General features: G+C 40.3%; 4 protein-coding genes across 5 annotated transcripts; 3 read left to right on the top strand and 1 right to left on the bottom strand.

The window, feature by feature from the left end:
• Positions 1 to 1,280: 1,280 nt before the first annotated feature.
• On the top strand, positions 1,281 to 5,406 carry LOC135474069 (peptidoglycan recognition protein 1-like). Its single transcript, XM_064754068.1, has 3 exons — positions 1,281 to 1,373; positions 3,431 to 3,631; positions 4,946 to 5,406. The coding sequence occupies exons 1-3, from the start codon at positions 1,319 to 1,321 to the stop codon at positions 5,293 to 5,295; spliced, it is 606 nt and encodes a 201-aa protein (XP_064610138.1). The 5' UTR covers positions 1,281 to 1,318; the 3' UTR covers positions 5,296 to 5,406.
• Positions 5,407 to 8,851: 3,445 nt separating this feature from the next.
• LOC135473652 (uncharacterized) lies at positions 8,852 to 11,097 on the top strand. The gene is made up of 3 exons (XM_064753517.1): positions 8,852 to 9,144; positions 10,349 to 10,602; positions 10,807 to 11,097. The coding sequence occupies exons 1-3, from the start codon at positions 9,000 to 9,002 to the stop codon at positions 11,095 to 11,097; spliced, it is 690 nt and encodes a 229-aa protein (XP_064609587.1). The 5' UTR covers positions 8,852 to 8,999.
• Positions 11,098 to 15,543: 4,446 nt separating this feature from the next.
• Positions 15,544 to 26,221, top strand: LOC135472815 (putative divalent cation/proton antiporter TMEM165). Its single transcript, XM_064752498.1, has 7 exons — positions 15,544 to 15,793; positions 17,793 to 18,030; positions 18,554 to 18,652; positions 19,945 to 20,021; positions 21,087 to 21,272; positions 22,382 to 22,487; positions 23,808 to 26,221. Exons 1-7 carry the CDS (start codon positions 15,620 to 15,622, stop codon positions 23,870 to 23,872), a joined length of 945 nt encoding a protein of 314 aa, XP_064608568.1. The 5' UTR covers positions 15,544 to 15,619; the 3' UTR covers positions 23,873 to 26,221.
• A 5,988-nt stretch (positions 26,222 to 32,209) lies between these two features.
• On the bottom strand, positions 32,210 to 37,480 carry LOC135473064 (glutathione S-transferase omega-1-like). 2 transcript variants are annotated; one of them, XM_064752861.1, is made up of 5 exons: positions 37,401 to 37,480; positions 34,745 to 34,850; positions 33,999 to 34,218; positions 33,381 to 33,504; positions 32,210 to 32,525 (listed from the first exon to the last, which is right to left on the bottom strand). In XM_064752861.1, exons 1-5 carry the CDS (start codon positions 37,426 to 37,428, stop codon positions 32,287 to 32,289), a joined length of 717 nt encoding a protein of 238 aa, XP_064608931.1. In that variant the 5' UTR covers positions 37,429 to 37,480; the 3' UTR covers positions 32,210 to 32,286. The 2 variants fall into 2 exon arrangements, with proteins under 2 accessions (XP_064608931.1, XP_064608930.1); XM_064752860.1 differs by lacking the exon at positions 37,401 to 37,480 and adding an exon at positions 36,304 to 36,441.
• Positions 37,481 to 52,363: the final 14,883 nt, after the last annotated feature.

Genomic DNA, 52,363 nt, shown 5'->3' with positions numbered 1-52,363 from the left:
GTTAGGAGGTTTACAAGGGCGGTGTTTTGTCCGTGATCTTTCACACGAACCTGGCCGTTGTCATAAAAGTTAAATTTTCTTATGCACGGCGTTACATCTCTATCAAATAATGATAATTTAATGCAAAACATGTATACATGTAAAAGTAAACATGTAGGCATGTGTGACAAAATCACGCCAACGATTACAGCTGGCCTAATATTCATATTCTGATCCACAATTAACGGAGTGAAATACGTTAAGATTGGTCAGGTTACTTCCCGGTCTTGTTACTTCCTGGTCACATCTGTGGTAGTAAAACTGCTTGATTGTAAGCACAATTAGCACTAATTCATATAACATAATATGTGCTTTATCTTCACCTTCATAGATACATGTATGTATCGTTTGTTAAATACGGCACATATGCTGAATAACCATATTTTGCTCAGAATCACGGGCCTCATTCACCTGGTAAAACGTTTGCTGATTCGCTCCTCCTTCCAGGCCCTTAACCAATGAGGTCAAAGTGTTCTAATAAAGCCCTTGCTGCTTCGGCTGAATACGGCTTTACGTCCAGGCGAAGGTCGGTGTATGATTTATTGAGGGCACTCATCATTTAAGTGATGACTTCTGGAACACGACAAAAACCTCCAATCAAGTAAGAAAGGATAAGCAAACGCTGACTGATCAGGTTTAGACATATAATGATGTTCTAAGACTGACAGTATATTTAGAAACGTACTAGTGGCAACCTCTACTGATACATCCCCAGGACCAGCCTTGTCAGTGCCTTGTCAGTGTATATCGGGAATCTGAATACGAGGTACCGCGTTATGTTTGAGGTGTGAGGTTTGATTCGTCCATATACATTAAGAAGTACGTACATGTATATATCAAAGTTTGTATAGGGCGCTAAACTTTCGACATTACCCACATGAAATCTTAACTGAATCTTGCCTTGTCAACATGTTTTTCTAACTACACAAGAAGGATTGATTACCTTTCTTGGTTTTGTCTTCTAAAAGTACACGTGATCCATTGTCGGCTCCACGTTTGTTATCTCTGTCAGTTAATAAAAACGTTTTTTACACATGATTTAATATTTTGGCCAGTCAATGACGAGTATTGTAACACGCTTGTTTGAGTGAGACAATAGATATGTGAGTGAACATACGAAAGCTGCTCGCCGTGTGTAATCCCTTCTTGTGTACAAAAGCGAATAATGCTTGGGTCATACAGGAACCTGACTCGTCCCTTTACTCACGGTGTTCACGGGCAAGTTAAACACAACTGTGCCTTTCCCACGACTTATACGGGTTAACATAAACCTAACAAGATGCGTAGTATTCTATTGGCGGTGTACCTGGTTCAAACATCCGTGGCTTTTTTGAGTAAGTAAATCACCATTAACTACATTATACATTTTAAGATGTTTCGAAGATTAGCTGTAATCTCTGCAATTTTAGCCTATATATTGTATGGTACATCAGCTTTGTCCACGTTACAGGCTCCATATTTTCAGTTACCGGCAATATCCGGATATTAGTGCATGTGTATAATATACAACAAGCATTAATGTTATCTGCTATATATACATGCAGAGCCCTAGCTAGCGTTTTATCGCCATGCCTCTCGGAACGTCCACCATCCCTCTGTGAAACCGCATTACCTAGCGCCATGCCTAAAAATATCTTTTGTAAAGTATTTTTTCCGTATTTTTAATTTTCTGTCGAATAAAACAACGCTGTGCACTATAATTCCATAGGCATACGATCTAGTACCTACGTGCAGTTATTTTTCGCCTCCAATTTCCGAGAGGTACTTCCAAATTGGAAACCCGTTAGTTAAGACACCTTGAGTGCCTGAGGCATGGTTTCCGAAGTTCCGGAGTCGGCTGGCTGCGCAAATGTCTGCACAAAGGCTCAAATTTTGTGACCTTGCCAAGCCATTGCTTACTAATTCGTAAATTACGCGTGTAGCGCCTAGAATGGCGATGCATTGAGTTGTCACAGTAGCATGCCGAGTTTAGCTCGGCTATCTAGGAAGCGTCAGTCCATCCTAGAACAGTGTTTTGAAGGCAGGATGATTTTCCCCATATAAAATTTCAGTTAACCTCCAAAGGCAATATTTTAGCCTTTTAACTGACTCCGATAACAGGTGTTTTCTGGTTAAAGTTTGTCAGATATGCCAGTGCGCTGACTTTTAGTGCAGCTTACTAGTGAGTCTCAGATTACCGTTAAACCTTACACGATTTTGATGTAGGAAATTCTTTTCAGTACAGCCACAGTGCATGACCCCTAATAAGATGTTTGCTTTCTGTTAGGAAAATTGTCCCTACTTTGGAGGGATGGCGAACCCGATTTAATTTTAAAAAAATTGATCCTGTTTCCTTTCAACTGAAGAAAGTTGAACACAGAAGTTTGTGAAAATAAATCTTGGAAGGCTGGAGTGATAATATATGAAAGATTTTGTTGTCACACCAACTACTGAAATGGTGGGCTTCAAAAATGAGTTTCAATTAACATTTTATTTATCCTGTAAGATATTTGACTGACTGACTGACTGATTGTTGTTTTACGCCACACTCATGATTATTTTCTCATGTGACGGTGGGTCAGTATTGTTAGGTGGGTGGAGGTAACCCAGGGAAGAAGCCGGGGTAAACCACCGATCACTGGCAAGTCACTGACAACTTCCCCACTTGTCTTACAGCAGCCCCATTCGCACAGTTCTACAAGCGATGTCGTCCACCTCGCCACCAAACCCCATGAGATAAAGCACTAAAATGCCTGCGGTGGAATGAGAAAATTCCCTGCCGTGGTGACCCCGGAATTATGGTCAGATGTCATATCTATCGAATCGGGTACAGCAGCAAACCTTGCGATTAAGGATCCCGTTTGACTATGAGAATTACAAAGCTTAATAAAACACAATATTTTAGGCCACTTAATTTATCCTGATGTTAGATGTAAAACTACCCTTTGACGCGACGTAAGCATTTCCGGCACTGCGAGTTTTCCGGCGGACAGGGGCCTGCGCGCCCTTCCCCATGCCTTCACCAAATCCTAGCTAGGGGTCTGACATGTAGCACTTAGATATAAGTGATATGGTGAAAACTTGCTAAAGTGGTGTAACTGTGTTTTCACACGTTTAGCCCATGGAATATTTCTGATGCTTGGTCTAGAGTGGCGGAGTTGCCAACGAATACTATTTTAACATCTGAAATGTGTTTCTATAGTTCTTAATTTGCACCTGTAAGGTCTACTGCCACTAGGTCGAGTACATGGTATAAAATCCATTATCCTCATTTTCAGAATCTTTTTAGTATTCGTTTTCATCGCGGTTGGTTTTTGCGGATCTAACTTTCTTAATGTCGCTATGTTGTTGAACTTTCCCTCCAGTGGAAAAAGTTAAGACCACGGTCTGAAAACTTTCCCCGTGTTTACAGTTGATGACAACGGATGTGCGCAGCTACAAATGGTGTCGCGCGACCAATGGAATGCCCGGGCACCTGTCGCCCCGGCTAATCTGACCAGCACCACCCTGGGGATGGTATTTGTCCACCATACTGACATGAGTCATTGCAACACCATGGACCAGTGCGCCCAGGAAGTTAAGACCATCCAGAACTTCCATATGGACGAGCGAGGTTAGATCGATACACAAGTCCTCATTAATCTAGGCAGAGTCTTCATCCTGCTCTCTCACGTCCCCTACATTATATTTGGTACTTTGGTGGACAGTGGTCATGCATGAAGGTCGCTGAAGATCACCTCCTACTCACCAAAATGGCCTAAACATTCAGCCTCAAATGTAGGGGTAAGTGAGAAGATCTGTCAGCAGCCTGCGGGTGGTCGTGGGTTTTCCCCGATTTGTCTATTTTCCTTCCACCATAATGCTGACCGCCGTCGTATAAGTGAAATGTTCTTTTCACTTCCCCAAAAAATTGGTAAAATACCAATCAAATAAATAAATCAAATGTAGGAGAGCTCATCAGTTTACTCCAGGCACTCCGGTCTCCTCCGCCGTCGCCTGAGTGAAATATTGGTTTTAAACACCAATTAACCAATTTATTTATCCTTACGTCATGTACACGGCTTTTGTGGTAACTTTTTTCCGAGTATCTCCTAAAACATAAGCTCTATACATATCATATAAATTTATTTATTTATTTGATTGGTGTTATGCGTCGTATTGTTTCACTTATACCACGGAGGCCAGCATTGTGGTGGGAGGAAACCGGGCAGAGACAGGGTAACCCACAACCATCTGCAGGCTGCCGGAAGACCTTCCCACGTACGACCGCAGAGGATGTCAACATTAGATGGACTTGAACTCACAGCGACCGCACTGGTGAGAGGCTTCTGGGTTATTGCGCCGCGCTGGCGCGCTAACCACCGAGGCCACCGAAGCCCCCTTAGAATATAAACACACGACTTCAAAACGATATTAAAACGATGGCGATTACAGAAACTTACCAATGAAGTATTCAGCTTGAGTTATTCTTGAGTTATTTGAGACAGAAAAGTTTGGATATGAATTTTGACCAAAATGAATATCTTTTCAAGCTTTCCCATAGTCAACATTCGCGAATATTCGTATATCTTAATTAATCATAACCGACTTTCTTAGGAAATGCGTTATTGCGCTTAAGTTTTAACGTCGTCATGAGAAAACTTGGTTTAATATAATGATTTGCGAAAGTTGATCCTGAATCCAAAGTTATCCATAGCGTGCAATGAACTATCACTTCACTTTTTGACATAATTTAATCATAACTCTCTCAGATGCAAAGCGTTGATGTTATAGTTATCTTTCTTGAATCATGCGTATTGTATTATCATCATATATCGGCAATTCTGTAACAAATTCTTGCTGTGTTTAGTGAATATGTCTTTGCCATATTAGACCGTTTGCTGGTACTACCAGAGTGGTGACAGCTTCTCCAATATTACCTTCTCAGGCTGGGGAGACGTCGGGTACAGCTTCCTGATTGGGGAAGACGGGTCTGTGTTCGAGGGGAGAGGTTGGGCACGGGTGGGCGCTCACACCCATTCCTACAACACGGTGGCCTTCGGCGTGGCTCTTCTGGGGAACTTTATGTATCGTCGTCCCAAACCGGCAGCCCTGACAGCACTCCAAAACCTGCTGAAGTGCGGCGTCCATATGGGGCATATCAGCGCCACCTTCCGGCTGTTTGGTCATCGAGACACAAGGCAGGGAACTCTTTGTCCAGGGGATATACTGTACAGTATTATAAGACAATGGCCGCACTTTGATTCGATGGGACCACAGACCAACTTGTTAATTTGACGTGTGTTTATTTACGGACAAGGGAAAGGAAAATACGATCTGTGACAGAAATCGAGTCGACCACAAGTATTGAGTCCTAAGACATGTATTTGGCGATGTTCATTATCATAATTTTGTAAGCCTCAATTCGAATATAGTGTGAAGTGTGAAAAGCCGTTATTCCTTAGTTTAATAGAGCAAGGCTACAACCAGTACTACCATTATGAATGCCAGCATAGCCCCTACTGCAGCAAAACGCGATGTTGGTGAGTTGCAGTACCCTTGTCTTGCAGGCCGAGTTGCTTGAGACTGCGACAGTGCCACAGTTCGGTATTCCGGAACTATGTCCTCATATTTGGGCGGTGATGTAAATATTGCGTTTATAGCATCCGTGTATGACGGTGGCCGGTTTAATGACGCCGTTGACCCTAAATTATCACATCCAATCCTTATCGATGGTACACTGTCTTCAACATGCACAAGCAAATCATTCGCGTGATGTTCACCGCAAGTATCAGTTAAATCCGCTAATTCCAAATCTCTGTTAACGTCTGAAATGTTCATACCTGTCGTGGCTGCCATGTGAGCCGTGCTCATACTATTCACGCCACCAATCACTGCATTCGCATTCAATCCTGATTCGGTTATATCCACACTTACATCTGGCTGAATACGGCCGTCTGCGTTTCCATTGAAATCATTACAGATTCTAGTGTTTGGTCTTTGTGACCCTCCATTTGCGGCTTCTGAACACTCCAGACCTGTACTCTGAAAGGCTGAGTTCAAATCAACATTCACAACTGCAGTTAATTTGGAATCTCTCTTGTACTCAGCCGTGATCTGCTCATTTGTATCTGCATTCCCACTGGGAGTTTCCATATCTACAACAAATGCGATATTTCAACAAATAACTTATCTAAATTTGCCCTTACCACACAATTTCCCTAATTCTAGACTCATGTATATTGCGTGAAAACTATTTTGCGATTGTTATTATTATTATCTGATTGGAGTTTAGCGATCAAGAATAATTTCACTTGTACAACTGCCATCAGGTTTATTGATGGAGAAAACCTGACAGAGCCGATCACCCTATGTACATGGCAAACAAATTGTCTTACAGCTGCTTTTAAATCACCAGCTAGAGAAGGATCGAGCATGCGACGTAGTCATGTACCTGTCATAGGCTAGCCTAATGAATTAGACCTTTTATGCTAACGATATCATTAGGCTAGGCATAGGCCAAAAACCGATGGGGTGCGCTGAGAGGGACAGAGTTCGAGCGTATAGCAGTTATTTAAAAGTCGTCAATTGGTTAAACAATCAACAGTTCAGAGATGTATATTACCTTTGAGATGAACAAATCCACTACCGGTGTCCTTTCAATGCTCATGTGAAAATAGACTTATTATCATATAAAGTTTACCGTAATGTGCATTTCGCGTTAACAGGCACTTGTCACTTGTCTTGCTCCATTTGAACCTGGTATCCTGAAAATACTAGTAGACAGCCACGGTTCAGTCTCAGCACGTGAAAAACATGGCCTAACTAACACCACGAGTCACACCTAATTTCCATTCTTCCTGCCCAGATACCTTGGCGACCTCCTGTATTCGAACAACAGTAACAATAGTCGTGTCATTTGTCAGTGGTCTATAAAAGTTTGACTCTGGTGGTTTGTTAACAATAGGAACATGCTCCATTACGCCAGGCCTATAGTCGTGAATCCGAATGTAATGTTTGAAAACAAGGGCTGTATTCCTAGTGCAGTGAACAACTCAGTAGGAATCGGGAATAAAAGAAAGCTCATGCTCAACAAATGGGCGATCTGATTTTCGTGAGGGGAAAATCATGCCCAGCTGAGGTAACTCACTTAAATTTGAATCAAAGTTAAAGGATAGTGGACCTACATGAAACGTTTTCACGTTTATTTCTTAACATTCAGATTAGGATGGATATAAGAGTACAAAAAAAGTATCAAATTTCTTTCTCGGGAGTATAAATGAATTTAAAGTAGGCCTATAGTCTTTTTCCCAGTCTGGAAAACAAGTAGCCCGCAGAGATGACGTCAAGATTGATAGCTGTCGAATGGGGGAGCTAAATTATAGTTAAGTATACTGGGTAACATGACATGAGCAGCTGGGATCGAGCAGCTGGGGACGTAGTCGTATAGGCCTACATGTTACTGTATAGTTATGTAACCACGTACCAAAAAGTTATAGGCCTAGGTCCAAGACACTGACAATGAACTCTGAAGTTAGAGTTAAAAGTAGGCCATTGGAATTTTAAAAAGTTATTAGACTAACCGAAGAAGAATTGAAATTAGCCCTTGACACAGCCATATTTATCTCAGAGTTATTCAATTTGAAATGTGAAAAGTAAATCCACAAAGCAAGTGCGTAAGCGTACATGTGTTGTTGATACTGGATAGGGCAACAGATGAAAATAATCTTGGAACTTACACATTATGAAGTAAATTCAAATTTATTCTGTTTTTGATTGATTTGCTTGGTGTTTTACGCCGTACTCAAAAATATTTTATTTACACGATGGTGGCGAGCAATAAGGTGGGAAGAAACCGGGCAGAGCCGGATTCGGGGGGTGGGGGGGAGGGGAATCCACGAGCATGCACAGGTAGATGGCAGACCTTCCCACGTACGTAGTCTATTAAGATGAGGTTGAATGGTGAATGACTGTTTCCACTGTTTTCTAAATTTATTTCGGTCTAATAACTTCCATTGCATACACTTTACTGTCGTTGCTGGAATGCTGGTTTTTGGGCCAATTCCCTAATATAGATATATTCAAATTTTCATTCCGTCCACTTGAGCACATACGGAAAAAACTACAATTGGACACTATATGCTATGTTGTACTTGCATATTAAACTCTAAGATGTCGTCTAATGTGATACAGACACCACGAAACCACATCACCGGAACACAGGAAAAGCTACAACCAGACACTACATGCAATGTTATACTTACATATTATACTCAGTTGTTTAAAACTGAATCTAAGATATCGACTAATGTTGTCCAGATAAAAGGAAACTACATCACCGGAACACAGGAAAAGCTACAAAATCTTCAGAACAACACGTAATTCCCGGTACTGAAATGTGGCTATAAACAGGCCTAAATCATGCCGACTGAAATACCATATATAGGCAACAAGCAGAGAACAGAGTAAGTAGAGCTGAACACTATGTGGACTTTTTGTCTCACATTTATGTAGATCATTTCTAACGTAATACCCGTAAAAAGTACAAGTTTCAAACTTTATTTCCTTCCCATATGCACATGTGGTCATATCTTATAACCTCATCTCTAGGAATGCAGTCTGCATATATTGGGAGGGATGCAGTTATGGCTAGATTTGTCCCCGGCCGTCTTATTTTCTGAATATACATTCCCATCTTACAATCGAATGTCTTTCTTAGGAATGTAGTCTAAGGCTGCGTTTCCACCAAGTTTCACATGACACGTGACATGTCACGTGTCACGTGACAAGAAATAGGAACATATGATTTTGGTCGGAACCGTTTCCACCAATGTCACGTGTCGCGTGTCTCATGTCTCGCGTGACATGACACGTTTTCGAAGAATGAACATGTTCATTCTTTTTCTTGTCTCGTGTCACGTTTTGCTTTCTGATAGGGGGTTCCCCTGGGTTTTCCCCAGCTTTTACTTTCGTTTTCACGCCATGTGTTGCAACTTCTAAACATGAATGACTACAAACATAACCTGATATCCCTCGTCCAGAAAACCCCACTTTTGTGGGATCCCAGACATAGGGATTATAAGAATAAAGATCAGCGGAAACAAGTATGGGAAAAAATAGAAGAAATGCTCCAACCACCAGAAACAGGTATTTGAAATTTCTAAACTTTATTCATCAAAAAGTACAAATAAACACTAATTTATGAACAGTGTTTTGCTTGCAAATATTTTCAAATTGTTTTGACTTTCTAGTCCTCGAGAAGAAGGACATTTCGGAACACATTCTGATCTTGCCACATGACACTGCCGCGAGGATCGTTGAAAAATGCAGCAATCAGATCACGTATTTCTGTGGCCTCATCTGAGTTTCTGCCACCCTGCTGAGGGCGCAGATTCATCAATCCTTGTTCATTGTTAGGCCTGATTTCATAGTTAATTTCTGATGTCCGATCTATCATATGTCCATCTCTTCTACGGATGAAATTGTGCAGAACAGTACATGCATTAGTAACTGTAATTGCTCTGTCTGGTTGTAGGCGCATTGGGCGTTGAAAAATCTCAAACTTCTTTGCCAATATGCCAAAAGTGCACTCAACTGGACGTCTAGCTCTACAGTGCCGATAATTGTAAATCCGCTTAATTCTGTCAAGCGTTCTGGCTGCATATGGCTTCATGAGGTTTTTTTTCAATGGAAAGGCTTCATCTCCAACAACCTGAAACGGTATCCGTTTCTCTGTGGTACTGACCATGAAAGACTCATCCGGTATGTTCAACCTCTCCTGGTCAAGAAGCTGGCTTATTCTTGAGGCCTGGAATACACCTGCATCACTCACTCGTCCGTACTGTCCACAGTCTACTAATGTAAAACACGAATCAGCATCACTGAGTGCCAAAAGCACAATACTGGGATACCCTTTGTAATTGTAGAAAAGTGATTCGCTGTTCATCGGGTTAACCAATGCCACGTGTTTACCATAAAGACTGCCTATAGCAAATGGATAATCCCACAAATCTCCAAATCTTTTTGCCAAACTTTTCCACTTGTCTTCATTTGGAATGGGCATTTCGATAGGCTGAAGTACTTTCCATAGGACCTCACAGGTTGCTAGTACATGCCGAGCTATCGAAGTCTTGGACATATGGAAGGGTACAGTCATCGAGGCAAATGATGAACCAGTTGCGAGACATCTGGAAAAAAAGAAAAGCATAGTATTATTATACTTAATATACAGCTGTCATTATGATTGTAATAAGAATGATATAAATCAGGGTTCACACCAAAATCCTTGACTAAGCTCACACCATATTTGATTTATGAAAACTATCGGCTAATGCAATATTATTTGTTACAGGTGTTACTGCAAAGGATACATGGACATCACTTACAAGAAGTTATAACAACGCACTACATCGCATGAAAAATAAATCTGGTGATGGAGCTGGAAGTTCGAAGCCGTGGGTGTTCATGGAAAGTATGAGATTCCTTAAAATCGTCAAGGACAAAAGGTCCACCACAGGAAATCTCAGTACCAACAATGATGATGTCGAAGAGCTGAACGAGTCTGGTTGCAGTGTTGACGACAACGTCAGTATACTGGAGCAGGCGGTAAAAGGTTCGGGGATTCTTGATGAGAGCAGTATTACCTCTCATGCAGATGATGAAGATAATTTGACTGACCCACCATCACAAGCTCGAGCATCAACACCATCAGTCCTCAAGCCGACTTTAACTGAAAGCGTCGTCAAACAGAAATGCAGTTCCAAACGTCGTGCCGAAGAATAAGAAACTGTCTTATTCTAATCATTAAAAAGAAGGTTGGATGAGAAATCTGTTGCTCGGGAATGTCCAAGAATGGGATTCTTCAAATCCTTAATGCCAAAAGTACAGTCCCTAACTGATGACCAGTTTATTGAGTTCCAGCTGAAGGTTTTGAGAGATCTGAAAGAAGTTTCAAAGCCCGTGCCCCAACCAATCTACTTCACACAAGAAGTAATGCCACCAAACATGAATAACCCCGGAACTTCCAGTGACGTCTCCACCAGCTCTGGGACAGTTTACAGCCAAGAATCATTTTTGGAGTTGTTAAATAATCCAAATTGAAACTGATTAATGATCGAACTTGATGTTGATTGTTCTGCTGTAAATTGGTCAAATATTACCAAATATCATATCGTTACCTTGATGTGCCAAAGAATCACAATTTATGTTCTGCATGAGATATGCAATGTTTTGTTTTTGTTTATAATTTTTAAAAAATATAACTGCAGTGTTTCCATTTGATGTTGATATTTTACTTTCATGGTTTTGATTGAATAAAACATTATCAAATGTTAACTTTTCGCTGCTTACCTGAGTGTAAGGATGAGCTTCTGCTCTCCAGATATAGCTTCTCTGTAGTTGGTTCCAATTGGTTGCAGGTGAGGTAAGACTAGTTGTTTCAATTCTGCATAGGTTTCATACGACATTTGTGTGTAATTGAAGAATAATTCTCTGTCTGGATTGTCCATGAGATGGCGAAACGTTCTTGTAAATTCGCCCCTTTCTGGACGCAATAAATAATGGTCCCTGCACCATATTGAGCGCCTGCTCCGGTTTCTCTTCCTTGCTCGACGGTACAACAGACATAGAGCAAGAATTTCCTCATCAGATGAACCTGAACTGTCACCCATGGCGAACAAAGGTAGAATGACATGCATATGTGACATGTACGATGTGAAATCCGGTGGAAACCGCTAATGTCATGTGTCATGTGTCATGCATGACACATGACACGAGACACAAGACACGTGAAACTTGGTGGAAACGCAGCCTAATAAAGGCTTTAGGGATCTAGTCATGACTGAATTAATCCGGTCGCATCTTTTCCCCTATCATAAGGCCTATATAGCCACTTGCATGGTTAGTTTACACCAGTTTGCCCTACGTTTTGTAATGTATATTCATTAAGCCAGGGCAGGGTGTAATATGTGCAATATTTACTATTACTAATGTGCTGAGTGGTGTTAAAGTTCGTGAATGTATAATTTTCCATTCCAGGAATGCATCTGTTGCTTATTATGTTGGAAATTAAGGCACAAGAACTGTGTCCTTTTCCTTACAACTGCATGGTCTGAAGAAATGGCGTGGATATATTGACCAATTATTACAATTCAGGTCTATAGATTGTTTCGAACTCGTAATATACATTCACTGACGCCGTACGTGGGAAGGTGTGACAGCAACATGCGAATGGCCGTGGGTTTTCCCCGGGCTCTGCCCGGTTCCTTCCCATCATAATGCTGGCCGCCGTCATATAAGTTAAATATTCTTGAGTACGCCGTAAAACACCAATCAAATAAATAAATAAATACATTTACTGACTGCTGTCGCGGGTGGATCGGGTCATACCAAAGACTTCAAAGAATGGTACTTGTTACTGACTCGCTTGGCGCGTAGCGCTGAGAAGTTAGAGCAAGGAAACAGGACTGGTTGGCCCGGTGTCAGTATAATGTGACCGGGTCAGGTGTTATGTACACTTTGGCGGCATGGACTCGCCCTGCCACTTTACACCTACACATATCGTCGTCATTTGAGTCAAAAATTGTACGACGTTAAGCATATATACATGGATTATTGATAGGCGACGTTTCTGATGTCATATAATTCGGTCTTTTTATTATACTGATATTTAGTGTGGTAAACTACAAAAAACAGCTTTATAAAACTTGATACGAACGCTGGACTGACAGTGAACAAATTGTCCTGGATACTGGATATGCTAAGTTGGTCAGCAGTTATCCGCTATTACGTCAAGTGAAGAATTTTGAGTTTAGATTTAGTCAAACTGTGTAGTTATCTATAAATAAATGTTCATGATCAGCAAACGATTTTTTTTTTTGCTAAATTAGTTGAAAGGTAAATTATGAACTGACTTTTCTAGTTGCAGACAAGTTATATTAAGCCGTTTAGCTTGCAAACATGAATTTCATATGCCCTATAAGTCAACAGACAATGTACCTGTAGTAATGTATGGAGGTTGTAAGACTGAATATAGAAACATATGTGTATATCGATCTATGTTAGAGTCACATCACACTTTATCTCCCCCCATACTCGCTCTAAAAGAAAACAAAACGACCAGAATCTAACTCTACAAGGTGTTACAAAATGTGTGATTGTTGACACATAAGCTACTTGTACACATGAATACTGAGGAATGTTCGGGGTATCCTGTACGCTATATGTGGTATATCAGTGTGCATTTTCCAAAATTTGCAAGGAATATGTGCTAATACCTGCCCCTTGATTCATCAGCTGTATATACATATATACACGCAAGCCACACATTACTTGCGCATTACAACCGTATGGGAGAGAGGGAATAGAATTTTAAGTTCTAATCGAACAATAATGAGCATGTGTAAGGTTTTCTCAAGAAGCCATCATCAGATATATACTTGAACACCATACGCAAATATGCGCGCGTGCACTATGTGCTTATGGTGCAGAAACTCACCTGCGGGATTTAAATGGAAAGAAACTGCTATGTTGTACAAAAATCACACAAATATAATATCTTGTAATATTGTCTTTTAGAGACAATTCACACGGCTTCAATTTTAAACAACAAAGCACGCTTTTCAACTCTATGAACACTGCTTTTATCGAGCAGGTCGACATGTGGCAATATGGCACTTTATATATGCATATATTAGTGACTTTACCACAAAAAATCACTCACTAGTTAAATGATTTAGTCTCGGTTCATCTGGTACACGCATGTGCGAATCTGAACTCTTTTTTTGTGCAGACAGATTTATATTTTTCAAAAGCCACGCCTGTACATAGGCCTATGTCCATCCGACTGTCTCCATGCAGCTTGACACAGCACCTGTTACTAGAGCTGTCAGCAATAAATGACGCAACTACATGTACATCTATATAGTACATAAGCGGATATATGCGTATATAATATCTTTCCTATGTTCATGTATCTAATTCAGATCAATCAATTGATTGCCAATATATATCTTGTGACACACCTACTGAGGATTCTCTTTAAATCAATATTCTCTATAATTATAAATATTAATTGGAACTCTTTATTATCAACACTCTACATATGCCATGTACAGTATAACTGTATAGATAATCGTATAGGATGGGACTATATACGTACATTGTGCGTGTGTATTTACTGGCTATGCTAATTAAATTATCTTCTTATTATATTTCAGTTGCATGATCGACAAGGGTCACATTTATGATAAGAAGTCATAGTCCCCAGGAAAACCGCTTCCCCTCGCCAGACACCTGACAGCTAGGCTAAACCTCGTGACTTTAATACGCTGACCTTCATTGGACCAGGGCCCAGTTGTTCGAAAGTGTATTAGCTAATAGTTGTATTAAGTAATATTTTATATTAAAAATTTTAGCAACACTCAGTAGCCAATGCAGATGTCCAATGTCAAAGTATAACAGCAGCAGTCTTAGTTCATATTTAATGTACTGGTGCAGAATTTGTTTTTTAGGATAAGTACAAAATTGAAGACTTGGCTTAAAGTTAAATCTGGTATTACCAGTAAGTCTTATAGGAGTTTTGAACAACCGGACTCAGGGACGGTTATCTTGTGCAGCGCTGACTCTGTGGAAGTCTAGCCCTTGACCACCAATAAGGTCGTGTGTTCGAAACAACCTGTGTCGGTCGCTTATTCAGCAGCGGCTGTAATTAACTCGAAAGGTGTGTTTGGATTTCTCCATCCATAAAACAGCCGCAGTCGTATAAGTGAAACATTGTTGACTAAAGTGTTAAACACCAATCAAAGCCCAAGAAAATAAAGGGACCTCCAGCATCGAGAACCGTGTGATAATTGGCATGATAGACGTGATGCTATATCGTCTACATAGCCTGTTAATGAACACCTGTACGGAGTTCGACTGAATAAACAGATCCATACAGGCTGTTAATCGACTCCGATATGGGTATCGGTTACAATGCGATAAGCCAATGAGATGATTTCCTTGCAGCCCCAGGGTATATCAGCAAATTATGAAAGCTCTGCAGTTTGTATTAAAGTGTATTTCTGTCCGCAAAATATTTGTCAAATCCAAATCCTATGGAAGCCGGATGAGGACATTTCACCCCGCGGCCCGTAATCCGGCACGAGGACGGTGCAAATCGCGAGCGAAAGGAGACCGTCCTCGCCCCCTCGTCCCGCGCTCCTCTGGTACCATTCGCGCACGATTTGCTCCGTCCTCGTCCCGCGGGCCGCGGGGCGAGATTTCCTCATGATAACATCCAGATCCAAACTCAAAAATGTTACTTTTGAAATAATGCAGAGCATGGATAATAGTTCCAAACAGAACAGTTGGAATGTTTTTTGGGCTATTTTTTTCTGTCCAGAATTAACGCCCGGACGTGGCCAATTTAGCCTCTAATTAAAGATTTCGATCAACAAGGAAGTGGAGGGCACCCTTTTGCGCCTCCTAAATGAACTCTCTATCGTATGGAGGGAAAAAAGGATAGAGACAGTAGCCGACGTGTGCATCGTCAACAACCACATTTTCTTGTCAAAAGTACATACTGCATGGTTCAGATATAGGATCAAGTGAAGGGCAATATCAGCTCTTTGTAACGCCGATTATGGCGTGCTGTATGAAGCGTGTTTCGGTGGTGATATGCCTTTGTATGTTAATAATATTGTTGAAATCAGGTTCTTGTGCTGAAACTCACAGTAGCAAGGAGTCGAAAGAAGACTCGAAAGAACGCAAGCCCGACATCAGTGGACACATTCATGGGGAAGAGAGGAAGTCCAAGGTATGTGTAGCTGCTGATTTTGTATCTCAGAATGTAGTTTTGCTTTCTTCACTCAGCTACTATGGAGTGATTCAAGAAACAACTGTTACAAGTAACAACAACAACAACATGTGACGAAAATCGGCGACAGCCGGAGAGCACAACATGCGTTGTAGATTTCTCACTAAATTATATACTTTTGAGCATGCAGTAATGTAGAGTATGGTAGTCAGTACACAGTTTACATGCAGTCCTGTAGCTCTCCAGCTTATATAATGATAGACTGTACATGGGAAGGTCTGTCAGCAACATACGGAAGCTCGTGGACTTCCCACCATACTGCTGGCGGCCATCGTAGAAGGGAAATACTCTTGAGAGTGGCGTAAAACAATCAAATAAATAAATAAATATGTGATGATAGATGGAGAGCCAGTTGCAATCGGGTAACTCTCAATTCGTGCAATGAGGTTTGTGAGAGTTATGATGGAAACAGCCCAAATGAGTCGAGTTAACAGTTGGGAACATTTAACACATATTCGCACACGCATTGAAACTTCCCTAACATAAATCAGTGTCTATTGAGTGGTCCCAATAATCAACTAACCTGTTCTGAGCCAAACCAAAAACCATCCAACACAACCACTTGACTTTGACAATTTTGATATTTGGACCTGTTGTCAAAGCAAAGAACACTTCCATAGTTAAAGGATTATCATTCAGATGTGATATGCTTGTTGTCATTTTAATACTGAGCTAAATGGCGAAGCTCTGACAGCTCCTTAAGGTTGGACTTGTATGACATAATTTGGCTGAGACTACCAAATGTTGGCGCAAAGAATGCATAAAACCAGTGCCATATTATTGCACCCTTTTTCAGCAGTTTTTGGCACTCAATTTAACAATATATACAGGAGCAGCTAATTATGAAATTATGAATAAATGATAAATCTGGACGCTAATCCTTTAAGTATAGATAATTGACAAGAAAATCAGCGGAACACACTCAACTACGAGATTCAAAACTTGGGATATATAATTTATGTACCAAGAATCACTAAACAATAAGGAACATTTTGGTCCTGGTTAAGTTGCCCTAACAGTATGCTAGTGCAACACAACACTTTATTACTCCATCTCAAGCTGCCACTTCCTTGCACATGTGCACCTGAGATCAAATATTTATGTGGGCAAAGCAGTCATTATTCATGTGGTAGTGAAGTGACTGCTTTGGTTGTTTTTATGGGAATAAGGTGACTCAACTCATCATAAAACAGCCGAGGTCGTATAAGTGAAAACATTGTTGACTAAAGTGTTAAACACCAATCAAAGCCCAAGAAAATAAAGGGAACTCCAGTATCAAGAACCGTGTGATAATTGGCATGATAGACGTGATGCTATATCGTCTACATAGCCTGTTAATGAACACCTGTACGGAGTTCGACTGAATAAACAGATCCATACAGGCTGTTAATCGACTCCGATATGGGTATCGGTTACAATGCGATAAGCCAATGAGATGATTTCCTTGCAGCCCTGATATTTCCAATCTACCACACATTATTGTGTTGTATCGGTAATCTTAAAATCAATTGTAATTCTGCAAGTGCATGTACTGAAGACAGCACACACAGCCAAAAGTGAAGAAAAAAAACAAAACAAAGTGTAATCCTTCAGACAGGTGGATGACTTTTACATTTGGTCCTGTCTGTTTTCATTTTATCAATTTTGTGTGTAATTGCTCTTACATTTGCAGATTTTTTTGTGTGAAAAAAGCAGTGAAGTAGCAATAAAAACCCTCTGAACCTGAAAGAATGAATGACAAGAAACACAAACTCGTTTCAACTTTACTGAACACAGACTTACTGTATAAAATTTATATTTTAAGCAGATCAGTCATAATTTATAATCCATCACCTTGCTCTCTGTGGTCATAATGTTGGTCATTGAGTTAAATGTTCTTGAGGACGGCGTAAAACACAGATGAAATAAATAAATAAATAAATGTTTTGGTCTGTTTCAGCCCGATGATGTTGGAGGTGGAGGTACTGTTGACAGGTTCAAGAAACAGGCTAAGAAATGGGGCATTGACCTGGATGTTGGCTTCATGCATGCCTTTATTGCCTCCCTGGCAGTCATCATTGTGTCTGAACTGGGAGACAAAACTTTCTTTATTGCGGCAATCATGGCCATGCGACACTCCAGAGTGACGGTGTTTACAGGAGCCTTGGGGGCGTTGGCCCTCATGACAGTCTTGTCAGGTTAGAGCATTTCGTTTAATGTTGAAATTCTGTGAATTTTATATATCTACATGTATGGGTAGTATGGGATCTGTTGTCCAACACCTGTTGGATCAGGATTTTGCTTTTCATAAGGTTTAAACAAACCCTTTGTCTTAATCACACTTTCTGTTTTTTTGTGATATTTAAGAAAGAGTTATGAAAGAGAGTGATGCATTATTGGAGAAGAAATTCATACACCGTAATAGTGGCGAGCAGCTACATTTGGAGGGATCGTATACTGGTTGCATCTTGATATTGGCTGGTGCCCTGGTATTTAAATTCACAGGGGGTTTTTTGTGTAAAGTTGTGGCATAATGTGAAAAATAGATCAAAGCGACCCTAAATTTGAGCATGCCGCACCCTAGTTTTGAAAGCATAATATACTAGTGGTTTTCAGTGTCAAGTATTATACCTAAACATCTTAGTGGTTTATAGACATGTGCTGAGTTTTTTTGAAAGGCTAGTATATGTAGTGACATATCTGACATTCCTCTTGTTACAGCTCTGATGGGTTACGCCACATCAATCATCCCCAGAAAGCTCACCTTTTATATATCATCGTTATTATTTGCTGTCTTTGGAATCAAAATGCTCAGAGAAGGTGAGATAAACCAGGCACAACCTAATTGTTGTGTTGGACAGTAACACACTTGACATATTTTTCTCAGTTTTTTTACGGAGAACTGCCAGTGATTGCCCATGTTTTAAGATAATGTGAATGTGAATTCATTCAGCTTTTAAAAGTGCATTATACATTTAACTTCATAAACACTAGCCTTGGCTGAATTAGACATTCCTCTTAACTCCTTATCTGTTGTCAAGTTTTTTTCACACCTATTATTAAAGTACTCCTTAATGTTTTGAGAAAAAAAAATCAAAGTCATCAACAGAAAATCCTATTCAAAGAATTCTCCTTTTGACACATCTTTTTGATTAAATGAAAATTAAAAGCTGAAAATAAATACATAATTACTTTTGATAATTTTCATCGACTTTAATTTACTACAGTCTTATCAAGTATCTCGAGTCTTTTTTTTTGTGTGCTTTTTTCGATCTGAGGCCAAACCTCAACAGATAGGCCTGTTGTGAAGTGAAAAGACTACTGGATAGTTCGTTATTAAGCATTGTTAAGAATGGTTATAAGTTGGTATATCATCGGCTTTTTGTCAAGAAAGGTTATGGGTCAATATATACACTTTCACAAGAAATGTTACAGGCTCAGAGATTGGCTATTGTTGAAAAAGGTTATTGGTCAATAGATAGGCTGTTGTAAAAATAACCAGTTTATAATCGATTGGTTGTATTAAGGTACATGTTGTACATGTTAAAGTACTCGTTGTGGATGGACTGTTGTCAATTTACATGTAGCCCATATCGTTACTGATGGGCTGTTGTCAAAGTACATGTAGCCCATATCGTTGTGGATGGGCTGTTGTCGAAGTACATGTAACCCATATCATTATTGATGGGCTGTTGTCAAAGTACATGTAGCCCATATCGTTGTGGATGGGCTGTTGTCAAAGTACATGTAGCCCACATCGTTATTGATGGGCTGTTGTCAAAGTACATGTAGCCCATATCGTTGTGGATGGGCTGTTGTCAAAGTACATGTAGCCCATATTGTTGTGGATGGGCTGTTGTCAAAGTACATGTAACCCATATCGTTGTGGATGGGCTGATGTCAAAGTACATGTAGCCCATATCATTATTGATGGGCTGTTGTCAAAATAGTTCATAGAGGCTTTTGTCAAAATTTATTATTGTGTGTTATCAAGAAAAGGTTTATATGGGCCAGTGGATAGGCTGCTGTCAAGATGCATGTAGCTCATAGGTTAGTTTATTAGGCTGTTGAGTTATTAGCTCATGAGCATATGTGTGTCTGTGTCACCTCAGGCTACAACATGTCCCCGGATGAGGGTCAAGAGGAGTATGAGGAAGTACAGGCTGATCTGAAGAAAAGAGAGGACGAGGTTTGTTGAGAAACATCAGATGAACATTTCCTGCTTTGTAGTGAGACAACTAACTTTGGCCTCCTCACTCTACTGTTCTCTGAAGAATGTTAAAAGTTTCAGCCGTTCAGTACAAGCTACGTGTACTACGTGTATAACAAACAACGCCAGACCTCTGGTACACCCCTGGCCTGACGTCGTTAAAACTGAGTCGTAGTCCTTTGGTAGGTCTTTAAAGTAAAAGAAAGGTAAAATATGAAGTATGGTTCAACATACAGACAACTGACAACTATTGCGTAAAAATACTTTCAATTGTTTTTTTAGATTTTCTTCAGAGTGTTGAAGGCATTCAAATATTTGAATACTATGGTGCTCTTTTATGAACCATAATGATGATATCGGGGAACTCTGACGTCACATCACCTATTTTCCTGGTGTTCATCAAAAGGAAGGAATTTTGGGGAACATTATTTCAGTAACCTTTTACTCATAGGTAAAAAGAGTTATTCCAACATTCAGTGTCGTGATTAGGGTAGGATTAACTTCCTGTGACGTCAGAGTTCTTAACCTCTGATAGCATGGTCCGTGAAGCTCACCTTAGTATTCAAATGTTTGAGTGACTTTAACTCTTCCACAAAAATCTAAAAAAATAAATGAAAGTATATTTGTGGATAGTTTTAAGAGGTCTATGTAGTGGTGCCTACTTTGATTTTTAGAGGTCTTTCCCTTTAAGATCACTTGAGCATCTATCTCTAAAAGGCTCATGCACCTGAGTTTTTATGTTACTTATTGAGAACTACGTGGAGATGAGGAGTTATCAACTATCTCTCTTGTGTCCAGTCCAGTTTCCAACTTTATACGGTGGATAACTTTGAAAGAAATTTATGTTGTACATCTATGTTTCGGGGAAGGGCACATTTTTCTTTGAAGTTCACTTTTTTATCAAACAGCAATAGGGCGCTGCTGGCCTGCTGTGGTTATCAGTACTAAGTTTGGTTTAAACTTGTAGGCCTATAGCCCAATTTGATGGTACATTTATTATGGAATGTCTTTTCATTATTACTTGTTGTCCTCAAATTCCCACAGATTGTGAAAGCCAATATGGGCACACAGGATGTTGAGACAGGGATTATCCGCACGCCGAGTCGGCGATGGTTCCGAGGCTTTATCTCCACGATCTTCCTACAGGCCTTCACCTTGACATTCCTGGCTGAGTGGGGAGATCGCTCTCAGATTGCCACCATCATCCTGGCGGCCAGAGCAGAGACTGAGGTGGGTGACAAGTCAAAACAGTCATGGTAGAGAATATCCACTTTTGGAAGATGTGAGTTCAAACCCAGCTCTAAGTTTTCATGGGGTTTTGGTCAAAATAAGTGATAAAAGACCTGGTGTGGCCGTTTGTTCAGTCTTATGTTCTCTGGAGAGCACTTGTTTTTCACCAGTATACAATGTAGTGTACTTGTGGATGTATTTATGTACATAACACATGGGAAAGTTTGATAGTAACTTGACAATGGTCAGTTATTTACCTCAGGTACCACAGTTCCACTCATAAAATTAACTAATGTTGGAAAGAGTGGAGAATACATGTTCAGAGCCTTTCTTATGGGCCAGTTAATAAATTTGAGGTAATTATTTCAGGTACATGTAATTTGGCATATGGATATACTGTAGTTGTCAATGGTCTTTCTGCAAACACCTTTTGGCTTATGCTACACCCAAAACAACAGCGTCTAGATGCCCAATGACACGGAAAGCGATGTTAAACACAATGCTAATGGGGTTTCCTATAAAGTACTGCATGTATTGAGTTGATGTTTTGCACACATGTAGAGCACCATAACACAAAAGGGATGTTTCATTGTTGATTCGCTGAGTGCATATTAAGTAGCGTAAGTTACAAAATTTCAGGTAACCACTATGATGGCCTAAGGGTAAGATCATCTGCCTCAAAGTTGGAAGACATGGGATCAAACCCAGGTCAGATCATACTAAAGACTCAGTCATAAAAAGGGTGCTTGACATTCGGCACTGAGAGGTTTATAGAGTAAGGAAACAGGACTAGTTGGCCCGTTGTCAGTATAATGTGACAGGGTGAGATGTCATGTCTGGTGTCTTCAGCATGATACTTCAGTGGCGGCAGCACTTTGGCGGCATGGACTCGCCCTCCCACAAGAAGGCACAGTATATATGACCACACATCTTCGAACTCTTTGCGTCACAGTATGTATGTACACTGTGTATATGTATGCTTGGGGTTTATGTCCTATTTCACAGCTGAGTGTATTATCCATTACAATCAATGTTGTAAATACATGTTAATAGTGGTAGCCTTTGGTAGCCTTTTTGCATTGTACTATATGTTCGTTTTCTCTTCCCAGGACATTATAGGTGTAATCATAGGTGGAACACTAGGCCACGCCCTCTGTACAGGGCTGGCTGTGCTGGGGGGCAGGTTTATAGCACAAAGGATATCTGTAAAAACAGGTAAGTCATTCACCGTGAAGGTCGTTACACCACACCCTCTGTACAGGGCTGGCTGTACTGGGGGACAGGTTTATAGCACAAAGGATACCTGTGAAAACAGGTAAGTCATTCACCGTGAAGGTCGTTACACCACACCCATTGTACAGGGCTGGCTGTACTGGGGGACAGGTTTATAGCACAAAGGATACCTGTGAAAACAGGTAGGTCATTCACCGTGAAGGTCGTTACACCACACCCATTGTACAGGGCTGGCTGTACTGGGGGACAGGTTTATAGCACAAAGGATACCTGTGAAAACAGGTAGGTCATTCATTATGAAGGTCGTTACACCACACCCATTGTACAGGGCTGGCTGTACTGGGGGACAGGTTTATAGCACAAAGGATACCTGTGAAAACAGGTAGGTCATTCATTATGAAGGTCGTTACACCACACCCATTGTACAGGGCTGGCTGTACTGGGGGACAGGTTTATAGCACAAAGGATACCTGTGAAAACAGGTAGGTCATTCATTATGAAGGTCGTTACACCACACCCATTGTACAGGGCTGGCTGTACTGGGGGACAGGTTTATAGCACAAAGGATACCTGTGAAAACAGGTAGGTCATTCATTATGAAGGTCGTTACACCACACCCATTGTACAGGGCTGGCCATTCTAGGGGACAGGTTTATAGTACAAAGGATATCTGTGAAAATTGTCGAGTCGATTTTTGCGATAAATTTATAGCACACACGGTCCGGTCCAATCCCTATCCAAAATCAGGAAACGTTTCCTACTTAGGAGATAAATAAATTTTTTATATATTTGTTAGTAGAAAGTGAAGTCTGGCTCCCAGAGTGAGCTTAGTATACAAATTTATCATATAACATAGGATATGTGTGAAAATTAGTAAGATATTCATCATTAAGGTCCTAAGGCCATGCCCTTTGTAAACACAGGTGAGTGGTTTATCTTATAGCACATATTCCTTAATATTAGGTGAACAGTTCAGAGGTTCAAACCCTGATTGGGCCAAAGACCAACATTTGCAATGTTCTCTGTATGGGTACAGTGACACTCATGATGTACATGTTAGCTTGGACTGTTATTCACACTGTGCTTCAGCATTGCATTTGTTTAAAGGTGGCATGCCATAAAATATGGCAGTAGGTTCTACAAAGACATACTGTAGTGATTGAAGCAAAGTGGTTTTTGATTGCCGTGTTACATGTAATGATGTTCTTTAAATGTAACAAACAAGTGAAGCATGTGAAAATGTTAAGAAATTAGGTAAGAATGACTGTCATAATAGATGGTGATCCTTTCCTTTCTTTTCAGTTACATTGATAGGTGGATCCGTATTTATTCTGTTCGCATTATCAGCGTTTGTGATTGGTCCTTGATGACTGCTTGCTGATTGGAGGAAAGCAGCCTGGCTTGTCTCACCTTCAACATTCCCACAATTCCATTGTTCACCTTGTCTTGTCCTTGCCATTATCCGTCTCTTTACCTTACACCAGCACACAGTTTTATCCCTTGAGCTGCCTAGAACGAAATAATACTGATTTTCCGTGGTGCTCTGATAGGTTTTTATGTGTGATTCACACATTGTCAGTTAATATGTGTACAGAGAGGAGTTATTGAGCAGCCTTTCTTTGGTTTCCATGGCTTGTTTTAACACATTTTAAGGTCCTTTTTTTAAATTATTAAACTGATGATTTTTTTTATAAAAACTTTGAGCCAACCCAGTAAATTTCATCTCATTTCATTATATTTAATTAGGTTACCTTAAGTTTATGATTCACATTTAGTGCCAGCATATTAAAGAAACAGTTAGTCTGTGATTTGACAAGGTGTCCAGTTTGGTGTACAGTGTGACTGGGTAAGATATCCACTGTGGTGTCGTTAATGTGATACTTCAGTCAGACAGGACATTACAGTATTACATTATTATCATGATGTTACCAGGAGACACTGCTGGCTACTATACAGAAAATATACCTGTATGTTGAAGGTGATCTTGAGTCTACAACAAATATAGAGTCAAAGTACTACAGGCTATGAAAGATTCCCCTTTTACCCTGTAATTTACCGGTTCATGGGGTCTATTCCCCTATGTGCGTGTTGAGTCGGTCATCTGGTTGAATGTGTGAAGTTTATCACAAAATGTTTATTTATTAAAAAATACCAATGCTTGTTATTTTCTTGAATGGAAGCACATTGCTACATTTATTGACTCCCATGTCATAACCTTTCATTACACATGCTTGCCTGAATCTCTGTGTATGTATTAAACTGTGTTTTCTTTAATTGGTGTTGATAAAAATTTGCTTTTTAAGAGAAAAACACAGACAATTGAATTCCAGTTGTTGGCTGATGGATAACTGTAAACAATAAAAAAATAATTCTTTTTCTTTTGAAATATGGTATTGTATCTGAAAATTAAGCCAAATCAAATCATTTAAAACTTTTGTTTATTTTTATGCATTCAGTATTATTAAATAAGTTTTCTGGTGATTTGTTGTAAGGCTTATTGAAGTGATATGAGCTGCTGTTAGGCTTTCCAGTTTGACTTACACTTGAGTCTTGTCTACCTTTACCAGACCTAAATACTAATGTGCTAATTTTGTTTACCTAAGTATCAGACGTTTGAACCTACAATCAGTTTGATACAGTATAGAAACTTGCTGGTACATTTTGCATTATATTAGAAGTTAGTGCTTAAATTTTATATCATGTTAGTGCTTTTTTATGTTGAATAATGTTCTGAGAATTTGGTCATTTCATCCAGTGCGCTAGGCTTTTCCAGTTCAGGTGTTTATTTTCCTGGTGTTATGAGCGGTGTCCACTTTCACAAAACTTCCATGTGCATCATGTGGCTCTATGATGCTATTAACTGCACTGTAAACATTATTTACAAAAGAAAGCAAGAAAAAGTTCTGTTGACAAAGTTTTGTAAAAGTTGTTCCAGTTCTTGATGTTACAGAACTAAATTTAGACCTGGGTTCAAAATGATGGTTCAAGGATGTCTAAATATGTATGCATAAAACCGAATTTATACCTTTGAACTGGTAGTGATATCTCGCTGGGATGAGATCAGAAAATGAAAATAAAATGAATATGATGTGTTGAACATTTTATGAAGTCACAACTCATTGTAAATCCAGGCTTTCTTTAAAGCATTAAAATCCTTGCAATCTTTGACAATACTCAAAACTGTACTGAAAGCATAGAGTCTATTGATGAAGGCAGACATGGTCGCCTGGGTATCTTTTTAAATAGCTTGATGTGGGTTACATAACACCATGCAACTGTAACAAACATCATGAACTTAAAGAAAATGTATTATTGTTTTTAATATGTCGTGCTAATATCATTAATTCATATATCCAGATTGTTGACATTTTCTACTGCATTGAATGTCTAGGCTGCCTAGATAAACTCTAAGTCATGTGCACGTGAATGAAATGTGAAACCTGAGTAATATTATGTACACACGTTACGATATTACCGAGTTAGTCTAGGATAACGCCTAAATATGCAACATTTTCCGACTGTCAGAACTCCTGTTAGCATGTGGGTTATGTGGATATGGGTGAAATTTTATGTGGATATTTGTGAAATTTTGCTCATTAAATGGGCTCATTAGACATGTGCTTGTACAGGTTTGAGAAGCGCGGATCATATAGTAGTCGTTGCTTGGTAATGTTATCTGTAATGTTATCACTAGATGTGTGTGGACATGATGGGCGTGTGAAACACGAATCATATAGTGGCGGTGGTCTGGTTATGTCATCTATAGCTGTGTGTTGTTGGACATGATGGGCATGTGAAGCGTGGATCATATAGTGGCGGTGGTATGGTTATGTGATCTATAGCTGTGTGTTGTTGGACATGATGGGCATGTGAAGAGTGGAGCATATAATGGCGGTGGTATGGTTACGTGATCTATGGCTGTGTGTGTGTGTGTGTGTGGACATGATGGGCGTGTGAAGCACGGATCATATAGTGGCGGTGGTATGGTTATGTCATCTATGGCTGTGGGGGGTGGGGGGGGGGCATCTTGGGCATGTGAAGCGTGGATCATATAGTGGTGGTGGTATGGTTATGTGATCTATAGCTGTGTGTGTGTGTGTGTGTGGACATGATGGGCGTGTGAAGCACGGATCATATAGTGGCGGTGGTATGGTTATGTCATCTATGGCTGTGGGGGGGGGGGGGGGCATCTTGGGCATGTGAAGCGTGGATCATATAGTGGCGGTGGTATGGTTATGTGATCTATAGCTGTGTGTGTGTATGGACATGATGGGCTTGTGCAGCGCGGATCATATATTAGTGGTTGTATGGTTACGTGATCTATGGCTGTGTGTGTGTGTGTGTGTGTGTGTGTGTGGACATGATGGGCGTGTGAAGCACGGATCATATAGTGGCGGTTGTATGGTTATGTGATCTATAGCTGTGTGTTGTTGGACATGATGGGCATGTGAAGCACGGATCATATATTAGTGGTTGTATGGTTACGTGATCTATGGCTGTGTGTGTGTGTGTGTGTGGACATGATGGGCTTGTGAAGCGTGGATCATATAGTGGCGGTGGTATGGTTATGTCATCTATAGCTGGGGGGGGGGTGGCATGATGGTCATGTGAAGGTTGGATAATATAGTGGCGGTGGTATGGTTGTATCTGTAGCTGTGTGTGTGTGTATGGACATGATGGTCATGTGAAGGTTGGATAATATAGTGGTGGTGGTATGGTTATGTCATCTATAGCTGGGGGGGTGGCATGATGGGTCATATAAAGGTTGGATAATATAGTGGCGGTGGTATGGTTATGTGATCTTCAGCTGTGTGTGGACATGATGGGCTTGTGAAGCGTGGATCATATAGTGGTGGTGGTATGGTTATGTCATCTATAGCTGGGGGGGGGGGGGCATGATGGTCATGTGAAGGTTGGATAATATAGTGGCGGTGGTATGGTTATGTGATCTTCAGCTGTGTGTGGACATGATGGGCTTGTGAAGCGTGGATCATATAGTGGTGGTGGTATGGTTATGTCATCTATAGCTGGGGGGGGAGGGTGGCATGATGGTCACGTGAAGGTTGGATAATATAGTGGCGGTGGTATGGTTGTATCTGTAGCTGTGTGTGTGTGTGTGTATGGACATGATGGGCTTGTGAAGCGTGGATCATATGTGATATATAGCTGTGGGGGGGGGGGGTATCTTGGGCATGTGAAGCGTGGATCATATAGTGGCGGTGGTATGGTTATGTGATCTATGGCTGTGGGGGGTGGGGGGGGGCATCTTGGGCATGTGAAGCGTGGATCATATAGTGGCGGGAGGTATTGCTATGGTATCTTTCGTTGTGTGCGTGGTTGGGCTTGTGAAGCGTTGATCATGATGGTGATTGTACGGTGATGGATCTTCAAGAGCGTGAAATGTGGATTATGATGAAGCCTTTTCATTATTGATCGTACCGAAACCTGGTAAATATAGGTAATACATTCTGAAGTATATAATATGGGTATATGAAAGTGTTTTTGGTTAGGTGTAAGTGAGTTGAAGTTAGTACAAAAAATCTGTCACTTTGAAGAGTGTTGTATAAATTCTGTAAAAGTTTGTAACATGACAGTTGTAGAATCACATGAAGTAGGGTTGAAGATTTTTTGGGGGGTTCGAGTAAATAGGTCATTTGAAAGATCGCTGTTGTTTTTTTTTTGTGTGTACCGTAGACCTAATTGTATTAAATGCTTGTATTCCAAATACTACGTGTAGGTCACATATGGTACATATGAGCTGTTAATACCAGCCACTTGCTGGATGATCAAAACTGTTGGACAAATATATACTCTTGTGTGGACAGATCGGCTTTTTGCATATGGGACTTGTAATTTGTCGTGATATTTTGCTATGTCCAGCTCGTACAGACACCCAAACTTTACTAAAGTGTCTATTAGGTGAGAAATCTGTGAATTGAATATTTGGACCGTTGTCCACATACAAAGAATAATCTACAGGCAAGTTGCTCTGGCTATGTTTATGTGTTACGGTAAAAGTTTGTGTTAATTTTTCCTCTCCGATCCCTGGAGTATTAATTCGACCGATACCACTACAAACGGTCAATCGATCAGTCAGTGATTTATTGTCTGATATCATCGTCTTCAGTATGACTTTCGCTATGATTTTGACAAGGCATTAATTTCACGAGCTAATTGGTTAACTCTTTAGCGTTGTCCTAGTGAAGACTTTCATGAGGATAGATGACGTGTGATACTTGACCACGTCGAATATTAGCCCCACCCACCACTAAACAGCTTTGTGAATAGTTGTGTTATTTTTTATATTTTTCAAAGAAGAAACTGTAGGCTTTTTTCCCAAAGGTTCCGTGATTTACGAGAGAAGTTACAAAATAAATTACGGAGTATTTTAAGTGAGCCCTGCGTCTCCCAACGTGGTTTTCATAGGTCACGAACTTACACTTTTCAAAAGACTGCTTTGAGATACAATTCTCTGTTAATCCACAATCAACTATCTGCAACTGCATTGTATGATAAAGCTATTAATGGCTAAGGGTATAGTCCAATTGGACATTGTTTCGACATTCATGTCGTGGTATTCAGCATGGTGCTGCGACGATTCCCATAATTTCCTCTCGTCATGCCATTGACATTTAAACCGCAAGCTGACTAAGGAATAATGATGAGCACCATTTATATATTACACCAGGTATTGATGCGGAAAACGTCTGTGTTGTGACCAAGAAGGTTCTCACGACTCCCGGAAACTGTACCAGGATTCTTGGTGTTACAACCACACAAATGTGTCTGTTTTAAACCTCTCCGTTAATTCTGGCATTCAAGCTTGTGTGAAAGCCTGTGAACGAAAGATATTCGTTCTGAAAAAAAAATTAAATGTTTTCATGCTGTGAAATAATACAGTTGTTTATTTTGTTAGACATACTTATTTTTCCATGTGTACATAATCGTTAATTTAATGTTTTCTAGCTATCAGATATGTGGTACATTCGTGTACCCAAATTATACTCTAATACTAATACAATAATATTGTCCCTCTCCTATATCTTTTTTATACATCCAGATTTTCTGTACATTGTGACATTTGCCTGAATGGTGTAACCATGGCACGAAAGCTCTCTAATAAAGGTTATATACATGTAGTAGACGTCACAAAGTTCAGACACTACAAATATAGACGCTGAAGGCATACAGCACTCAGAGGCACATTAAAGGTGTACATCGACATTAAATACGATACCATATATGTTCAGTTTTGTGACATTTTTGTGTATTTTTTGTCTTCTTTTTCTTTCATTTGTTACAAAGCAGGGATTGAATATGATTGTGTGAAAAGATAAGCAAGGTGCGCTAACCAGAGTGTAAATAATTGGTGGAATGAATGCTGACCAGATGTTAGTTCCCTGTATGACTCAGTGTATTATTGTATGATATCTCCTTGCATGAGGTCTGAGTTTTCAAGGGCAGTGCCTTTGTCATGTAAATCTGTATGTGTACTGCAGCATGTAGATGGCACAGGTTTGTGCATCAGTGGTTGTACATTGGAAATTTGGTGCATATATGTATATATATCAGAGGTTATAGGGACAGGGATTGATAGGGATTGTGTACAGTACCTACACTCCTATTCTGTCATATACACGAAGTTTTGTGCTAATAAAATTTAAAACTTTAAGCTCTTTTTAAGGAATTGTGTGTTGTGCTTGTTTTCCTCTTTGCCAATTAAGGGAAATGACGTCGGATTGTGAGCACTGCTGTGAAGTCTTTTAGCTCGCCTGTTATTACAGGCGTAGCTTATATGATACCGTGGGCCTCGGGGTCGGCGTAAAATAATAGAGAAAGCAATGTTAAATAAAATGTTTCAGGAGAAGAAAACATAAAAATGATGCCAAAATCAGATGAAAGAGCGTCAGAACTTATTTGCTTTTGGTTTTTAATATATTTTTTTTTCCAGGAGAAAAGGGTATTGGAAAATATATGTGTATGGTGGGTATTTGGGACCACCTTTCCGTTTTTATCGTCTTTGCATTATAATGTTCTAAATATGGATGTGTTGCATGTCTAATAAATATATTCGAATGTGAAGTTGTTGTTTATATCCAACATATGCATTTAATCTGAATTATGATAATACTTATGAATATATTAAAACTATAAATATGATCCAAATCGAGGTTTAACACGTTTTTTAGCTGAAAAGAACAAATTCTAGTGCAAATATATTTCTTAAACATGTGTTAAGTCACCATTTATAACATTAGTACACAAAGACTATGTTTACCAAAATGTGATCCCAAATACCCACCATACAAACAATATTTTCAAGTACTTTTTTCTTTAAAAAAAATATCGAAACAAATACTGAAGACAACATTTACAACTAACTTTTCGGACTCTTTCATCGGAACTTTATGTAGTTTGTTTCTCCACCTTTAAGGGTGCTATCTTAAAAAGTACTGCAGGAATTGAACTCAGAGTTTGCACACATATAGAGCACAGTATCACGCAGGGGATATTTCATCGATGATCGTTGATTTTCCGAAGCATACTAGTTTATACCCTATCGTCTCTTGAGATCAAGTAAATCTCCAAGGGCGAGTGTGAAGAGCCAGCTACCGACCTTTGACCTCGATTAGTATACTGCGCAGTTACGATTCGTATGCAAATTTAGTCGCTTAGCCCATTTTGTAAGCAGATTATCTTCGCTTACAGAATACATATCGGGAAATTCTTGAAGAACTTCTCAAACCATATATCCTGGTAAGGAACCACTAAGAGGAGTTTTACATTGTTTGTAAATTTTTACAAGTTATGTCAGGTTCGCCCATTCGGGTTGGATGTAACATGCTCACGAAGTTAGTTTAACTTTACTTTTTGGAAATGACCAAATGACCAACTAAAGTCTTGAGGAAATCAAGCTTTCTACAGCGAGAAACCTCGGCTGAAGCTGAATCCAAAAAACCATAGCAACACGCTTAAACACGTCATAAAGTATTTAATCCTATGTCTACCTCAGCCAAAGTGAGAAACTCACGGTTTGTATAAGAATAGATGACAATGGATAAACATGAACGATACTGATCCTCCCGGAATCGTTTCCGCGGGAAAAGAAAAACTATCCTACATCGTTTAGAATGTAGGCCTACATGAATGATGGTGGCAGTGTTTGTGGAGCGAACGCTTTAAACTCAGCTTTATTACCTCCCAAATCGGAAAATGTCCAAGAATTTAGTATTGGTAATATTGGTAACTTGGTGGCTAAGTTTGACTGGGTGAAGGGAAGGGCTTAATGTCTGGCGTCTTTAGCATCAGGATCTCACAGGCCACACTCTATAATAGCGTGAGATTGGGCCGTTCTGCTACAAGAAGATATGGTCTTGGCATAACTTAAATTATGTTGAAAGCGAAATAAACACAAAGCAAACAAACAAGCCAATTATTTTTTCTCAGACAAACAACATGTTATATATGGCCATCGCATCACTATTATCTAGATTTCTTTTAATTCTCATTTCTCAAGCATGAACGTCAGTGATTCAAAAGCAGTCTAACGTATTATGCAAATTTGACGGCGAATGAACAGCTGTGTAAAAATAGATAAAGGATAATAATAATTTAGGGCACTCTGACCCTGAAAGCGAAACGCTTTTAACAGCTTTAAATCTGGTGTAAATGAAGTGATATTGACATTTCATATCGTTTGTATCGTTTGCATTTCACAGAGCAAAAGAGCAGACTTTAGCAAGCTTTGCATCAAAAGAGTATTTCTTCCCTTTTTCAGTCTCTAGAGTCCGTAGTCGTAGTCCGGGACCTCACCGGAAATATATGACTTTATGTAAATTTCATGTACGTTCGGTGGGAACATGGTTGCTTTTACTGCCGGTTGTTCGAACATCCTGGCAATCCAGGCATGTAGCTTGGGAAAACGGTCAGGACTGGGTTTGTAATTACAGAAAATTTCCAGAAGGCACCACCGCTCAAAAAACGGCCACATGAGAAAGTCTAAAATCGAAACGGAGTCTCCTGAAATGTAAAAGATATATTAAACATGAAGACTGTTTAGATCCAAAGTATTAGGGAAAATGGTTGCATATTTTACATTTACATTTTACACATTAGAAAATAAAAACATCATGGCTTAATAATGTCATATCTGAAAATCTAAACTAAGGTCAGCCTATGAGTAGATCTTTGTTCCTTTTGACTGTTTATTGTCATTGGTTTGCCCTTCATTAGGACAACAGGTTCTTTCTTAAATGAATAAAAGGTTTTCCTTGTGGCCATTCCTTTGTTTGGTTAACCTTTCAACTGGACACAATCTCCTGCATGGTCAAGCATTTAAGGGAAAGGATGTCCCTCTGGACAATCCTTTTTGAGGAATGGATCTCCTGGCAATCCCTTCATTTAGAGGAAGGAATCTCCGTCTGGCGAACATTTGATTTAGATAAGTTTCCTTCTGACAAGTTCTTCATTTAATGTAAAGGATCTCCCTCTCGCAAACCATTCATTCAGAGAAAATGGTGTCCTTCTGGCAAAACATTCATTTGGAAGAAAGGATCTCTTTTTGGTACATTCTTTATTTAGTGGAAATGATCTCCTGGCAAACCAGACATTTAGAGGAAAGGATCTCCTTCTGAATAATCTTTCATTCAGAGGAACAGTTCTTCTTCTGGCCAATCCTTTAATTAGAGTAAATTATCTCTTTCTGGCACAACCTTCAATTAGAGAGAAGGATCTCAGTTTTGGCCAACCGTTTATTTAGAGCAAAGGATCTCTTTCTGACACACCCTTCATTTAAGGCAAGGATCTCCTTCTGGCCAACCCTTTATTTAGAGGAATGAAAAAATTAAATTATTAAATCACTTTTTTGGGCATTACCTCCGAAGAAAGCACCCCTTTTGCCAAGTTCTTTTTCAAATAAGTCCAGGTTGCTTTCAAAGGTTTGTTTGACTGCATCGTCCTTGCCCTGGCTTCTCAACGTTTGGTAAAAACCACCCACAACCTGTAAATACAGCATTCATTCAAAACTTAATTTGGACCAAACATTGCTATAAATAATAAAGTGCAAATGAGTCACTTCGGTCATGTTGTAGGCATAATCTGTTTATTATGCCAATTCTGTCTTCCGCCTATCTCTTCCCAAAATAAATCTGAACTAAACCCAACTCTGACGAACAAGATTTGTTGCCGAAAACAGGATTTTCAGGCCCCGGTGATAAATGGTCCGGGTTATCAGCTACTCTAACACAGGCAACATTTGCTGTCAGTTGTCGAAGACATCGGAGGAGAAACACAGTCGATCAAGAATGCTTGTTTTGGTTACACGTTCACGAGGTAAAAGTTCAAAGATTTTTGTTGCCTACATCACGTAATCCCCTTTTCATGAACAAATGTTGTCCGCGTGCACTGGGATTAACCTTTCCATATTATCAACCATCACAGAATATGTATTATCGACAAAATGCTGACAGTGTAAAACCATTAAGTTTCATCTACCTTGCCGAATTGTTCCAGTAAGATTCTGTCTCTTGCTTTCCGGTAAGGGTCAGATGGAATTAGGGCGTTACCGGTGTAAGTCTCGTCCAGGAAGTCGTTACAAATGGCTGACTCGTATACTATCTGGCCGTTCTTTTCTATGGTCGGAACAGTGCCAGAAGGGTTCTTTTCCAGAAACCAGTTCGGTTTACTTTTAAGATTAATGTTTACCGTTTCGAATCTACAATACAATCAAAAAGCAAAACATTTCCAATTGTGTATGAAGTGAATGACAAAACCGTTTTTAATCCGCATTTTAATTTCTTCAATTTAATTTTGTTCAAGACAGTTTGCGTTTATATATACCTCACTCAATGTAAAAGTGCTAATTTTTGCTAAATGTCTCCATGAGGGGATTTCTCGGAGCGATTAAAAAGCTACAACTGTCCTTGATGCAGCAACAGCGCATGTCTGTTTAGGATGACATAGGATACAGGGTAAGTTTATGTTTATGTTAAGAAATACCTCATTGCAACATACAGTGTATTCGGCTTGTTATCATCATACATAATATTCATACCATATATGTTCGTATAATTTTGACAATAACAAATGACATCTCACTGCAATGTAATATATAACACGTTGTATTTCTATAAAAACATGTAGCTCTTGCAACGTATTTGTTGGGATTTGCGATCATGAAAATATGTGTGTTCTTCATCAAAATATCATGGAGTTTGAACAATGCAGGCTTAATAACATACGGGATATTCTTGTGAGCCAGGACGAGCCGTGTGCGCTGGGCGAACGGACAAAACCTCATACTGTATAGCCGCAACTTGCCATCTTCCAAAGGCGGGAACGGAGAATCTGCAGAAAAAAATGGACCATGGTTTGATTTGAATTGGAATCATTTGTGCATAGATAAAGAACAATAGAAATCAATGGTGTGTACAGAATAAAAATGTGTTATAGGCACACAGATAAAAAATATTTATTATATTTATTTATTTGATTGTTGTTTTACGCTGCACTCAAGAATATTTCACTTATATGACGGCGGCCAGCATTATGGTGGGAGGAAACAGGACAGAAGCCGGGGGAGACCCACGACCATCCGCAGATTGCTGGCAAACCTTAAGTATGAAGACCCAACTCCACTCAACCGGACTTTTGCGTCGTGTCCCAAACATGATCGTAGTTTGTGGAAGCCCAGAAACATCCGCGTGTTGCTGGTGGACCTTCCAACATATGACCGGAGAGGAAGCCAGTATGAGTTGGATTTGAACTTACAGCAAACACACTGGTGAGGAGCTTACACGCTACCCACTGGGCCACACACTGGTGAGGAGCTTATACGCTACCTACGCTAGGCCTAGCACTGGTGATTAGCGTACACGCTAACCACTAGGTCACGCATTGGTGAGGAGCTTACAAACTACATACTATGGCAGGCATTGGTGATAAGCTAACACGCTAACCACAAGGGCACACATTGGTAAGGAGCTAACTCATTGCTCCGCGCTGGCATGCTATGTCATGAGATCTCGGATGTCCGAGATAAAGAATAATGATTAGCGGTATACAGATACATTAAAGTGATCATTACTCCTCTATAGATAATGATTGAAAATCAATGATGTTATCCCAATCTGTGCAAAATTTTTGAGCTCCTTATTTTTTAAAGTCATAGGTTAGGATGTAAGGAGTTGTGTGACTACTATCTTGTTCCCTTTCTCCATTTGCCTCCATCGATTTGTTTATAGCTTTACTGGTTTAACGTGAAAAAATGACGACATATGTTTGTATATACCACTCTATGTATACGGCAGGTGACATATATTAACATCGCTGTTTACAAAGCCCTTTTCTCCATATCGCATGTAACCGGCCCCGATAGCACAGTTGATAGAGCGTTCGCGTCGGGAGCGTTAGATCCTGGGTCGGGTCACACCTACGGCCTTAAAAAAGAGGAAGTTGAACTTGGCGTTCAGCATTAAGGGGATGGTGCAACGACTGGTTGATCGGTATCAGTATAATGGCTCGGGCGGGTGAAGCAGCACCGAAAAAAGGGCGGTGGAAATCCATCGTCATACGACTGAAAAATTGTTAAACACCACGTTAAACCCCAGGCACTCACTCACCATATCACATGCTGCTTGAATGTACGTTTGTGTACGTATATCGCTATATCCTCGTTAAACGCTCTACTTAGAATTTACAAATAGAGCAGAAACACTGCATGCGCGTAGGTATTGAATATGTGGGTGATAAATGGTCTAGTTAAACATTAAAGGTCTTACGGGCTTCTTACATATCATACCCGAAATCCTTGGCTTCAGTTCATATGATACATACGATGCGCTAGATCGTCCGGCTATTCCTACAGCTAACATGGGCAGTAATGGCCGTGGTCACACATATAAAATGACACCTACATGTGACTAATGTTAACGGATTTTGGGAGGTCTGATCCTACGGCACCATTTCCCTCTTGAGTACTGGGAGGCACTGAACATTTCAACCCTCAGTATGTGTATCTGGGCGTCGAGTTCGGTCGAACTACTCTACGGTCTTGAAATAGGCGATATCAGCCTAATAATTGGGTCATGGGCCTGTCTGCCTTTCACTGCATGCTTGCAGTCAACAGCATGCTTGCTATAGATGTTCTACATTTCACCTGACCAGACTTCATGCATTTGTGTGCACCATAGTGAGATACAGCACACTAGACTTAGATCCAATGATATGCCTGTCTACTTCAAATCAGTCATGTGGATACGTTTACACACAGGTTTACTCGACCTCTAATATAGACTGGCCATCAAAGATCAAGCTGCAACATGTGTTACAGCCCCTTCCACTAACACCTACCGGTACGTATATACATGTCTTCATTATGGGTTTGGAACGCTCTCTTGATCTGCGTATTCATAACCAGTTCTTAGAGATCGAAGTAATATATTTGAGAATTATAATGGAATTACACCGTCGGAGGTTACATGCATCATGCAAAATCCGCGTCAATTGTGCCATAGTGACATATATATTTCGTGACAACATACGTGTGTTCATTACACGTCAACTGCTTCCACACGTTTACGCCTGAATAGTGTAAATGATAAGGTGGTTGTTTTAGGTACACTGTTACAATATGGCCAGTGAGTGTTTTTTGATGTTTTTTTTTTTTTTAAAATTTAAACCAACTCCGCGTGTTGCTGAAGTATATATAAGCCCCTTAGCGTTAATCACACTGGCTATATATAGGTATCGGCATACGCACACGCTTAACTTACATGTAAATGCTCAGCTGTATCAAGGATAGAATGAATTAGACATGTACACTACAAAACAGCTTGAATTGCAACCAATACAAACATATTAGCTTAAAGAGTTAGCTCCAAACACGACTGAAATTACCTTTGGTGAATGATTTCTCTGTAGGCATGATGTTAGCGTTGGTCTCTTCTATACAACTGGGACAGTGGACTCGTGCAGGTTCTCCTCACACAAGCGTATTTGTAAGCAATGAGCATGACATGGCAGATTTCAAGTGGAGGGACCGTCGTAAATTTCCCAAACGCTTGGCGGGGTTTTTGTGTATAAGATGAGCGGCATGCAGTTGATCGTTCGTTGCCACAAATGAAAACAGATCAAACCAATTAATGTGTTTTGGTGAAATTGTAAGCAGGTCACATCCAACTGTAAAACAACCTGTGTGCTATAGGGTACAAATTCGCCCCCTTCGTCATCGCACAGGAGTCTGGATGATGCGCCCCTCGGTATTCCATTACAGATACTCAGGAATGAGATGACAAAAGGTACACCTGTGATAGATCTACGGGACACACATACAGATTCCAGAACAACCCGCCGTGTTTTCGCACTTAAACGTTTACATTTGTCTGGATATAAGCCCTGTATAACAACAAATGTTGACATTTCGTCGTTCATGAACCTTGCGTCAGGTGGAACTGACTTTATAGAACTATTTTCGAATTGTATCAAATAAGGTTTATTGTGTACAATGGTGTCCAGATATAGGGTAATAGCTACAGAATGACAATTGTTTATTTGTTTGTTTAATTGATTGATGTTTTATACATTACTCAAGAGCATTGTGTTTATACGACAGTGGCGATGGTAAAAACGAGAGGAAACCTGCTGGATTCGACCGGGAATGTGAAAATAAGCAGCGAGTCAACTAACATGTTAAAATGTCGCTTTACTCAGGCAGTTCAAACATCGACAAATCCAGATTAGAAGCCATCTAGTTCCTTGTCACTGGACGAGTATAATCCGATTATCCGAACGGCTATCCGAATGTTATAATACACTTCAGACTGTAAAGTCTCGTAGGCCTATGTTCTGTTGTTGGTGGCATTATGTGATCGCCCCAATTCCATTTTTCATCTCTTAACTCACCTGTGACATAGTACGTAATCTAACAACTCAAGTTTTACTTTACTCAATTCCCCTTACATTGGAAGAGATGCAACAACCCAGCTTTTCTTGTCTTTTCTCTGTCATGTCTGTTGCCTTACATTGTAAAGGATGCAACTATTCAAGTTCTACTTTGCTCAATTCACCTAATATTTGTAAATTACTGCACAGTTGATGTCGTAATAGCTGAGAATTAGGTCTATGTAGCCTTCACAGCTTGAGGCCGACATATTTAGACGGAAACGTTCCCCATTTACTGATGCAGGTGAAGATTATACAAGCGTAGGCCTATTCCATCCTTTACCTACACACATCATTTAGTGTGGAATTTTTATAAAAGCTGTAGATATTTGCTGACGGTCCCTCAACTGAACACTATTGCAGAGTCATTGAAATCGAAGGACGAAAATGTTTGCAGCAAACCGTAAACCCATATATTGAATTGCGTATGATTTGCTCACAGATATCAGGATATGTGCACTTGAAAATGAAATTGATCCATACATGATTTCAATATTTTATAAATTTACATGACAGAGTAACCACGTTAACTTAACGTCTTTTTGTAGGCCTCCATGATATATTTATTTATTTCATTGGTGTTTTACCCCGTAGTCAAGAATACTTCCCTTATACAACGGCGGTCAGCATTATGGTGGGAGGAAACCGGGAAGAGCCCGGGGGAAACCCTCCACCATCCTCAGGTTGCTGACAGACCTTCCCACGTAGGGTCAGAGAGAAAGCCAGCATGAGCTGAACCTGAACTCACAGCTACCGCATTGGTGAGATTCTCCTGGGTCATAACGCTAACCAACTAATATAAGATATCCATGAACGTAAAAACTAGAAGTCTATTGCTTATTTATATATTATTGCACGTCCAGCAAGTTTAAACACATATAGTTCGTTGCTTAAACATTGGTCAATCCATTGAAGGCTAGCCTACATCAACCTAAGCGTAATGGGTTCAAACATTAATGAATAGTTCAATCACAGTACAGTCCTTTGAAGGCGTAAGCAAGTTGGACATACACATTTAGTTCAGTCTTCAGCAGCATGGGCCTGTACATTACTTTAGGTACTTGTTCAATGTAACCTACATATAACAACTCGTGTCGCACAGGTCACTTCCCATTACACTATAGCATTGTGTAAGACGATGTATTTCTTTACACTGTTTATAATTTGGTGCTGTGTTAACAACGCAAACACTCTGCAGATAAGGCGATCGGCGACTGACACCCATATGAGTGTGAGTTTCACTCAGTCTGACACACACATATATACAGCCAGGCTATTATGTCTTCCGCATCATGGCATGTTGTCAGCAGACACTAGCAGATGGAATGTACACATATTCCAGCTATATTCCATGTCCGACTTCAGACAATAGTATCCAGACAAGAAACAATGTCGGTCCATCCAGAGAAAGCGATAGTTCAAGATAATTGTATCAGACGGAACAATGCAACAAATTCGGACACCTCTTTCTGTGTATTTCTATGCTGCAAGGAGACAAATTTGATGGATATGACGAATCAGTGAATCAACACCCCAAACTTGAGAGTTGAAATCGAAATAACTAATTAATAAATGCTGTAGTTCCGAAGTGTGCATCTTTTGCATTTAATTTCCAAGAAGGGCCTCCGTGGCTCACTTGGTTAGCGCCTCTCACCAATGCGGTCGCTGTGAGTTCAAGTCCAGCTCAAGAATACTTCACTTATACGGCCAGCATTGTGGAGGAGGTTACACGTTATCTACTGGGTCAGGCATTTGTGAGGAGCTAACTCGCTAACAACTAGGTCACGCATTGGTGAGGCGGTAACACGCTATCTACTAGGTCATGCATTTGTGAGGAGCTAACACGCTACCTACTTGGTCACACATTGGTGATGAGCGAACACGCTAACCACTAGGCCACGCGCCGGTGAGGAACTTACACGCTACCCACTAGGCCATGCACTGGTGAGAAGCTTTCACGGTACTTACTATAGTCTATTTCTTTTAGCGAGTCGCCTATATTCATCTTTCTGTAAAATCAGTCATACTCGCTACCAAAATTGCCTTTAGTCAGTGACACTCTACACATCCATATGGTGGAGGTTCATATCCTTGCAAAGACATTGAAGTTAGAAAGGTTTTTTGCTAATTTATAATGTTAAACTCCATAAACCATATATCGACACCAAAAACTCATTCCATCGGGTGACGTCCTAGTTATTCACAAATGAGTGGCATGTCGGACAATGGGCGTGGAGAGTGATTTGTTTTACAATAGCTGCACCAACATGAGGTTAGGACAAACTGCATCCAGTAACAGTCCTAACTATTGTCTCCGCGATTGTTTTTGTTTTGTTTTGTTTTTTTGTTACAGAGTTTCCTGACATGCAACTCTAAATTCATTCTGCCGTTAAATCATATACTACAAGATATAACATGTTTATTTATTTATTTGATTGATGTTTTACGCCGTACTCAAAAATATTTCACTTATTTCACTAAAACACACGACCATCTGAAGGTTGCTGACAGATCTTCCCACGTACGGCCGGAGAGGAAGCCAGTTTGGACTTGAACTCACAGCGACCGCATTGGTCAGAGGCTTCGGGGTCATCAGGATATAACACAGAATTGATAGGTTATATTACACAACAACCTGTAAATAATTTCCTCAGTGTAAGAAACAGTGTTTACAGTGAGGTTTCCTCAAGATGTACCACACCGTATCACGCCCATTCCCCAGTGTGCCACTTGTTTTTGAATAATTATGACGTCACCCGAGGCATTGGGTTCTTAGTGTCAAAACTTTGTTTATGCCGTGTAACATTTTGAATTAGAAAAAGTGTTTTAACTTCATTTTCTTTGCAAGGATATGCATTTTCAACATATCGATGTGTAGGGTTTGTGTTGTTAGGTGTCACTGACTAAAATCAATTTTTGTAGTGGGTATCACTGATTCTACACACAGCTGAATATGGGTGACTCGCTAAAAGAAATAGACTATGGGCCACGCATTGGTGTGGAGCTAACACACTACCCACGCCACGGAACCAACCCATTTTCAGAGTAGAGGTGCGCCTGTATATGGAGAACCATTACTTGCTTTCTCTCAATAGATAATGGACCGGCAACATGTTTGAACCAAGGCAACTAGGATATATTTAAACGTCAACTTCATCATTTATGACATTTTAATTGACTAAGCACAAAATACGAAAAAAAACACTTTTAAGTTAAGCAAGATTATATCTACAGAAAAGACAAAGTCTTCGTACGAGTAGCACAAGCCCAGGTCCAAGAAGACTGATATTTCAGTTCTGGGAAAACATTTGTGGGATAGAGTACTGAGGCTGGTACAGCGGTGTGCCATACACAGACGTCTTTCCCACGTGATCGTTGAGTGATGAAGGGAGGTAATCGATAACAGACGAGGCGGTCATCTTTGTCCCAGGATAGCCAGGTGTGGCCGGCACGGCATCAGAGGAAATGTTCGCACGACGGAACGTTGGGATCGAGGCGTGGCTGGGGTACATGGCCGGTGTGTAGGAGGAACACAAACCAGGCAGAGGTCCCAGACTCTGGTACGGGGAAGGTACTGAGTAATTCGAAGGCGCGGAGTACTTGCCGTGTCTTGGATATAGCTTAGGAGGAATTGAACACCCAGATGGCGTGTTGACAGATAGCCTTGCAGGTGTAGGTGCGGGGAGTTGGGAAGACACAGAAGTAGGTGCAGAATACATCCCCGGACCGCAGACAGGTTCAGCAGCCTGTTTCTTCCTCCAGCGAGCTCTCTTATTCTGAAACCAAACCTGTCAACACAAAGTAGAATTAAAGTAGCTTATTCATCAGTACAAGTACATATATCTTGAGCAAGCATTAATCTAGTTGGTCAGTGTAAACTAAATTTACGTTTACAATTATTTTGGGTATATAATCTAGTGTGAAAAGATTGGAACTGGTTGCATTGCAACAAAATCCAAAAATAGCCATTAAAAGTTATGAAAATTGGGGGAAATGACATACCTTAACTTTGCGTTCCGTCACACCCAGCGTTTTAGCAAGCTCCTCCAGTTTGTCATAATCAGGGTATGCGTTTTCCCCAAAGGCATTCTCCAGGGTGCGGATCTGCTCTGCCGAGTAACTTGTCCTGGCTTTTTTCGGTTTGACTGAGGAGTCGTCCTCGGTAGGTTTCACCGAAAGTGTAGTCGTGGAATCGGCCTCCAACTGCTTGAGGGGTGTTGGATCTGGAAGACTGGGGGAGGGATAAGGGGAACTACTCGTGCTTCCCGACGACGATCCATACCCACTGCTGCTGTGAGACGATATAGGAGGTTCCGTACTGGACATGTAGGGGGAGCCATTGGTACTTGAAGAATGGCTTCCAGTGTCGCTATGAGATTGATCTAGAGGGGAAACCAGTGGCTCTAGGCATGCTGACTTGATGGACTTCTCATGGACATAGGTGTTAACAAAGTCGTCACGTCCATCTGTTTAAAATATACAATACATATCGCTAAAATTTACGGACATATATTCACATAACATTTAAAATTAAATTACTTGTATTGACTTTATATAAAGCGATGGATTTTTTTCTTAATTTTAAAATTCGTTGCATTGATAGAATTATGTTATGCGTCGACTTACAATTAATCACGTTTTCTCCATCACTTGGAGATTGGTCATGACGTCTGGAGAACAGGGATGTTTGCCAGGGTTGATACAGAGGGTATAAGGAGTGGCTGGGTGCTGGGTGCTGATACAAACACTGAGGTGAATGCTGGGAGCTATCATTTGCTCCGTCTGCTGGATGTTGGTGTCCGTGAGGCTTTGTTATGTGCGCATGCTCAGGGTTTGTCTGTAGATAATCGCCATTATATGCACTAAAGTCTGCCGTATTGGTCTCTTCCATTTGCCTGGTGTAGATGCCATCGGGATACGTATACCGTATGTGACCATATCCATTCTGGAATTAAAAGACAAATTTCACGAATCATGGATAACTGGAGCCATTGAATTAAATGAATCATTGTAACCGAAATGACTAATCTATAAAAGACTACAGCATGGAAAGTTAAACCACGGCACCAGCGTCAGTGTGATAGTTGACAAATGGTCACACATAAACGGCGACCGCCGGCCTCTTATTAAGGTGTTATTCTAATTGGAAATGCTTAAGAAGTAAAAACTTGCATTAACCGTAGCACAATTGCTTAAACACAGTTAGGTTAAAATTAGAGTGATGATAACTGCAATTTATCACCTATGACTTGTCTAGAAGTAATCAAAATACTGTGTTGTCGACATGTTTGATAAACAAAAACATAAAAAATACTGAAAAGTCCAACAGTAAGAGACATACTTACCGTCGAATGAGGTACATTGCTGAAGGACATCTTGATAGACTCTCTGTGTGTATATCTCCAACCTTTCACTGTGTAATTCACAGTTGCTGTATTGACCATGTACCATGCCACGGTATTTTATAACTGCCATTGTCAGGTGTCAAATGTAAACGAGACGATCCTTTCAGCTCAGTTAGAATTTTGACATCAGGAAGTCATCCGATATCACTTCTCTCAAGGTGTCCAATAGGATTGCACTAAATAGCCAAACGAATAAAAACAACCAATCGTGTTTTGCCTTTGGACAGGTGTCACGTGACGCCAGCTTTCATTTGAGATAGTTCTTTCGATTGGATTACACTAATCTATTTCTGTTAATCCTGCCATCAACCCAGTGGATAATCTGATCGTCACCCAGGTCAATCCTGTTCTCTGTCCCACAGAGCCCATGCGGTCGCATGTCATTAAAAGTATCATTAATGCAATTAACACAGAAAAGTTAACGTGAGTCTGTCGTAAAAGATTGGTATAACAGAGATTGGCTTGACTCCAACCACCAGATACGGTTTAAATAATGGCCAAGAACAGGGCCGCTCTCATTGCTTCTCTATTCAACTTCCTTGGATTGTATGTACGGTCCTTAATTGGTCCGTTGATGATCAGTTATCTTCTAGCAATATGGTGGGCAAGTGTGTCAAGTGTTGGAAAGTTCGTTAGTAACTTGCCAGTGATCAGTGATTTCCCAACATCCCATCATTCCTCCACCCGGCAAACAGGTCATGGAATAAGGAGAAAATTCTTGAGTATATGCATCGCGTATCATCAGATAAACATCCATAAGAGAGGTTTATAAAGATGTTCAAACCCATCGGCCACGAGAAATCATCGAGAATTATGTTACAAAACTCAAACAAATAGATGAAAAAGCAAAACTGACGTACAGGACGTTTTAAGTTATGTTCCAGAAGAGTTGTGATACTATCTTGGTTTAGATATTTTCCTCCCCTATGTGCAAGTTCACAAAATGTGTTCACAGTACTACCTATATTTCTGGAGGTATTTCTCGGAAACAGTTTCTGTGTGGCCAAGTCAAAGCGGAGAAGTTTTAGTCCCACTAAAGAAGATAGCCAGTCAATATAGGCTAATTTGCAAACTGTATTCTTTTTTGGTTGGTCACGTTACACTTTTGTCAATTTGTCCAATTTGATTGCGCCACATGGCCATGCGAATTAAATACAACCAGTTGTTTTTTGTCTTTTGATCGGTGTTACGTGACGCCAGTTTGATGTTGAGATGTTTCTGTCTATTGGATTACACCAATCGTTTACCGTTAATCCGGCCATCCACCCAGAGGATAATCCATTTCCCTGCCTGTCAATGCGGTCACATATCACCATAGGTATCATGAATGCTGTTAACATATAAGAGTGATTATCAGTGATAAAGGATTATTATGATAGAGATTAAGAGAGAGACGCGACTCAATGGAACGGTGCACGACTCCAAATATAAGGTACAATACCGGCCAAATAATAGAGAAACAAGCCACCACAGCACCCCTTGTGTCGTATGGACGGTCTCACGTCCGATGAGTGAGTGAGTGAGTGCTTGGGGTTTAACGTCGTACTCTCACGTCCGATGAAGATCAGTCATTTTCTACCCATAAGCTGGGCAAATCTGTGCGTCGCAAGTTGAAAAGTTGGTCAGTAATTTGCCAAAGATCAGTGATTTTCCTCGTGCTCCGGTTTCCTCCACCCATGAAACTGACCATGTTGTAAGTGAAACATTCTTGAGTGTGCATGGCGTTCTACACAAAACAAACTAAATATACATAAGACAAATTCATGTAGATGTTTAAACCCTAAATATACATGAGAGAAAGTCATGAATATGTTCAAACCCTTCGACCACGTGACAGCCATGGATAAAAGTAAAAATTACATTTGAAAACTAAAATAGAAAGCCAATGCTAGCCGCCATCCGATAAACTAGAAATAGAGAGTACCGGGAGTTTTAAGTTATGTGTTTACAAAATGTGTACATGTATTCTTTGTTCACGTGGCCAGATTACACCTGTGTCCGTGTGTGAATAGAATTGCTCTAAACAGCCGCGTGAACTAAAAACAACCAATCGTCTGTTATCTTTTGGTCAGCGTCATATGTGGCCAGTTTGATTTTGAGACAGTTCTTTCTGTTGTCTTAACTTAATCTTTTACCCTTAATCCCCTCATCCACCCAGGGATAATCCACTTCGTCATCCAGGTAAATCCTGTTTTATGTCCGACAGAGTCAATGTGGTCATATATCGCTAAACGCATCATTAATGAAATTAACATAGAAAAGTTAACGTGATAATAATTCATGAAGAATTAGTATAGTAGAGCTTAGGACAGGAACATCGTTACTGGTTCCAACCTCCAGGGACGGTTTCACTAATAACTTTGGGCAGGGAATTTGTATATTCTCCCGCTCTAACTGATATGAGGATATTACTCACTATAGGAATACACGGCACTAGTTTGACTCTTTCAGTGCCTTACTTTGTTGAAGATCAAATATTCCACCAAGATCGTGGTCAAATCTGTGAGTCACAAGTTGAAAAGTTTTTCAGTAACTTGCCAAAGAAAGAATCGTTTACCGGCATTCCAATTCCCTATACCTATCTGACCGTCATCATTTAAGTGAATTATAGCCAGCATATCATAGTTTATCCCTGCATAGGGTGTGTCACACAGTGCACTGTATTTTCTACTCTATTAAACACAGAATAAAGGATTCACACTGGTTGATTTTTTTTTGTGATTTAGCCAAAATGTCATTTCCGTGTATTCAAGTTGACTATAGTTTTACACAAGTCACTCATTCCAGCAAAAATCGGTGGGGAAGATTGGTTTGTAGATTACAAAACCACTCGTGCGTCTTATTATTGTTGTCCACATATAAGTTGCTCATGGACCTTTACATTCGGTAATGAGTCTAGTAATATCTGTTAGCGACTCGGATTTAGACATCTTTCAAATGCAAAAAAAAACACAGAAATGAATTAAGGGTACATAAGATGAAAGGGCACTGAACATTGTGCAAAAAAAAGAGATTTTTTAGAACTTTTGAAACCGAGAATAAAGGCTTTCAAAACATAGGACTTTACGGCGGTCTGTTGGCACTCAGTTGGTATCAGTGAAGTCACATCCATATTTTTGCCTTGAAATAGATAGTTTTAAAGCCCATTCTGAGAAATTTGTTGTGTGCATAGCCCTAACGGTCTATGCGTGGTAAATAAGCAAAACCCTAATGTGGTGTAAACATAGAGTCCAATGTTTTAAATTCAGTTTACTCGGTTGAAAATATTTTAGAAGAACAAATCGAAACATTTTCTTGGACAGTTTTAACCCTCCAGTAAGACCAGAGATCGGATTTCACTGATTAACTGTGACGATTTAGCAGCTGTTACGATCTCGTCTGTTCTCTGATCTTACTCATTATGCTGTAGTTTCATCGTTCACATAGGTCATATGATTTCTTTACTTCTAACTTTTTTTATGATATTTTCTATTATTGCATATACGTGCCAATCATAAATTACACAGGCCTTCTCCAACGTAATATGAGATGTTGACACCACTTAACATAGGGAGGCGACTGTATACGTTGTCATAATCTCGTAAATGTCGAACAAAGTTAAACCTCACTGATTAAGTACTAACGTCTGAATATTCATTTCAGAATGGTCGTATTGGCATGATCCGTCGGTCATTCCCAGTTACCAGTGCTAAATCACTAGTTTTGTTGGAATATGGATTAGAGCATGGCAACACAAATGTTGTTTGATTTATTTATTTATTTATTTATTTCATTGGTGTTTTACGCCGTACTCAAAAATATTTCACTTATACGACGGCGGCCAGCATTGTGGTGAGAGGAAACCGGGCAGACCCCGGGGGAATCCCACGATCATCCGCAGGTTGCTGAAAGACCTTCCCACGTACGGCCGGAGAGGAAGCCAGCATGAACTGGACTTGAACTCACAGCGACCGGATTAGTGAGAGGCTTCTGGGTCATTACGCTGCGATATCCTGCTAACCGACTGAGCCACGGAGGCCCCAAATGTTGTTTGAATTTTTTCGGTGGCCTTGCCAGCTATCATATTCTCCTCGTTGATCTCAGTTTACTGTCTCTGCTGTAGTGTTTTACATTGTCAGACTACAACTGTTTCTGAACTGTATACTAAAGAAATAGTCATATCATCTCTCTGTGGAAGTAGGGAAGGAGACTCAAGTTGATGTGATTTTGAACATTTTAATTGCAGTTAACTAAGCGCGATGTACAAAACAGAGTTCAAGTTTCAAGTACGTATATACACAAAAGGCAACACATATTGATGCAGTAGCACAACTCCAGGTCTAAAAGACAAACTGCTCATTTATCAACTCATCTCAGGGAAAACATTTGTAGGGCAGGGTACTGTTGTTGATATTGTGATGCGCTGTATAGAGAGGCCTGTCCTGAACGTTCTGGAATGGTTGAAGGGAGGTAACCAATAGTAGAAGGGGCGGTCGTCTTCGTCCGAGGATAGTTAGGTCTGGCAGCCGGAACGGCATCAGAGGAAATATTTGTTCGCCGGAACAGTGGTACCGAGGCGTGACTAGGGCACATAGTAGGTGTGTAAGGTGGATACAAACCAGGCAGAGGTCCCAGACTCTGGTACGGAGAAGGTACTGAGTAATTTGCAGGCGTAGAGTACGTGGCGTGTCTTGGATATGGTTTGGTAGGTGCTGAATACCCGGATGACGTGTTGACTGACAGCCCTGTAGGTGCAGCTGTAGATAATTTAGAAGGTGTAGGTGCGGAATGCACGTCCGGATTGTAGACAGGTTCAGCAGCCTGTTTCTTCCTCCAACGAGCTCTCTTATTCTGAAACCAAACCTGTCAACACAAAAATGCAAAGCCAACAAAATCAGAAAAGGAAGCTGCTTAATCATCAGTACAAGTATCTGTATATATGTTGAGCATGTATTAACTCAGTTCATGACTGTAAAGTGGATTTACGATTAAAATCCTTGCCAGGTATATAATCAAGTATAAAAAGATTGGAACTGGTTGCAATGCAACAAAAAATACCATTAAAAATTTACGAAAATGGGTGAATATAACATACCTTAATTTTGCGTTCCGTCACACCCAGCGTTTTAGCAAGCTCCTCCAGTTTATCATAATCAGGGTATGCGTTTTCCCCAAAGGCATTCTCCAGGGTGCGGATCTGTTCTGTCGAGTAACTTGTCCTGGCTTTTTTCGGTTTGACTGAGGAGTCGTCCTCGGTAGGTTTCACCGAAAGTGTAGTCGTGGAATCGGCCTCCAACTGCTTGAGGGGTGTTGGATCTGGAAGACTGGGGGAGGGATAAGGGGAACTACTCGTGCTTCCCGACGACGATCCATACCCACTGCTGCTGTGAGACGATATAGGAGGTTCCGTACTGGACATGTAGGGGGAGCCATTGGTACTTGAAGAATGGCTTCCAGTGTCGCTATGAGCCTGATCTAGAGGGGAAACCAGTGGCTCTAGGCATGTTGGTTCGTCGGACTTCTCATGGACGTAGGTGTTGACAAAGTCGTCACGTCCATCTGTTTAAAAGATACAATGCAATGTCATAAAATGTACGGAAGTATATTCTCACCATAACAGTTAAAATTAAATTACTTGTATTAACTTGATTTAAAGTAATGATACTTTCTCTTCATTATAAAATTCGTTTGATTTCAAATTTATGTTATGCGTCTACTTACAGTTTATCACGCTTTCCCCGTCACTTGGAGATTGGTCATGACATCCGGACAACAGGGATGTTTGCCAGGGTTGGTACAGAGGGTATAAGGAGTGGCTGGGTGCTGGGTGCTGATACAAACACTGAAGTGGATGCTGGGCGCTATCATTTGCTCCGTCTGCTGAGTCTCGGTGTCCGTGAGGTTGTGGCATGTGCGCATGCTCAGGGTTTGTGTATGGGTAATCGCCGTTATATCGATTAAAGTCTGCCGTATTGGTCTCTTCCGTTAGCATTGGCTGAATCCTGTTATGGACGCTATGCGTATACGTATACGGTCTGTGAGCATAACCACTCTGGAATTAAATGACAAATTTGTATCATTGCATCATTGAAACAATTAAATTAAGTGAATCATTGTACCCGAGATGCCTGAAGTAGTATAAAACACTATAGCATGGAAAGTTAAACCAGAACCTCGGCGGCAATGTTACAGTTGGCAAATCCCCCCCCCCCCCCCTCCCACCCCCCGGACAATTCCGCCCTCATGTTAAGGTATTATTCTAGCTCGTCATGTAAATATTTAAACAGTAACAACTTGCGGAACATCTAGTGTAATGGGCAGAATCAGGAAAAAAATTATACAGTTATGCTGATTTATCCGACGTCAGTGGTCTAGAATTACAAAAAATGTGTTGTCTACACGTTTGGTAAAGAAAAACATGAAAATATTACACAGTGACCCGGTTTCGAGGATGCTTAGTGCATTAGCAGAAGACGCACTTACCGTGGAATGCGATACACTATTGGACATCTTTATAGACTCTCTCTCTGTTTGTCTCCAAAATTGTAATTCACAGTTGCTGTGGTGACGATGTACCATGCCTTGGTGTTTTATAACCGTCATTGTCAGGTGTCAAAGATAAGCGAGATGATCCTTTCAGCTCAGTCACAACTTTGACAACAGGAGGTGGTGAGGAATCACCTCTCTCCAGGTGTCCAGTAGGGCTGCGCTAAATCGGCACACGAATAGAAACTAACCAATCGCGTTTTGTCTTTTGACCAGTGTCACGTGACGCCAGTTTGCATTTGAGATATTTCGGTCGATTGGATTACACTAATCTATTGGCGGTAATCCATCCACTCAGAAGATAACCCATTGTCACCCAAGTTAATCCTGTTCTCTGTCCGGCTGAGTCCATGCAATCACATATCTCTAAACGCTACAATAATGCATAAACACAGCAAAGTTTATCGTGATTACCGGTCATAACGAATCATTATGATAGACATACGGCGTAAATCACAAATTAAGTAAGGAAAAAATGTAATAAAGACTGGCAGAGGGACGCGGCTCTGTGGTATGATGGATGACTCCTGCCACCCGGTACTATGTCAGTGCCTACCAAGAACAGGGAATTTGTAGATTCCTTACCCGCATTGTTTTTTCCGGGCATTATTGACAAGAAGCGTTGCACAGCGCTCATTAGGCCGTCACCACGGTCTTCCGTCTGTTGAAGATCATTAATCTTTTACTAACATGGTGTTCGTCTCAAGTTAAAAACTTCGTCAGGAACTCTCCAAACATCAGCGATTTACCGACACTCCGGTTTCATCAACTCATGAAACTGGCCACGGTGTAAGTGGAAACTTTTTGAGTAAGAGAAACACATAAAGATTCAAATTAATTGGCAGAGGGACTGCAATCGATATAAATTGGAAATTACATCTGAAAACTAAAACAAATAGAAAAGCTATACTAGTTGCCACCAGATAAACCATGAGTAAAGGTGGTTGTGAATGTGAGTGAATGCTTACGGTTTTTCGTTGTTTGTTGGCCAGGTTTCACTTCTGTCCATTTAACTAACGGAATTGCGCTAAATGACCACGTGAATTAAAAGCAACCAACTGTCTTTGCAGTGGTGTCACATGATTTTGAGATAGTTCAGTCCATTGGATTATGTCAAACTTTTCCCTTTAATCCGGCCATCCAACCAGAAGATAATCCCATCATCACTCATGTCAATCCTGTTTTCTGTCCGGCAGAGTCAAAGTTAACGTGATTAGCTCTGATAAAGCATTATAATAGGGTTTAGGAGAGGTACGCAGCTTTGTGGTATGGTACACGACTCCAACCACCAGTTACTGTTCAATAACAGCCAAGAACAGAGAATTTGTAGATTTCCACGTTCTCATGGTTTTTGTTTTCTTTTTTTTGGGGGGGGGATTATTAACAATAAGCAACCCACAACCCTCATTGGGTCGAATGCACAGTCTTACATCCGTTGCAGATAACTAATCTAACACGTTTGTATGGCGTGCAAGTCTGTGCATCACAAGTTGAAGAGTTCGTAAATAACCTGCCAAACATCAGTGACTTACCGGCACTCCTGTTTCCTCCACCCGACATATTGGCTATAGTATAAGAAAGAAAATTTTCAGTACGCATGGGGTTTTAAAAAAATGAAATAAATATTCAAGATGTTCAAGCTCATCGGCCGAGGGACGGCCATCGAGAATACTCGGAAATGACATTGATAAACTCAAATACAAACAAGAAAACATACGTTTAAGTTATGTATTATCTTTGTGCAGAACTTTTTCATCCTCATTTGTATGTTTACAAAATGTGTTAACAATGCTACACAGCAATGTCAAAATGGAAGAGTTTCAGGCCATCATAGGTAAATCTGTGTAGGATGTTATTTGTTTGATGTTCAGGTTACATTTCTGTCCGTGTATCCAACAGGATTACTCTAATTGGCCATGTAAAAGACAATCGATTTTTGACCGGTGCCGAGTGACACCAGTTTGCTTTTGACATAGTCAATAGGATTAC

Source organism: Liolophura sinensis, chromosome 8 (genome assembly GCF_032854445.1).
Source record: "Liolophura sinensis isolate JHLJ2023 chromosome 8, CUHK_Ljap_v2, whole genome shotgun sequence".
NCBI classification, from domain to species: domain Eukaryota; kingdom Metazoa; phylum Mollusca; class Polyplacophora; order Chitonida; family Chitonidae; genus Liolophura; species Liolophura sinensis.
The sequence above is the reverse complement of the archived record's forward strand: the minus strand, read 5'-3'. Positions and strand labels throughout refer to the sequence as shown.

Coding starts and splice junctions, on each gene's coding strand:
- LOC135474069 (XM_064754068.1), top strand. CDS start 1,319: ATGCGTAGTATTCTATTGGCGGTGTACCTGGTTCAAACATCCGTGGCT. Junction 1,374..3,430: donor AACATCCGTGGCTTTTTTGA/GTAAGTAAATCA, acceptor CCGTGTTTACAG/TTGATGACAACGGATGTGCG. Junction 3,632..4,945: donor CTTCCATATGGACGAGCGAG/GTTAGATCGATA, acceptor TTACCTTCTCAG/GCTGGGGAGACGTCGGGTAC.
- LOC135472815 (XM_064752498.1), top strand. CDS start 15,620: ATGGCGTGCTGTATGAAGCGTGTTTCGGTGGTGATATGCCTTTGTATG. Junction 15,794..17,792: donor GGGAAGAGAGGAAGTCCAAG/GTATGTGTAGCT, acceptor GGTCTGTTTCAG/CCCGATGATGTTGGAGGTGG. Junction 20,022..21,086: donor TGAAGAAAAGAGAGGACGAG/GTTTGTTGAGAA, acceptor AAATTCCCACAG/ATTGTGAAAGCCAATATGGG.
- LOC135473652 (XM_064753517.1), top strand. CDS start 9,000: ATGAATGACTACAAACATAACCTGATATCCCTCGTCCAGAAAACCCCA. Junction 9,145..10,348: donor GCTCCAACCACCAGAAACAG/GTATTTGAAATT, acceptor TATTTGTTACAG/GTGTTACTGCAAAGGATACA. Junction 10,603..10,806: donor TCAGTATACTGGAGCAGGCG/GTAAAAGGTTCG, acceptor TAATCATTAAAA/AGAAGGTTGGATGAGAAATC.
- LOC135473064 (XM_064752860.1), bottom strand. CDS start 36,376: ATGTTAGCTGTAGGAATAGCCGGACGATCTAGCGCATCGTATGTATCA. Junction 33,505..33,998: donor TACTGGAACAATTCGGCAAG/GTAGATGAAACT, acceptor CTGTATTTACAG/GTTGTGGGTGGTTTTTACCA. Junction 32,526..33,380: donor AAGGGGTGCTTTCTTCGGAG/GTAATGCCCAAA, acceptor TTTACATTTCAG/GAGACTCCGTTTCGATTTTA.